The 72,089-nt window shown below is 35.5% G+C and overlaps 3 protein-coding genes, 2 non-coding genes and 2 pseudogenes across 5 annotated transcripts; 4 read left to right on the forward strand and 3 right to left on the reverse strand.

Annotated features, from left to right (window-relative positions):
• Positions 1 to 6,821: 6,821 nt before the first annotated feature.
• On the forward strand, positions 6,822 to 7,637 carry LOC108344283 (uncharacterized). The gene has a single exon (XM_017582746.1). It carries the CDS (start codon positions 6,822 to 6,824, stop codon positions 7,635 to 7,637), a length of 816 nt encoding a protein of 271 aa, XP_017438235.1.
• Positions 7,638 to 15,158: 7,521 nt separating this feature from the next.
• On the forward strand, positions 15,159 to 15,231 carry TRNAR-UCU (transfer RNA arginine (anticodon UCU)). Its single transcript has one exon. It is a non-coding gene; the product is annotated as a tRNA-Arg (tRNA).
• Positions 15,232 to 24,632: 9,401 nt separating this feature from the next.
• Positions 24,633 to 25,079, forward strand: LOC108345461 (uncharacterized). Its single transcript, XM_017584053.2, has one exon. It carries the CDS (start codon positions 24,702 to 24,704, stop codon positions 24,960 to 24,962), a length of 261 nt encoding a protein of 86 aa, XP_017439542.1. The 5' UTR covers positions 24,633 to 24,701; the 3' UTR covers positions 24,963 to 25,079.
• Positions 25,080 to 29,098: 4,019 nt separating this feature from the next.
• LOC108344282 (L-ascorbate peroxidase 5, peroxisomal-like) lies at positions 29,099 to 29,620 on the reverse strand (annotated as a pseudogene).
• Positions 29,621 to 59,794: 30,174 nt separating this feature from the next.
• LOC108344940 (light-harvesting complex-like protein OHP2, chloroplastic) lies at positions 59,795 to 61,240 on the reverse strand. Its single transcript, XM_017583477.2, has 2 exons — positions 60,743 to 61,240; positions 59,795 to 60,063 (listed from the first exon to the last, which is right to left on the reverse strand). The coding sequence occupies exons 1-2, from the start codon at positions 61,183 to 61,185 to the stop codon at positions 59,949 to 59,951; spliced, it is 558 nt and encodes a 185-aa protein (XP_017438966.1). The 5' UTR covers positions 61,186 to 61,240; the 3' UTR covers positions 59,795 to 59,948.
• A 1,745-nt stretch (positions 61,241 to 62,985) lies between these two features.
• Positions 62,986 to 67,984, reverse strand: LOC108346142 (uncharacterized). Its single transcript, XR_008244726.1, has 3 exons — positions 67,793 to 67,984; positions 66,255 to 66,844; positions 62,986 to 63,400 (listed from the first exon to the last, which is right to left on the reverse strand). It is a non-coding gene; the product is annotated as an uncharacterized LOC108346142 (transcript).
• Positions 67,985 to 68,544: 560 nt separating this feature from the next.
• LOC108344281 (notchless protein homolog) lies at positions 68,545 to 70,352 on the forward strand (annotated as a pseudogene).
• Positions 70,353 to 72,089: the final 1,737 nt, after the last annotated feature.

A 72,089-nucleotide genomic window follows, 5' to 3' on the forward strand; every position in this document is an offset into this window, starting at 1 on the left:
TTTGTCTGAAGGAAACTTAAGTGTGAGGTGGTGATAATAGTTGAAAAAATGTTATTTTTACACTTAAAATTTATATCAAAAGCAACCTTTAAGACTTAGAAACTAGCTTGAAACCAAGTTTTTGCTTATGTTTTTGAAATAAGAGAGTTAGACAGGTTTTATGCTTGATTTCGTTATTTTTTGCAGATTTTGAGATGAATTTGATGAAAGAAGTGAAGTGGAACAGAGATCGAATCAGAAAAGGACACAAAAAGTGCAAAAGAAGAGAAACCGCAAGTACCGCTCAACGCCAATTACCGCTGAGTGGCACTCTCAAAGACCCGTTGGCACAGCTGAGGTGAGAAATGTTGTTGAGGGGAAGAATTGATCACGTGCTCCTACCGTTGAGCGGTATTTACCGTTGAGTGCCACTTTTCTAGGCTTGAGCCTACTTTTCTGTATTTTTTAGAATATTATATAAGGTTTTAGTTAACCTAGGTCAGTCATCTTTGGCTGGGACGAAGCAGAAACGCACTCTTTCACCCCTTGGAGGAGGATTTTGGATGCTAGGGCTCCTTTCTCAACTTTCTAGGGTTCTATCCTTCACTCTTTCATTGTATTTCATCTAGTTTCACCATGAATATGGTGAACTAAACTTATTTTGTTGTTGGGGAATCAATGTAAATCCTTAGAAACTCTCATGTAATGGAACTTGTTCTTCAAGATCTTTTATAAGATACATGCTTTCTTTCATTAATTGTTAGGGTTTTTCCTCTTTGCTCAAAGCATGCATTGTTTAACTCATTCGATGTCATGATTATTGGTTTTGTTGATATGGACACATAATGGGAAATCTAGATCTGGGGAATCTCTCCCAACAGTAGTATAAACCTAGACATAGGAGTATGATGGTTGGTTGCCTTTAAGCTTCTGTTCACTATAACACATGATTAATTGCTAGGGAGACAAGACATTTTAAACTTGGGATTATGATTAGGCTTTCTTCGCCAAAACATCGGATTTAAGGTAATTTAGAGAGTGACATTAACATTAATGAAAAGAATGATGAATTCCTTAATATATGACAGTGGATAGGATGAAATTGATAAACCCCAACAACATATTCATCCATATAATTCAAATTACGTGTTTTGTTTCTTCTTGCCCATTGATCAATACATGCATACATATTTACTTTTCAGTATTTTGCTTTGAAATCTCAAGTAATTGTTTGTACAAATTTTAGCTAATCAATAAATCACATAATTGTCTAGGTGGCAAGTCCTTTGGGAGAACGATACTTAGTCTTACAAGGTTTATTACTTGATACGATTCGGTTACACTTGACGAGGGCCTAAGAGGTGGGGTGTGGAAACAACTGCCCCGAATGCATTTAGGCAGGGTCTGCCTATCAATACATTGTAGGGTGTGTTTGCCTCTACCAGCAAAAATCTGGTCCTCAACTCCTTTTCATTCCGCTCGGTCCTTAGGCAGGTTCTCAAATCCACGTATCCTCTTGTATCCACCCTTTCTCCGAAAAATCCTACGATTTTCTCGTTATATGGCGCTATCAGGTCCTCCGACAAATTCATTTGTTGAAATGTCTTTCAGTATAGGATATTAACCGAGCTTCCCTGATCTATTAAAACCTTTCCCACGCTATACCAAGCAATAACAGCAATTATTACCATCAGATCATCTTGATCGGGATCGGGGGCATGAAAATCTTCATCAGTGAATGTGATCGATGACATTGAGCGCTTCTTCACATCCACCCAATGAACACTTTTTAACTCCCTCAGACTCCTCTTCCTTGCCAACGTCGATGACCGTCCAGCAAATCCTCCAGATATAGTATTTATTACACCACGTAGTGGTTGATCATGACTACGGCTTCTACTTCGCCTATGATCTGGGAGTCTATTATCTCTCCGATCATTTCGTTAGTCTTAGCCCTCCTGGGTGGACTTCTCTCAACACCGTGCAATCTTCAGTGGTATGTCCTATATTTAGATGATAGGTACAATGTTTAGTTCCGTCGGCTTTCCTTGACGATCCAGAAGGCCTCAAAGGTGGAAAGAGATCAACACTCAAGGCTTCTTCCAAAATTCTAGCCCTTGGTGTGTTCAACGGGGTATATCTCTTAAATTTGGGTCCTGATAGACGGTGGCGCGGGGCGGCGGCGCGACAATGGGGTTGCGGCGGCGGCACCTTGCGGCATGGTTGTGACGGCTAGGGTTTGCATTAGGAATTAAGGTTTCTGTGTTAGAGAAGATGGTGATGTGGCAAGGGAGGTGATGTGGCGGCATGTGGTTGGCTAGATCTGTGTGGGGAGGATTTGGACATGTGGCATGATCTGGTGGAGTTTGGCTTAGGAGGGGTATGGGTAAGGAAATTTAGGAGGTGTATTTAGAATAGGGTTACTGTTTGGCTTAGTATTGGGCCTGTTTCAGAAATAGAAGTGTATTTAGGAATTTTAGGGGGTGCAAGGATAAAGTCTGTCATTTTGGCCCATTTGTATATTATTTTGCAAATAAAATCTTATTTTGGGCCTTGGATTGCCATTTGAACCAATATAACTTATATTCTCAGCTGCACAAATAAACATTAGAACATCCAAGAATAATTTATGCGCTAAAACTCACTTTTTACGTCTCTTTAATTCCCAAACCCAACAATTCCAATCATCACAAATTCACTTAAAATCAACCATTTAAGCACAATTATCTTATCAAAATTTTGAATTTAAAAGAATAAATGTGGCATAAATATGCACTCATCAGGTCCTTTCGAACCATCTCAAATTTGTTGAAATGTATTTCAGTATAGGATATTCCAAAATTCTAGCCCTTGGTGTGTACAACGTATTCTTCCCTTCTTTCTTCTCTTGTCCTGAGGTTGAATTTTGTTCGTGTTTCCGCTTTTGAACAGCTCTCATATCTTCAATTATGATGAACTTAACTACTCTTTCTTGTAATTCATCTAGGGTCATAGGAGGTTCTGCAAAAAGGTTGTCCGCAAAAGGGCAAGGCCACAACACCGTAGCCAGAGTGCTAATTGTGAATTTCTTGCCTACTCCCCTCACTTGTCGTGTGATGAACAAATTTTCAATCCCCGAAAACAGAGTCAAAAACTTGTTAACCCTCGGCAAGTGTAACCGAATCGTATCAAGTAATAAACCTGGTAAGACCAAGTATCGTTCTCCCAAAGGACTCACAGCCTAGACAGTTGTGTGGTTTGTTGATTAGCTAAGATTTGTACAAACAGTTACTTGAGATTTCAAAGCAAAATACTGAAAAGTAAATATGTATGCATGTATTGATCAATGGGCAAGAAGAAACAAAACACGTAATTTGAATTTTATGGATGAATATGTTGTTGGGGTTTATCAATTTCATCCTATCCACTCTCATGTATTAAGGAATTCATCATTCTTTTCATTAATGTTAATGTCACTCTCTAAATTACCTTAAACCCAATGTCTCGGCGAAGAAAGCCAAATCATAATCACTAGTTTACAATGTCTTGTCTCCCTAACAATTAATCATGCATTATAGTGAACAGAAGCTTAAAGGCAGCCAACCATCATACTCCTATGTCTAGGTTTATACTACTATTGGGAGAGATTCGCCAGATCTAGATTTCCCCGTATGTGTCCATATCAACAAAACCAAGAATCATGACATCGAATAAGTTAAACAATGCATGCTTTGAGGAAAGAGGAAAAACCTTAACAATTAATGAAAGAAAGCATGTATCTTATAAAAGATCTTGAAGAACAAATTCAATACATGAGAGTTTCAAAAGGATTACATTGACTCCCCAACAACAATAAAAGTTTAGTTCTTCGTTGTCATGGAAGAACTAGATGAACAATGGAATGAAAGAATGGAAGAGATAGAAAAACCCGAGAAAGAGAAGACGAGAGCCGTCACCATCTCCAATTCTACCCCCAAGGGGTGAAAAATGTGTTTCTGTTTCCTTCCAACCAAAGATGATTGACCTAAGTTAACTAAAACCTTATATAATATTCTAAAAAAATACAGAAAAGTAAGCCCAAGCCCATCAGAATGTCGCCGATTTCAGCACCTGAAAAGTGGCACTCAGCGGTAATTACCGCTAAGCGCAACTCGGCGAAATTTTTTTCTGCACTCTGGTTGACTTTTCTGCATTTTGGTTGACTATTGACTTTTCTGGTTGACTGGTTGACTTTTTTTGTTTCTGGTTGACTTTTCTGCATTCTAACCAGTCGGTACTTTAACTCTTCTTTCAAATCATTCAATTGGCCTACAAATCAAGGGAATCTAGAACAAAACCATTAAATTCACCTTCAACTCTCTTATTCATAAAACTAAAGCAAAAACATGAGTTCAGGCAAGCTTCTAAGTTAAAAAGGGTTGATTGATTATCAAAATTAACTATAAAAATAACGATTTTTCAACCGTTATCACCGTGCGGTCTTGTTGTATCGGTCCATGAAATCTCTAAGACTCTCTCCCTTCTCTTGCTTGATATTCGTTAACTCCAGGTAAGTTAAATTTTGGGTCTTACTGGCAGAAAATTTTCGTTCAAACATGTTCCTTAGGGTTGCGAAGTCGTTGATGGTTCGGGGTCTAAGCGAATGGAACCATGCTAAGGCCTCTCCCTTTATCGATAAGGAAAAAACTCTGCACCACACCTTTTCATTGGGAGAGTAGATGGTCATAGCATTGACGAAGGACCTCAGGTGCTCCTCCGGATCTCCTGATCCATCATACTTCTCCAGAACTGGGAACGCTCTTTCTGGGATTTGTTCTTCCATAACCCTCGCTGTGAACGGATGAAGCGCCCTCACCCGAATGGCCGAAATCGGACGATTAGTAGTTCTGTGCGAGCTGGCCTCGCTATGATCCTCACCTTGGTGGCGGCTATGATCCTCACCTTGGTGGCGGCTATGATCAGCTTTTTGATTAGTGTCTTCTTCCGAGTCCTGATCCATTTCTGGAAATTCCACAATGGGTGGTGTCTCAACGCGTGCGGAAGATTGTTGATTAGCTTGAGCCCCTCTAGCCGCATCATGCTCGTCTCTCAAAGTTTCGATTTCCGCTTGCATCGCCTTCATCCTTTCTCGCATTTCCTGCATAAACGTTGTTGGGTCTTGTGCCATCCTTATGGTCTCGATAGGGTATCTTCAACAATCCTCGGCCCCACGGTGGGCGCCAAAATGTTTCTACTGAAATGAGACGAGGATAATGCCTACCACTTCTGCTCGAGAATGCTCCAACCTCCACTATCTTCAATCGGTCGATCCTTCGTACTTCAGTCTCCACACCTAGATTTCTCCTTAATTGTGACTCTCAAACGGAGGGATGACCTGTAGAAAGCACTCCGACGCTCAAGTCAGAATTTATCTCTGCAAGTCTATCAATAATCAGTCAGAGTTGGCAAAAAAGGGGGTCCCTTACCTCCATAATAAATTATTATTTATAGAACTTAAAGGAATCTAATTAATTAATTTATCTCCAAACCTTAACCGCTCAACGGTGACCGTTACATCATTAATTGTGTGCTTAATGATATTGAAAGGTTGTTTTGAGCAAACAGCTACAAGAAGTTCTCAACAAACATTACGCTGATGACCGATCAGATCAAGTGGCCCCGTTCGTATTAACATAGTGAGTTTAACCGATCGATCGGATTCATTTAATGGAAACAATTAGATTTATATATATATATATATATATATATATATATATATATATATATATATATATATTAACTTATAAGCATTATTCACTGCACCCGAAGCCATTTAGGTCACCCTGATGTTTATATAAAAATTTCTCTCACCCAGTTTATCATTCCAACTCACCAAAAAATATTAAAATATTCATACAACCCCTTTTTATTCAAAGGGGACACAAGATTATCCACCATAGTGCAATCTTCTACTACCGACATAGAATCAGTCTATCACATAGTCTTTCCACTCTCATGATGTCTACCCCTGTCAAGCATGAGTCCCTCCACCTATTATTCATCACTCAATATCAATACACGCATACTACAAAAACTAGTACTTAACATAATCACATTACGCCATTCCATCTTCATTTTGAAACAAACAACACTTAATGAGTGCTACCTATGCATTTGTCTATACATGCTAGATTATTTAATTTTTAGAAACATGAAAAAGAAGATGAATAAAATCCTATCAGTACTCAATAAACACACAACCTTTAACTCACCTTACCTAGATAAGTTTTCTCCTTCCTTCCACACGTCTCTTGCTCCCCTGGTTCGTTTTTCCCAGTGCTTTCTTCCTCTCTGCCTTTTCTTTATGTTACTACCGAGTAGGACCGACCGATCGATCGGTCGGGCTAGAGTAGTAAGAGTCAATAGTATCCGATTAGGGTGTGTCGTGTTATCCACGTGAAGTCTCGAGTTGTTTTGCCAGAGACAACCTTTGAATGCCATTAAATATGCAATTAAGTAGGTAACGATTATCATATAGCGGTTAAGGTGTGCATTGATTGTCATTAAAAGGTAAATTAATGGGTTATATTCCTTGAGACCCTATAAATAATCAAGGATCAGGAAGGTAAAAGCTTATTTCTAATTTTGACACTAGGCTTGTAGAGATAAATCCTAACTTGAGCGTCGGAGTGTTTTCTGTAGGTCCCCCCACTTGACACTGATAAAGGAGAATACAGAACGCGGACGCGAAGGACCGATCGGTTAGTCGGAGCATTCATCAGCGGAGGCATCAGGAGTTTTCCTCGGCACCATTTCCAGCAAAAACATTTTGGCGCCCACCGTGGGGCCAAGGATTTGGAAGACACCCTTTTGAAGCCATAAGGATGGAGCAGGATCCAACAACGTTCATGCAGGAGATGAGAAGACAGATGGAGGCTATGCAGGCAGAAATTGAGACCCTCAAGGGTGAGCGTGATGCTGCTAGAGGGGCGCAAGCTAATCGACAGTCTTCCGCACCCGCTGCAACACCACCTATCGTGGAGATGCCGGAAACAGAACCGGACTCGGAGGAAGACACAGATCATGCCGATGATAGTGATCATCGGGGAGGAGACCAGGACTATCACCAAGCGGAGGATCGTAGTGAAGCCAGCTCTCGCAGAACAGCAAACCGTTCGGCCCCTCCCGGTCGGACGAGAGCTCTTCATCCATTCATCGCGAGGGTAATGGAGGAACAAATTCCGGAAAGAGCATTCCCGGTCTTGGAGAAGTATGATGGGACAAGCGATCTGGAGGAGCACTTGAGGTCTTTCGTTGACGCTATGACCATCTATTCCCCTAGTGAAAATGTGTGGTGTCGAGTCTTTTCCTTGTCAATAAAAGGAGAAGCGTTAGCGTGGTTCCATTCTCTTAGACCCAGAACGATTAACGATTTCGCAACTTTAAGGGATATGTTTGAACGGCAGTTTTCTGCCAGTAAAACTCGAAACCTGACATATTTGGAGCTGACGAATATTAAACAGGAGAAGGGGGAAAGTCTTAGAGATTTCATGGACCGATTTAACAAGACCGCTCGGCAAGTAAGGGGGGTAGGCAAGAAGTTCACAATCAGCACTCTTGCCACCGCGCTGAGGCCCTCCCCTTTCGCTGACAATCTGTTTGCAGAACCCCCGATGACACTTGATGAGTTGCAAGAATGAGCAGCAAGGTTCATCAGAATTGAGGAAATGAGGGTTGTTCATAGGCGACAACAGGAACAGAACGAAGTGATGAGTCCATATTTATGCCCACATTTATGCTTTAAAATTCAAATTTTTGATGAGATAATTGTGCTTAAATGGTTGATTTTAAGTGAATTTGTGATGATTGGAATTGTTGGGTTTGGGAATTAAAATGACGTAAAATGTGAGTTTTAGCGCATAAATTATTCTTGGATGTTCTAATGTTTATTTATGCAGCTGAGAATATAAGTTATATTGATCCAAATGGCAATTCAAGGCCCAAAAATCAGATTTTATTTGCAAAATAATATACAAATGGACCAAAATGGCAGACTTTATCCTTGCACCCCCTAAAATCCCTACATACACCCCTCTTCTCTTAACCAGGCCCAATACTAAGCCAAACAGTAACCCTATTCTAAATACACCTCCTAAATTTCCCTACAACTACCCCTCCTAAGCCAAACTCCACCAGATTATGCCACGTGTCCAAATCCTCAACACACAGATCTAACAATTAAGAAGTTGCCACGTCATTAATCCTCTGCACACCAAATAGACCAACCACATGATGCCACATCATTAATCCTTTCATTTACTAGTGAACCAACCAGACCATGACACCTCAACCCTAACACATGAGCATCATCTTCCACCCATTGAAACCCTAGCTGTCAATGCCGCCAACGCTGTAAGCCGTCGTTCCGCTTGCGCTAGGCCATGCGTCGTCGCCGCCATCGATAGGTGCCGTCATGCACAACAACCGCGCCGACCACCATCGTTCGTCTCCTCAAAAGTCATGATTTCTTCAACCTCTGTCGCGCCGCTCCGTCGCGCACCACCTTACTTTCCGCCGCGCCATCTTCATCTTCTTTCTCGCAAGTTCCAGCTAGCGCCGCGGATACCAGTCAAGCCGCCACAACCTTTCTTCTTCCTCGCGATTCCTTCTATCGCGCCACCACAAGCAACCACCACGCTTCTCGCGGGCTCGCCAATCTCGAACCATCCATCATCTTCACTACAGCACCACCGTAAATCCCAAAGCCGCGCCGCCGTCACCGAACTCCAAAACGGCCACCACTCAGAAAACCACATCTCTCGCGAAACTCTCGTTTTCCACCATCTTCCTCGAACCAATGTCGCGCTGCCGCAACATCCACCTTCATTGTGCCATTAACGGTGACACCACTTCCTCCATCTCTAATCGCGACATCTCCCAGCCACGATGGCTACCACGCCGTCGTTGCCTTCGTTCTCATCCATGGAGTTTTGCATCATAATGTGTTTGAATCTACATGCATATTGATTATATGAGTTCTAGGGTTTCTAGGTTTAATTGAGAATCTACTTTGATTTAATTTAGGAACTTTCATATGATTAAATGGTTTTTACTATCAATTGAGAATGTACTTTGATTAGTAGTAATAATTTCAACTATAATCAATTGAGAATTTACTTTGATTGATTAACTTTTAACTTGGTTAGGAGATTTAATAATAGACATTATTAAACACAATAGAATTTGATTGAGAATGTACTTTGGTTGAATTTATTGTGAATAATCTAGAAAAGTTTTGCATTTGATTGAGAATTTACTTTGGTTAAATGCATGATCGCCCTCAAATTAATTGAGAATGTACTTTAATTAATTTGAAACTTACACAATAATCAATTGAACAATTATCCATGAATAACCGATGATGAATCTATCTTGGAAAAGTAGTGGAATTAGCCTATTTAATCATAATTGTTTTTAAGTTTCTTATTTATTCTTTAAACATTCTCCAAACATTACTTTTATTCTTATTGCATTGCATTCATTTAAATATTCGAAAGCAATTTCGTGTTCGTTGGGAGACGACTCAGGGTTACTTTAGCCCTATCTACTTTCTTAGATACTACTTGGCAATACTGAAGTTGCCTTGAAAAGTAGTATTAATTTGATAGCTTCAACGACAACTTATCACTCAGCTCCAGGACAAGATAAGAAAGAGGGGAAGAAGCCGTTCGTACCTGCCGATCGGCCAAGGGGCCAGAAGTACAGAGGGGTCCCAAGGGACCCAGATTTGAAAAATATACCCCGCTCAATGCGCCAAGAGCTAGGATTTTGGAAGAAGCCCTGAGTGTAGACCTTATTAGAGTAAGACCCTCTCGGTCGTCCACAAAGGCCGACGGGACTAAACATTGCACGTATCATCTCAACATAGGACACACCACCGAAGACTGCACGGTGTTGAGAAACAAGGTGGAGGAATTGCTTCGGGCAGGCCATCTGAGCAAGTTTGTCAAAGAAGAGCGGAGGACGAGAAGTCCCCCGAGGAGGACTAGGGTGGAACGGAGTGATAGAAGGGATGATAGACGCTCGGATCGGAGGCGGAGTAGAAGTCGTAGTCACGACCGATCAGTGCGGGGCACAATAAACACCATTTTTGGAGGATTTGTTGGAGGGCGTTCGGCGTCAGGAAGAAAGAGGAGCCTAAGGGAGTTGAAGAGTGTACACAGGGTAGATGTGAGGAAGCGCTCAATGCCGCCAATCACATTCACCGATGAAGACTTTCATGCTCCCGATCCTAATCAAGATGACCCGATGGTTATAACAACTGTTATAGCCAGGTACAACATGGGGAAGGTCTTGGTAGATCAGGGAAGTTCAGTCAATATTCTTTATTGGAAGATGTTCCAGCAAATGGATCTCTCAGAAGATCTGATAGCTCCATATAACAAGCAAATAGTAGGATTTTCTGGAGAGAGGGTGGATACAAGGGGGTATGTAGATCTAAGAACTTGCCTAGGGACCGAGCAGAATAAGGAATTGAAGATCAGGTTTTTGTTGGTAGATGCAAGCACGTCTTACAATGTGCTTTTGGGCAGGCTCTACCTAAATGCGTTTGGGGCGATTGTTTCCACACCCCACTTAACACTTAAATTCCCATCTGAAAGGGGAATTATATGTATCGTTCGGTCGGACCAAAGAATAGCCAGAGAATGTTATGTAGCAGGTTTAAAGGTTCAGCCATCCACTTCCCAACAGAGACTAAGGCGATCGGAGGTAGCTATGGCAGATCTGGACCCGAGAACCAATACTGATGACCGGATAGAGCCAATGGGAGAAACAAGGCCCTTTCCTTTGGGAAGTAAGGAGGAACAAGTTAGTACCGTCGGTAGTGACTTGACAGAAGAACAAACTAGGCTCATAGGAGCCGAGTTAAGAAAGAATAAGGATTTGTTTGCCTGGACGGCCGCCGACATGCCAGGAATTCACCCAAGAATCATGTCACATAAGCTGGCATTATTCAAAGAGGCCCGCCCGGTGGCTCAAAAGAAGAGGAGATTGGGGGAAGAGAAGAGACTAGCAGTGGAGAATGAAGTAAAAAAATTGTTAGAAGCAAAATTCATTCCTGAAGTCAAGTATACAACTTGGTTAACCAATGTTGTGATGGTAAAGAAGGCAAACAGCCAATGGAGAATATGCACGGACTTCACTGACCTAAACAAAGCCTGTTCAAAGGACTCTTATCCATTACCAAGTATTGATGCGTTAGTGGATGAGGCGTCGGGATTTCAAATGTTAAGTTTCTTGGATGCATACTCGGGATACAATCAAATCCCCATGTATCCTCCAGACAGTGATAAAACGGCCTTCATAATTGAGTGGTCTAACTATTGTTATGATGTTATGCTGTTTGGTTTGAAGAACGCAGGGGCAACTTACTAGCAATTGATGGACAAGGTGTTTTGTCACCAGATTGGTAGGTGTATGGAGGTGTATGTGGACGACATGGTGATACGGAGCCGCTCGGTGGAGGACCATGTGAAGGATTTGGCGAAGGTTTTCAACCAAGTGCGCAAGTATAATATGGGCCTCAACCCGGCCAAATGCACTTTCGGAGTACCGGCGGGAAAATTCCTCGGGTTTTTACTAACAACCAGAGGAATAGAAGCAAACCCTGACAAATGCAGGGTTATACTTGAGATGAGGAGCCCTCAGAACTTAAAGGAGGTTTAGAGATTGGTAGGGCGGTTGACTTCGCTATCACGTTTTATCCCAAGGTTGGCCGAGCGGATTAAACCTATTGTGAAGATCATGAAGAAGAGTGCAGGAACTAACTGGGATGACTAGTGTGAACAAGCCTTCAACGAGGTAAAGAGCATATTGGTCAGCCCACCGGTCATGGGGCGACCTAATCCGGAGCACGCCCTTCAGCTATTTTTAGCAATTTCGGAGGATACGGTCAACTCAGCGTTGATACAAGAACAACCTGAGTTTAAGCTCGTGTACTTCGTCAGTAAAACATTACAGGCAGCTGAAACAAGGTACAAGCGGGTAGGAAAGATTGTTTTGGCTTTGGTAATGGTGGCACGACGTCTAAGGCCGTATTTCTAGAGTCATCAAGTTGTGGTGAGAACAGATAACCCGATCGCGACGATCCTACGAAAGCCAGACTTAGCAGGGAGAATGGTAGGATGGTCGGTAAAGTTATCAGAGTGTGGTTTACAATTTGAGCCACGTGGATCGGTGTGAGGGCAGCATTTGGCAGATTTTGCAGCCGAGTTACCTTGGCAGGAGGTATGCGTCCAAGTATGGACCCTCTATGTGGATGGTTCGTCCGAACGGTCCGGAGGAGGAGCAGGAATTGTCTTGAAGGGCCCGGATGGCTTTGTCGTTGAACAGGCGATCGTCTTCCGATTCAAAATAAGCAACAACCAGGCTGAGTACGAAGCCGTGATAACTGAACTCAAGTTGGCCAAGGACTTGAGAGCCCTCTCCATCAAATGCCGAACGGACTACCAATTGGTGGTGGAACAGTTGAATGAAAGTTTCCAAACCAAAGATGACCAACTATTGCGATATTATCATAAGCTAAAGGATCTGGTGAGGCGATTCCGGACGGTAGAGTTTAAGTAAGTGCCTAGAGAACAGAATACTAGGGCAGATGTTTTATCCAAACTAGCCAATTCCAGAGGAAGGGACCAATTATCGTCGGTCATAAGGCAGGTTATGATGAATCCATCAGTGGAATGCCTGGCGGTTCAGGAGATTTCCACACAACCCGATTGGAGGAAAGACGTAACAAAAATAATTGAGAAGCAAGAGAACGACTTTCATATCCGCGCAGTAGAGGCAAAGAAGGCCGCTCGGTTCCTATTGCTAGAAGAGGACCTTTATAAAAGAGCGTTCTCCGTACCTTTGTTGAAATGTGTATCTAAGGAGGAGGCGGAATATGTCATGAAGGAGCTCCATGAAGGAATCTGTGGGATGCATACCGGGCAGCGAGCATTGCGAGGAAAGGTGGTGAGAGCAGGATATTTTTGGCCGACGGTGGAAAAAGATTGCAGGGAATTCGTGCAAAAATGTTTAAAATGTCAAGAGCACAGTAATAATCTTAATCTACCGACAGTGGAGCTGCATAGTCTAGTGTCCCCATGGCCGTTCGCGCAATGGGGAATAGATATTGTAGGTCCTTTTCCAGTAGGTTGGGCTCAGAAGAAGTTCTTGCTAGTAGCAATTGATTATTTTACAAAGTGGGTAGAAGCATAACCGCTCACTACAATAATTGCTACAAGGGTTCAAAAATTTGTGTGGACACTCATTTGCAGATTTGGAATCCCCCGAACGGTAGTCACCGACAATGGGCGGCAGTTCATCGATAAACGGTTGGGAGACTTCTATAAGAAGTTAGGAATCAAACACGCAACTAGCTCGGTAGAACATCCACAGAAGAACGAACAGGTTGAGGCGGCCAATAAAGTCATCGTGGCCGAATTAAAGAAAAGGCTAGGAAGTGCTAAGGGGCCTGGGTAAACGAGTTACAAGAGGTTCTATGGGGATACCGTTGCACACCGCACGGTACAATTGGAGAAACCTCGTTCAGCCTTACATACGGAATGGATGCTATGCTACCAGTAGAGGTAGGTGAACCTACCATCAGAAGGGAAATCCAAGGATTGCAGGACAACAATAACGAGCTCCCAGTCGAGTTGGACACCTTAGATGAAAGGAGAGAGGTGACAATGATCCGAGCAGAAGCACAGAAAAGACTTCTTGCGAGACGATATAATACTAAGGTAAAACCCCGACAATTTGTCGAAGGAGACCTCGTGTGGCGAAAGACAGCAGAAGCCCGACGAAGTAAGGGAGGCAAGGAGCAAGGGTGAAAATTTAGGGCAAATGGAAGCCTATTTATAGGGGGTAAGAAACGATTCGTTAAATGGATCTAGAGCGTCCAATGAAAAGAGATCTGACGGTCTAGACAACGTGAGGGTCATTTTTACCTTTCCCGCCCAAATTTTGACAGTCGTGACTCTACGACTTCACCTCTTCACAACCAGCTGAGAGTTGAGAACACGGATGAAAGTTGCCAAAAAGCCAATCCCAAACCGATCGAAAGACATTTCAAAACCCTACGCAAAAATGTTTTGCTATGGCTTGCGGGACTTGTGTTACTATCGAGTAGGACCGACCGATCGATCGGTCGGGCTAGAGCAGTAAGAGTCAATAGTATCCGATCGGTGTGTGTCGTGTTATCCACGTGAAGTCTCGAGCCGTTTTGCCAGATACAACCTTTGAATGCCATTAAATATGCAATTAAGTAGGTAATGGTTATCATATAGTGGTTAAGGCGTGCATTGATTGTCATTAAAAGGTAAATTAATGGGTTATATTCCTTGAGACCCTATAAATAATCAAGGATCAAGAAGGTAAAAGCTGATTTCTAATTTTGACACTAGACTTCCAGAGATAAATCCTGACTTGAGCGTTAGAGTGTTTTCTGCAGGTCCCCCACTTGACACTGATAAAGGAGAATACAGAACGCGGACGCGAAGGACCGATCGGTTAGTCAGAGCATTCATCAACGGAGTCATCAAGAGTTTTCCTCGACACCATTTCCAGTATAAACACTTTCTTTTTCGGTTTTCTCTATTTCTTTTCTTTTCTGTGTTTAACCTAATATTTCTCCCCCAACATATATGCCCCATAAATCCTCTATTTTTCTTAACTATCTCACCCGTATTCCTTTCTCTTATAATCTTTTCTCCTAAAACTAACTTCCCTCTTTACTATTTTATTTTAATTATTTTATTTTTATATCTCACTTAACCCAAACTCCCCGATTTAGTCACTGAACATTATTTTCGTTAACTCTCAAACTATCATCTTGGATCACTCCCTCCTGTTATTAAAACACCCGCTTATCTAAAATTTAACTAGGAGATATGAAATCAAATTCTAACTTTATAACATAATCTATTAAAAATCTTGATACACTATAATAAGCTCTTATTATTTTAATTAAATTATTTTATGTTTTCTGGTACAAATGTATAATATACCACATATTATTATTGGATGAAAAAAAAATCGTAATTAAAAACTATTGAAACTGAAGATAACAAATTATAAAACAACATAAAACTGAAATAAAAATGTTCAAAGGAACTAAAATATATCTAAAGAATAAATCATAATAATTCCAAATGTCACCGCACAGCACCAAATCAGCGCCTATGGCCTAATGGATAAGGCGCCTGACTTCTAATCAGGCGATTGTGGGTTCGAGTCCCACTGGGCGTGTAGCCTGAAGCTTTTTCTTTCTTTTCTGATTTTCTTTTGTATTTTTTCAATTATAATCACATCTTTTCTTTATTTTCATTTTCATTTATAATCTTATTATTTTTCTTTATGTATTGCTCCTTAAAAACAATGCATTAGCATGCAGGGAGTTTAACACTAAACATTACACTAGATTGATATGCAAACCCAAAAAATAACATCAATATTTTCTTCATTGCTTTTTGTTTTCATTCTGTATCTTAAGTTATTGGTCAATCCCTATATTGTGTTTCTATGACGTGGTAAAGGGGAGGAAAAACATGAAGCAAGTCAGTTTTGGGAGAATTTTACGTGATTCAAGTTTTGAATATGTAAAGTCGATTATAAGAAAAGTGATTAGGAAAGTAAGTTTGAAAAAGAGGTTGTTAAAATGCTATAGATTAAATTACTTACCTCAAATGATATTCAAAATTAGTTAAATAAATTAAAAAAAGAACTTCAAAACCTTATCTAGCACACTCAACAATGTTAAGTATTTACTATACTTAAAGTAAAAATCTAAAAACTGTTTTGTGATTTCATGAGTTTTATAAATTCATCATGCTTAATAACCTAAATAAATTTAAGTATTGTGTAAATTCATTAAATAAATTTTTAAAATATATATTTAAATAATTAGGTTCAAATCTTTATTGTTGTAAAAACATTGTTTATCAACATTCACTAGTACAAAAACAGCGTATAACGTCATGCATTCAATGTCCAACCACTAAATAGCCAATGTTAAAAATGAGCGGTGACATTTTTGTAAATAAATGCAATTATTAAATGTCGTTTATAAAACGTCAAAAGACTTTTAAATTCGACGTCAAAAGGTTAGTGAATTCAATAAAAATTTGAGCGAAAGATTAAAAATTCATTCACTTTATCTTAGCGCGCGAAACCCTCTTCTCTTCTCAAATGTAATCTTTCTTTCATTTGATACAAATGCATGTTAATTAATTACTTTATGTATGATTTTTGTTTGTTTTAACCGATTATTTTCGTGCTCTTGTCCTTCATAGGCGCATTCTGCTTTCTCTCTCACGGGTGACGAAACTTTATTCCGACGAACCCATATTTTAAAGGTTAATTTTCGTTTTAATTTTGAAGAACTTATTTGTTGAACTTCTTTGTTGTTTTTTTTTTGTTGAACTTGTTTATTGTTGTTGTTTAGTTGAACTTGTTTGTTGTTGTTGTTTGGTTGAACTTGTTTGTTGTTGTTGTTTGGTTGAACTTCTTTGTTGTTGTTTGGTTGAACTTGTTTGTTGTTGTTTGGTTGAACTTGTTTTTTATTGTTGTTTGATTGAACTTGTTTGTTGTTGGTTACTATTGTTTGCTGTTGATACTACACTACACGTTCATTCTTCATGCTTTATAAAATACTAAAAACTGAAATTTGTTGTTTTTATGTTTTTCAGGTCCCGTAGAGTTGTAAAAAAGGATCACAATTAATTAAAAAAACAAAAAAAATTGATTAACGTCGAATATTGACAAAAATCGACGTTAAGTTAACGTCGTATATTGATAAAATTCGATGTTAATTTAACGTTGAATTTTTTAAATTTGACGTAAATTTAATGTGTCCTGATATGACGTCGTTCGCAGATTCGCTGTTAAAAGCCAAAATATTCGACGTTGTACGTGATTTTTGTACTAGTGATTACATCAATGAACATATTATAATTAATTTTAAAGCTACTCATATTTAATTTAAAAATCATAAAAGATAGTGTTTTTGTCGTTGAGAAGATTTTTGTAAAATCAGATTTATTGTGTGGTACTTTGAAGCATTATAGTTAAAATCGAAATATAACTCATTAAATGGTAAGATTTTATAACTTTAAATTTTGGTTTAATCATTTCGGAGGTTCCTGTTTTTTACAGAATTGTCTCAAATAGGTCCTCACTTTTTTTTTATCTCAATTAGGTCTATGTTCATGTAAAATTGAGTCAATTGGAAATTTGTCATTAATTGGACTAGACGACGTTAAATTTGATGTGTCGTGGCATGGTGACTGCACAATTGTTAAGCACGTGACACAAAAAGCTCGTATTACGTGTAATTTACAAATGAAAAAGCAAAATATTAAACCTGAATAAAATAAATAAATAAAACTAAAGAAAATAGAAACAAAACAAGCAAAAAGATCCAAGCCCAAATCTTTTAGGGTTCCTGTTACTCAATCAAAAGAGGAAGGCAACTTCTCATCCCCTTCCTTGGTAGATCCTCTATGGCCACTGCTAAGGCCAACAAGTTTTCGGCCAATCGCCACCCTTGCCACTGATCAAAGCCATGAATAATGTCGACAAACTGACCCACGTTGGAAGCGCAGCCATTCTTCGTGGTAACTTAATTTCTCCATCATCCGCTACACACACGGAGAGCCACCGTGACACCATGGATCTCACGCCTGCGTCGTTAATGCCACCTTCACGTGCTCTTGATTCTTCTTCAACTTCTTCTTTGCATACCTGATTGCCTGTTATAAAATGAAGTATGAGATTTCTTTAAATCCCTAATTTAACCTAATTAGAGAGAATCCCTAATTAAAAGGGTGCCTGAATGTTGATGAAGGTGGTAATAGTGGTAATGGTGATGGAGGTGTTGCTCATGGGGGCTGCCATTGACACCCTCAATGTGTGCAGTGTTCCGTCGACGAATCTGTTGAAGTGCTTGCCGGCGGTGACGCCTCCGTTGCCATCGGAACCTTCGAAAAAGTGTTGCTCGGCGGTGAGCCTAGTAGACCTAAAGTGCCTCTACGCTTTCAAGAGTTCCCCTCTGTTGCCTGCATTGCAAATCAATCCCGATCACACCCTTTAGCTTTTTGCCAAGTGCAAACTTGGCAAAATTGTCCCCTTTTAGCTTCATCTCTCAAGGTTCTCATTACCTCTCTTTAATTATTAAATCATAAATAAAATACTTATTTATATCTTTCATCTTCGATCTTGTTGGAAACATTGAACTTCTTTGTTTTATATTTCTTTTTCATCAAACTAAAATATTCTTATGAGACGCATTCATGTTCTTGTGATGGATGTTATACAATCTGAGTCACATTTAACCATAAGTGTAAGAAAGGTCGCAAGTTTAATTGCTAACTAGATAATGGAAGATTATTGCATTATTATACAAAAATAGGGACCTCTAAAATTATTATATAAACCTTAAATTTTTTATTCAAATCTTATGTATAATTATGATATAGTAAATGTTAAATTGAAAGACAATATATGTCAACCACCCAAGAGGGGTAAATTTGCTTGAAAACACTTGTTAAAGTTTTTAAAAATTTACAGGTTGTTTTGAAAAGATCTTTACACTTCAAAGATTTAGCAATATAATAGGTAAGAATAAAAAAAGAACACAACACAAGGTTTATACTGGTTTGACTCTTCAAGAGTCTATTTCCAGTCTTCTTCCAACAACCTTAATTGAAAAGAAATTCACTAACACTAAGTAAGATTATAGAATACAAGATCCACTCAATGTAGTCTCACTCTCTCAAACACAGCAAAATACAAACCTAAAGAAGAGGCTACACACACTCTTTAGGAGTCTTGCCTACAACTAAGGTTAAACCAATACACAAAGAATACACAAAAGACAAAATTTGATGCACCACAAGTGCATGTATTACAAAAAAGACAAATGCACATCCTTCACTCTTGGAACCTTCTAACCCTTGAATTTTCTCAACCAATTGTTGGTGCCTCCAATAATGCTTCAATACCACTCAAGACAATGTTCTTGCTTCATAGTTTGATAGCTCTTAGAACGTTTTCGTGCTTGTAGAAGAATTGAAATACATATATATAGCAAAGACACAAAACTGAAAATTTTAATTGATTATATATGTTATTTACTTAATCGATTAAAATTTATACACTATTTTAATCAATTAGGTGTTGTTTCAGTATGTAGCACCGAGAAACACACTTCTACAATTTCACCTAATCTCCTCCTTTTCTTCAAGTCAATCTTCTTCGTCCTTGCACAATCCAAATCCGAGCGGTGGGTACCTGCTAAAGGCACTCTGACGCTCAAGTCAGATTTAGATTAACGAATGGTAGTCACAATTAAGTATCCAAATCCAATCAATCTAACCCTTTCCTCTTTAACTTACCTTAGTATGTATAGGTTTTGTAATGAGCCTTTATTTAAGATTGGCCCAACTACGATCCAATGATAGCCTAATATCATCTAGACCCGCTTTTATATGCTTAATCCACAAATTAGAGAAAAGCATCGAACAATCTCAAAATAAAATATCTCGACTGTTCGGTTAAGACGATGTACTCTTCCATAGAGTTGCTTTATTAGATGAAATCACTAGTAAAAAAAGCGTATTTCAACTCGCACATGACGCTTCGATTTCAAAAAAATCAAAGCGTATCAAAATGCGGTGGCAATACTCAAATTTTAACCATCTTATATGCCTCGGTTATTAATGAACCGATGCCTAAAGACAATACTACCTCGATTGTTTGAGTGACCGAGGCATATAACCCTTCTGATAGTAAGACGTTGAGTCTAAGACCTTTTTGGGTGGACCGAACGACCTTGCTTGTTTACAAAATCGAGGATATAAGTGACTGAACGACCTCGGTTGAGCGCCTAATTGAGGCATTTAGTCTTGTCATCCCTACAAACCCCTATGTTGCTACTGTAATGTACAGACTGAAGAGGCAGTATATCCTGCCTCGGTTGACCGAACGACTTCACTTGTTTGAAAATCGAGGCAATAGTTGACCGAACGGTCTCGGTTGAGCGCCTAACCGAGGCATTTAGTCATGTCATTCCTACAAATCCCTCTATTGCCACTGTAATGTACAAACTAAAGAGACCGAACGACCTCGCTGCCACTGTAATGTACAGACTGAACAGACCGAATGACTTTGCTTGTTTGCAGAACCAAGGCAATAGTTGACTGAACAACCTCGGTTGAGCACCTAACCGAGACATTTAGTCCTGTCATCCCTCCAAACTCCCCTGTTGCCACTGTAATATACAAACTGAAGAGACCAAACGACCTCACTTTTTTGTAGAACCGAGGCAGTAGTTGACCGAACGACTTCGATTGAGCGCCTAACCAAGGCGTATAGGTTTAAATTATTTTCAAAAATGTCATTCAATGAAACTATTACTGATAAAAATTGAATTTACCGTTATTTACGATTCAATTTTGATATTAAATTAACCTTTTTTGACTTAAAAACTTGCTTGATTCCTTGTTTTGTGTTTATTTTGTGATTAAAGAGAGCTGAGGTTAGACTTGATGATTTTATTACTAAATTCCTTTGATTTTGTTGGATATTGGAATGATTTGGAAGAGGAGTTAAAGTAGTAAGGAGTTGGAACTCAGAAGGAAATAAAAACCACCAGAAGAGAAGGCTATAAAAGGTCGCAGGACGCTTGGGCGCCCTTTTCTGGGGCCCTCAGCGCCAAAAGCTCGTATGGACGTCTGACTGCCCTTTTCTAAGGCCCTCAGCGTTGGATGTCGTACAACCATGCCTGGGCACCCTTCCAGGTGCGGTGAGCGCTAGACTTCATGCACCGTTCCATGATTGGGCGCCCTTCCAAGGGGGCTGAGCGTCACTTCTCTCGCAAGCTCGCCTAGGCGCCGGGCGCTGAGCGCCAGCAATGTTATCCCATGATCCAATTTTGATCTATTTAAGGACTTGCACGACCTAGGGTTGGTAACTTTTCACGACAGAGACACAAATTTACACTTTTTCGAGTCTCTAGAGGATTAATTGGATGCAGGAGCTCTCCTCTTCAGTTTCTAGGGTTTTTCTATCACCTTCATTCCATTGTACACCTAGTTTCTCCATGACAATAGAGAACTAAACTTTATTTGTTGTTGGGAAAGATGTAACCTCTAAACTCTCATGTATTTGAATATGTTTTGAATTGCTATATGTTTCTTTCATTAATTGTTAGAGATTTTCTCCTTTGCTCTATGCTTGTTATGTTTTAATTATTCATGGCATGATTTTATCGTCTTCTTTGTTATTGGGAAATACCTAGAAACCACGATCTGAAGAATTTCTTTCAAAAGCAATATTACTCAAGGATAGAGATAGGAGGTTTGATTGTCTTAAGCTTCTAATCATAATGTAAAGAGTTTCAGGGGGAAAATTGTAGAGCAGTACACCTCGGTTGGTCATTTAACTGAGATAATTGACAATTTATACTTCTGTTCCCAAAAAACCGAGGCATATAAGTTAGTTCAAATTACAAAAATGCCACCACTTTTGTATACGCTTCGGTTTTTGGAGAATCGAGACGTATGACCTGCGTTCTTATCCTCATTTTGCACTAGTGTTTATTGACTTCGTCTGATATACTTGGACTTTATGAAGTATAGTTTTGGTTATTACCTACATTCTCGATTACATGAATCCATATATCACTTATTTTGACCATCTCGATATATAAAACTGTGTTGATCTAAATTATTTCGGTTCCATTCATTTATTTTTTATTGAAGATTCAATGAACAAAGAGAGGTCAAATTCTTTTGTGTGTGTCATATCTAGCATTATGATGTCTGGCTTTGGTGTGATAAAACAATTTCAACTCCTTTCTCGAGCACCGACCAGCTTTTATGAAAGGCAAAACCAGGTTATTATATAGTTGCATGCTCTTACTTTCTGCATCAAAAATAAAAATAAAAATCCACACTTTAGGACAAGTCTTTTCATAGGTCTCACACTTAATTAAATGTTATTTTTCTGATTTCAAATTCATCATTGTTATGCTTAATTACCATCCTTTTAATGTATTTTTCGCTTTGAAATTTTATTCATTATGATTTTTTCTTTAAAAAAACATTTTGAAAAATAGAAAGGAAAATTAATAAATTCATTTTCTAAGTAATGTGAAATTAATGGTTGCTTTACCATTAATTCCCCCATCTTTAATTGAATACATCTTTTACTAATTAATTGTGATTTACACATTCACCATGATCTTCCTTCTTTCAATTTTTTAGAAAGATATGATATATCTTTTGAAATCAATTGTTGTAATAAATTTTGGTAATTAGTTATCAAATTAGTGAATTTTTTTATTAAAGTAGAGAGAGAGATGAAAAGTATTTTATTTTATTTCAGAGAAATCATTCTTTTCCCTTTTCGAAGTAAATGTTTTTTTCTCCTACCTCATGCATTATTGAAATGGATAATTTTTTATATTACGATTTAAAAAAAATTACTTTAAACTAATCACGTATTTAATTTTTTAATTTAGTTTCTAATTTAGTTATTAGATCTAATTTATTTCCTGATTTTAGATGGTAGCTATAAAAACTAAATGGTTTCGAAAATGGCATTTACATAAACTAAAAGATGTAAAGAATAAAAAATATTTTTAAATATATATAAACTAAGGAAGATGTATCTACACTTATAAAAGTAAAATGACTATTTAAAACTTGAAATTAAAATATTTTAGTTTCTAAAACTGAAAGAAAGGATCATAATTCACATCTATTGATCATTTTATTTACTATTAACAACAATTAGTCATTTGATCTAACTTTTAATTAGTCCCAAACTTTATCATGCATCAATTACTTCATGTGTTCAGGACAAATCAAATTGTCATCAACTGAATTAATCATGATTGGGAAAATTAGAGATTACATTGTTCAATTATGTTAAAGACTAAATTTGTTAATAATACCGAGTTTAATGAATTAAGTAATTGGAAAAATATCTGAGACTAACATTATAATATTGTAAAATAAATTGACTAAGTATTAAAAATGTATTAAAAAAAATTAAATTTAACTCAATCTCACAAAATTAGTAAAAATAAATTTTAAATCTAATTTAATTTCACAAAATAACTTGAAAAAATTTGCACCATTTATATATAACTAATTTTATTTTTAATCAATATGAAATTTTTAACAAATGTTTCATGTGTGTTAATGATTTCTTCATAGTTTAAGAATATGTAGAAAATGAGGTTAAAAATCAACATTTAATTTTTATACAATTAATTAGGATTACAACGGAATCAATTATATCTCTATTTTTCTTTATCTCATTTTTCATTATTCAATCTAAATATATACAACACAAGTGTGAAAAACTGAAAGTGTTAGCTTTTGAGAAAAGAAAAAGAAAAAGTTTGCAAAGTTAATAGAATGGAGTCCTTGGGAATAGCAATAAGAACTCGAAAACTTTAGTGACTATTGACTAACACGCGCACAGGAATAAGTAAAAGCAAAGTGTGATGATCCTTAGGTTGTTCAACTCATCCATCAAGGTTATCAAGAATCACATCATTGTCCCTTAGTTTCAGAATCTTTTCTACCATAAATTCTTTTCAATTTTAGATTTTACTCTCAAAATTTTTAACAAACAAAATCAATAATCACATTAATGTTAATGTTCAACATCTCATATTCATTTCACTGTATAAATAAATACACTCCTCACTTTATATACTCATATTATTAAGTTTAAAATTTAATTACATAAAATTATTTTAAAAAATTATCTTAAAAGAATTTATTGTTTATTAAATCCATATATTATTTATAAGATGCATTGAAGATCTCACTCGATTAACTTACATTACATTTACAATTTACTTCTTAAAAATTAAGTTTGGTTGTGTGCATGAAAATAGAAGGCCCACGTAGCACTGAGCCACTAAGTCTGACATAAAGTGGAAAACGACTATGTTTTCCTTTTCATATTGAAAAGTGAAAACTATAGTCTAATTTTGCATCTAATAAAACATGCAAGTGGCAAACAACAACCAGATTATGTAAGATACTTTTTTTTATTTTAAATAATGGAATAGGGTGACACATTTACATTTGATACACTTTTTTTAGTAAAATATATAATAAAAGAAGTAAATTTTTGTATTTTTAGAAGAAAAAGAATTAAAAAATGGAAAAGGGTAAAATTTTATATAATATAAAAAATAATTTTTTGTATTTTTTTCTTAAAAATAACATCAAACAAATGTAAACAATTTATATCTGTCAAAATATTATTACTTTTCATTTCTAAAATTACAGAAATGATATTTTGACGTACAATTTTTTATATTTATTTAATATATATATATATATATATATATATATATATATATATATATATATATATATATATATATATATATCTTTTTTTACATTTTATGTTTTTTTTAAAGGTATAAAAGTTTAGGTTTTTATGACTGTTTCATTGTAATAATTTGGGTAAAATTAATGTAAGTGTATATTTGTTAAAACTATAATGAGAAAACATGCAGGGTCCCACAAGACTAGCATGACCACCATGGACCCTGATGCTCCCCACAAGGCTGAATAGGAGCTGTTGAACATATCACACATTGCTGCCACTACAGTGCATGATCATGATGCAGTTCTTCCTCTAAAAGCCTTCCTGTTTCATGCATTCTTTCAAACACCATAGCCACCAAGATGATGGAGAAAAAGTCAGTCCCTAAATACTCATGCTCCTACTCTGAATTTGGCTTCGGAGAAGGATCAAACTCCTACAACTTCAACGGGCCACACCAGAAGGGAACTGGATTCTGTGCAGCAAATGATCCAGAGCTCAAGAGGAAGAAGAGAATCAAGTCCTATAACGTTTTCACTGTCGAGGGAAAGCTTAAAGCAACTGTCAGAAACGGCTTCAAGTGGATCAAGAACAAGCTTGGAGATATTCGGACTGGTGTCTGAACTCTTTTATATTTATATCATTAATCATTAATTACAATTAATGTCTTCTTCTTCTTCTTCTCAATTGTATAACTTCTTTTCTTTCTCATTTATGTTCTTCGTTTTCTAGCTATTATCTAAAAGCAAAAAAGATTCCTATAAGATTTTTTCTACTAATTAATATTAACTCGAATGTTAACAATAAGTGACTAATTTCCTTATTTCATGTGGATAGTTGAGACTTCTTTATAACTCTAATTCAGATTAGCTTAAGACAGTAATTAAGTTCGGCATTAATAAATTAAATCCATTTTTCTTAACACACTAGTAGAAAAAGCGGTTAGTGAAGCGCCATATAGGCTTTGGTTAAGAAAAAACCGAGCATAAAGACGTATATACCTCGGTTTAGAGAAACCCGAAGTGGAAGGAGCATATTCCATTGGTTAGCTGTAGAACCAATGCCTATACATCTGTATGGCATCCTGCAAATCAGACTTTTGGCTGACAACTTTTTAGAAAAAGTCCTATTGCATCGGTTGGTAGCAGTCCCGATGCTTATAGGCCTGCCACAACCTACAACGCCACTGCAAACCACTCAGGACTGTGCTATTGCGTCGGGTAGTTGGTGGAACCGAAGCATATGTTTGGAGTTAAGGCATCGGTTAGTTGAATAACCAAAGCATATCCTCACTCACAATTTTTCCTCACGCGTATCCACTTAACCTACTGTGCATCTTCTTTCTTCCGCTTCCATTGTGCATTTCCTCCCTCTATTGCATTTTCTCTCTGGCCATCACCACCTTTTGAACCTCCATTTTCTTCCTCGGCTGAACCTCTGTTTTCCTCCTTCCTCGCGGCCTCTCTTCTTCATCTTGTACACCTGAAGTTTCTCCGTTTTTCCTACATTGTGCATCCATTTGTTGCGAGAATTGGTTCACCGTCGTTCTCTCACTCTGCCGTCGTCGCACCAATTGTCGTCATTGCCCGGCTGCCACCATCGTCGTTGGTGCTGCACGGTATGTTGTTCAAACCCTCTTTATCTTGTTGGTATATTGGTTGAGACTGATATATTGGTTGAGACTTGGTGCAATAAGAAAAATATGCTCTTTGCGTTTTGCTTCCTGATTGTAAATTATTGAATGAATAGTGGAAGATTGGTTAGGTGTTCAGAAAAACTGAGTCATAAATAAATTAGGAAACTAATGTATGTTTGGCACTAATTTTATTAATAATGTTCAATGCTGCTACTGAAATTTGCAGCTAATTAGTGTAGATCAAGTGGAAAGAACATTGATCAAAATGCAGAGAAAATTATAAACCGACACAACTGTTAAAGTCTGCAATACGAATAAATGATGTAGTTTTATTCTTTTATGTTATGCTACATTTACTAACTACAACAAGTTTACAAACACTTCTTGAAACATTTCTTGTAGGTTAATTTATCAATTCATAACTTATAAATTATAAGTTTATAGGCTAATAGTTAATTTATTAGCTAAATACCCGTGACATTATTTACCAACCAATTTTGTTAAATACATCTTGTAAGCTAGTCAAATAAGTTACTGCTAACTTATTGATTTTATTATAAATATATTCTAACTATTTTTGTCGTTGTAATTTTCTTGATTTATATACAAAATGGATTTTCTAAATTATTTTTAATTTATTGAGGATGGTGTTTGCATTTTGAATTAAATTAGAGATACTTTTAGAATAATACATTACACTTACTAGAATTTGTAGTTAAACAAACTTACATGACTAAACAAAAGAGTTAAGTGAATTATTTTCTTATACTATTTTAGTTTAGTGGAAGTACTATTTTGTGAAGTGTTAAAGTGTGTAACTGTTAACTATTAAATGTTTTATTTTACGTACGTTGTTATAATAATTTCATATCTCTAACCATGGATTAATATAGCACTAATTAATAAATTATTTATAGTAAACTCTTTAAATTCTTAAAAATAAAAATTGTTGATGTTATTAATTTATCATAGCACTTAGCTTGTTAATGGATTAAAACAAAATTCTGTAGTTTGGATTGTATATGATATACATATTTTAATATTTTGATTGTTTTATGTTTCCAACTTCCAAAAGTACAATTCAAAATTTTTCTCAATAAATTTCGAAAGTTGGAAAAATGAGACAACCAATTTCATAATTATTAAACAAATAAATCTAATTGATTAAAATCATATAAAATATTATAAATCAAATAATAATAATAATAAAATAAATAATAATATTACTAAAATAAATAATAGTAAAAAAGTTATACATAATAACAACAATAAACAATAATATAAATAATAGTAATCTTCTATTTTTATCAATTAAAACATTTTTTTAATCTATTAAATCTATCAAAATTTACTCTTTAAATTTCATAAACCTTCATCTCAAATCGTCTTCATTTTTCATTATCTTTTCCTTAATCTACCTTCCAATCCAACCATAGGCTAAGAGTTATGCTTAGCTAGGTGAGGAAGACTAAGTGTGGCATGGTCAAAAGAAGATATTGATGTTTTGGAACTCTTATATGAGTGGTTGTAAGAGTTTATATATCTTGAAATTTTTGTCGTGTTTATGATATGAAAATGATAGTTATCATCAATAATAATAAGTTCTTATAACTATCGATGTATTATTCTCACTTGTTGTTTGCTTCAATATATTGTTTGCTTGAATATATTGCATGTTGTATATGTAATTATTTGTTTGCTTGAATATATATTGTTGTTGACAATAGCCTTAGTTTCCCGTTTGAGATTCAATACAAAAATTATTTACTATCTCCAAATTTTTTGAACAAACATACTTTTTACAAAAGAATAGAGGAGATGGTATAATAATTTACAAGTATTGAATCTTGAATTGTCCGGTTGGACAGTTTAAGAAGAGTAATAACTTTTTTCATAGTTTATTATATACATATCAGTTTTAATATACATGTCTTAAATTTCATGAAATTTTGCAATTGTGTTTTGTATTGATCTTCGGGTGCATATTTGATTGTGATTTATAATCACTTTCATTTCGTGTAACCTGAAGACCAATGCGAAATGCTGGCAAAATTTCGTGAAATTTAAAATATGTTGTTTCAAATTGATATGTTTAATAAACTAAAAAAAGTGAATCTTCTTGAATGGGATAGGGTCACACCTTGAATACAAATACGAACAAAGTGATCATTCAAAATTATTGAAATTGTGTAAATAATTTCAGTAAACATGCGTACGGATCGAGGGCCCATGAATTTACCACACATCTACACTGAGTACAAGAGACGGGTAGAAAAATTTAACTTGAAAGTTGTTTTCAGTTCCATGACAAGTCAAGTCAAAGGAGAATAAATTTTGAGCTTAATTTTCATATTAATCTAGATTGTTTTACACTATTGATTAGTTCAAATGATCTTAGACTTGTTTTTTTTTAATTAATTTTTGGAAATTTCCTAATAATATTATACATAGCTAAATAACAATAAATAAATATAAGTCTAGTATATTAAAAATATATATAACGTGATTCTCCCTCCTGCTTTCTTTACCCTTTTATGCGTGGGTATCATAGGTATTTTAATCACTAAGGATACCAATCGATTGCAAGTCGAAATATCATAAAAGTAAAATTCTTAACAGAATTATTATCCTACATATATACGTAGCAAAAATTAGCTCTATTTTTTTTAATAATAATATTTAACAACCCACATACTCTTCAAGTCTTGGAAAAAGATATGAAAATTTAGCTTATTCTAAAAAATAGATAAATATGAATTTTCAAAACCAACTCAGAACATCTTTAATAAAATATTTTATTTTGGGATTTAACAACTTTTTAATTCATGCAATTCAACCATAATACAAAATTTTATTTAAATTTTCTTAGTATAAGAGCAAATTTAAATAAAATTTTGGTTTAGGTTTTATCCTAAAAAATCGCATCGAAGGCAATCACAACCACCATCAAGCAATAATTTGATGAGCTATGGCTAACATGGGGACAAATCCCTAAGTCAGTCAGAGATGTCTTCTTCAACCGTTTTAAGGTACACACTTTTCAAGACATGCAAGTTAATCAATTTGTTACATGTGAGAACTTACAAAATTCTTATGATTGTTGACTTAACTGATATTAATGTGTTACAAATTTGCTAAAAATATGTGTTTTTTATGAGTGAAACTACATGCCAAAACTAAAATTGTAACTTGGTCAAGGTCAGCATATGAAACTTTTGGATGTTTGGCCTTCACATCCTCTGTTGTAAACCAAAAGCAGTGAGAATTATAAAGTGATAGAAAAAGAAAAAAACTAATTTTAGATGACTCACCACAGAACACAACTTCTGTTTCCAACCCCTTGTTTGCTGCGTGCTTCAACTCTCGTGCATTCCTGATACAACCATTGGGGCCTCATGTTCTTGTCTTAACATCATAGGTACCAGCATCATGCCACCTACAAATAAGATATAAAAGTTAGCGAAAAGTTTTTGTATGAAATATACAATGGAGATAAAGAAATGAAAGTAGCTACAAATTATAAGTAACATATGCTAATTGAAGCATGAGAGGGGCACCATTTCTGCTGGAGATAAGAGTGTGAAGGTCATGGTGAGCCTTCTCAATTTCCTTCACATAATCAGCATCAACTATAGCCTTTGCCATTACATCGTCGAGATAAATTTCAGAGAGAGGATTATGAAATGGAAGGTGCAAAGTACAAAATGGTTTTTGCATGTGAAGGGTTTTTATATGAACCTGATGAACAAGAAGTTGATGCTGCCATTCCAAGGAAGGGATTACTTTGTTGTAGCTAGAGAAAAATAATTTGTTTTGTTTCCTTCACAACCAAAACATTCATTTCTAACAACCAATAAGATTAATTTCCTGAATTAGAAAATGTTAGTGATACACTTTTATACTTTGAACTTGTTTATTTATTGATTTTAAAATATAAAACTTTTTCAACTTTTAAGATTTCAACACTTCTACTTATTCAAACCTATTATTTCTAAAATAACAAAGAAAGGTTTCATGGAAGCCTGAAGATGAGGAAAAGGTAAAAAGAAATTTTCACACCAAGGCATCTCATAGACTCTCAGAAATGTATAAAAAAGCTAGAACTCAAGGAAAAAAACCTGATTGGCTGGGGGACGATACTTGGAATGGTCTTCTGGAAAAGTGGAACATGCCACTTTATAGACAAAAGTGTGAAACGACAAAGAAGAATCAGACATCTGAAAAGGGTGGTTGTTTGCACACTAGAGGATCTATTAGCGTGCATGAGCATGCTATTCGTTTGGTATGTAACTTGTACATTTTTTTTCTTATAATTGTAATCATAAACTTTACAAATATTTATTAACAACTCATTTTGTTTGCAGTCACAAGGCTTGGTCGGTCTGTGCATGTTGATGAAATATTTCAGCAGACACATATTTGTCAATCAACAGGGGAATTTGTGGACGAAAGGTCTAAGCGGACCCATGTAAGTTTGTACTAACTCTATCACATTATACATTTTCGGTTTTTAAAACTTATGTTTAATGATAATATTTATTCATTTAACAGGAACAATTTGTTTAAAAATTTCCTCAAATAAGATTTAAGACTACATCTGTTGGTGTCTCAATATCTACTCCTCTAGACCCTACGGAGGAGAAAAGATTGAGAAACCGATGTTCGTTAGAGGCTGTTGGTGGAAAATACAAGGGACGCGTATACAACATTGGAAATGTGAGTTCCTAAGATGACTGTGTTGATAGTTACATCCAACAGACACATCATCTTCTTTTGCTCAACAACAAAATTCAGAAGAAATTGTTAACCTTAAATCATAGTTACAACAATATGGTCAGCAACTTCAAAAGTTTGAAGGATTTATTGGTGTCCTCCTACCATTCCTTCCGCCTTCAACAACCGCAGCTGCACAAGATTTTTTAAACCTCCAAAATCCTCAAGTTCAAAATGAAGTACCCAATGATGTCCAAGCAGAACAACAACCTCCACACCAGCAACCACCACACCAACAACCTCCAGACCAGCAACCACCACACCAGCAACCACCAAATGAACAACCACAAGATGAAAATGATTATATGCATTATTAGGCATTGTTTAGAACTTATTTCCATTACTGTTGAACTTATTTAGAACCACAACCATAATCAGTTTATGAACTTACCTAATATTTATTCTTGCACTTATATTGATGTAAACAATATTTATGTATTCATGTACAACGTTTCCTTTGTGGATTAAGTGTATGTGAAAAGTTTATTGGTTTTATATGTCAATGTGCAATGTATAATGTCCAGGTCTGCTTATTTGAATTGTGAATGTTCACTATAATGTCCAGGTCTGCTTGTATGAATTATGCATGGGGAACTACTATATACAGGATATTAATTTAGCTCTTCTTAAACCATTATATACGGATATATCCGTATATAAGTTATATACGGACAAATCCGTATATAACTTATATACGAAACTTATATACGGATATATCCATATATAAATTATATACGGATATATCCATATATAAGTTTCGTATATACGTTATGTACAGATTTATCACTAGTGCAGCGAGGTAAAAAGGTGTGACACTTTAGACTGTAGTTCCAACCGAGGAAATAACCTAGGGATATGACAGCGGTTCTTGGTTGAACCGAGACCAAAACCCTGTTTTTTTTTTAATTTTCGTGTAACCTTTGGCCTCGATTTTACCACAACCGAGGTAATAACCTGGGGATATGACAACGGTTCCTGCTTGAACCGTGGCCAAAACCCCGTGTTTTTTTTAAATTTCTTGTAACCTTTGGCCTCGGTAAATTAATCCAATTTCGATCCATACATAAATATTCTACAAAATTACAATCATACAATTATACAATATATTCAACATACAATCAATTCAATCATACAATCAAATAATTAATAAACATTCAAATTATCAATTCAAACATTCAATCATACATAATTATTCATATTCAACACACAAAAAATAAAAAATTAACAAAATGAAAATTAATAAACAGGATAATATAATCATACAATCAAACAACTAATAAGCATTCAAATTATCAATTCAAACATTTAATCATACATAATTATTCATATTCAACCTACAAAAAATTAAAAATTAACAAAATGAAAATTAATCAACAGAATAATATACGAACTTGGGAGCGTGAAAAACCACACAATAATGGAGAAGATGGAACAATCCGTAGTCTAAAACGGAACAAATTTAAACGAAAAAATACAATACCTACAAAAAAATACAACAAAACGTAAGTTTGATAATCCGAATCAATAAAAAAACGTATCAAACCAACCCAAAAACTAAAAAAAAAAACGAAAAAACTCTGGCGACCAAAGCCAAATTTGATCGGATACAAATGTAGGTGATAAAAAATGAGGAAGGAAGTCCTTCTACAGTAGAAGGGAGAAATATCGCGGTGGCGTAGAAGAAGAAGAAGTTGTAGAGGGAAATCGCTAGAGAAGAAGAACTATTCGCGTTCAAGCAAGACAAAAGTTTCACTCTCTATAATATTTTTTTAACTTAATCAAATGTTACTACCTCGGTTCATTATAAAACTTGGGGAATAGAGGGGATAAGGCCTCGGTTCCCAACTTAACCGAGGCCTATTCTCCTAAAAAAAATTTAAAATTGATCTGAAATGGCAATTTTGAAATTTTTTTCAACCTTTATGCTGCGGTTCCACATAATCGAGGCCTATTCTCTTAAATATTTAAAATTTGTTTAGATCAGGAAATAGGCTACGGTTCCCCTAAGAACTGAGGCCTATTCCCTGACGGTCTGACGAATTTTGCAAGGACAATAGGCCGCGGTTCCCCTCAGAACCGAGGCCTATTCCCCTACAAATTTATTTCAGGACTGACTTGGCAGGAATATCAGAATTTTGCAGAGACAATAGATCGCGGTTCCCCTTAGAGCATGAAAATATACAAATTGATAATGAGCATGAAAATATACAAATTAATAACAAATATATAAACATTTACGAGTATGAAAAATTAAATTTCATCATAATTCTATTAAAATGTTTCCAATACTAGGAAGAAGTAAGATATGTCAAGATTTGAAATCCTTTCATGAATATAATGGTAATCATTAATATTATCGTTCAATATATCTTATTCATCTTTAATTTAATATATGTTTAGATGATGTTCTTTAATGTATACATGTTACGCTATATACAATGTATTATTACAAATCGAAATTTTAGCATACTAACCTATAACTTCTCATTGTGTGATATTTTGCAAATAACTTCGGCTTAATTATTAATTTAGTTTTCATATTTAAGTTTTTAGTTCGTTTAGTTTTTTTTCTTTACTCGATTGAGTTTTTATTTTATTTTTTTAAAAGGAATTAATGTGATTTTTGTATTAAATTGATGTTAGCATCGTTGAAAAGTATTATATGTCAATTTGTATCATCTTTTATTTTAAAAGTGTTACATGTTAAAACCAAATGAGTTCTAATCATAAGATGAAATTTAACAAATTCTAATAAAAATTAGATGATCAACTAAATGAATAGCAGTTTGACTGCCATAGTAAAAGGTTATAGAATTCTACACTATATTCAACTCGTCAATCATCCCCTTCAACATAGTGTTCATTCAGCCCTTTACAAGTGCATTGTACTCTACTTGGATAATATATAAGGTCACAACATACTGCAACCTGACCTTCCAATTGATTGAAGTTCCAAATAATGTAAAAGTATACCTATAAATAAACTTTCTAATATCAACATTACCTCTACAAATTCTTTTATAACATTTTTGCTATGTGTAATCCATTTATAAATTAGACTAGACGATATTGTTCCATTCATATTTCTCAGCACCCAATTCAAAGTCTCCCAATGAGCACATCTTGAATTTGCCACACACTAACCGTATGCACTAGATTCAGTTTGCTATAGACCATTCCATACATGATGCTCCCTACTTCATTAACATAGGGAATAACCTTCATCTTTCTCCTCCCTTCCTCATAACTATGAGCTTGGGTAATTAAGAACTTTGTGTGATGTCCTAAAATTGTTTCCATAGTGTCCTAAACCTTTCAACCACCTTCTACAAGGATTCTTGTTGAGATAGACATAATATTCCAACTGTTTGATCCATTTGTATGTCAATCCTCAACATTCACCTCGCTAGACTAATATCCTTCATTTCAAACTCTGAGCTTAATTTTCTTTGAGCTTTTTTTTTAATTCATTTTATACTTATTGACTATCTATATATACTTTTATTCTCTATTGAGGAGAGGCAATTGTTAAAATTTCTCCTCTAGAACCTTGTTTACCTTAAGAAATAATCAGATCTCTTTCACCATTTTCTCATAAGTAGACTACTATATGTGGACGATCTCCTCCAAATTTTTATGTAGAAAAATTGTATTCACATCCAACTATTCTAATACTAGACTGTATTGGTGAACAACTGATATCAAAATCCTTATATATTGCTCATCTCACTTATAATATGGGACTTCTGACTCCATACTTGAATTCCTTATAATCTTCCCCTCAAATGTGATTCTCCTCTACACATTGCAAACTCCCCTTCCATCTCAAAAGTGTTCTACCCTTAAATCTTCTACTTATATAACAGTTTTGAAAGACAAACCAATTGTTGGATTTGTAATAATAACAAGCAAGAGAACACTAAAATAATCATGATAGTATATTGAAAAGCTCAATCAAACCATGATGTCATTTGATGGAATGAGGTAGAAAATTATCCTTAATAGTGGTGTGTTTAGACTAATTGTTTGAGACAGAGATTGTGAGGAATTCAAGTGTGGATTTATGAGTTCCACATTGAATGAAGATTAGTGAGATGAACAGTATGTAAGGAGAAAGACCTATTAAAATAATTTTTTAAGATTTTTAGTAAGAAGTAGTGTTCGATCTCTTATATTTGAGGTGGCTCATGGTTCAAAACTTGTAAAATTCATAACCCCTAGGTTAGGTATTGACTATTGATGGACAAATTTATGATCACCAAAATATGATGTCACAAACTTGTTTTACAATCGGCAAGTATGACCGAATCGTTTCAAGTAATAAACTCGGTAAGACCAAGTATCGTTCTCCCAAAGGACTCACGGCCTAGTTTAGTTATGTGATTCGTTGATTAGCTAAGACTTAAGAACAAAATAATTGGATTTTACTATGCAAAAGACGAAAATAAACATGTATGCATGAGGTTGATCAATGGCAAAAGCAAAAGACAAGCACTTTCAATGAAATATATATATATATATATGAATATGTTGTTGGGGTTCAATTTCATCTTATCCACTCTCATATATTTTAGGAATTCAACATTCAAATCATCATAGTTAATGCCACTCTCTAAAGTACCTTTCAAAGAAGGCTTCTCCCTAATTACGAGTTCATACAATTCCTAGCATTCCTAATAATTAGTTCATCAAGTGTAGGAGCTTAACGACAACCAAAACTCGTCTAGTTGACTTTTTTCGTATTCTGGTTGATTGGTTGACTTTTTGGTTGACTGATTGACTTTTCTGGTTTCTGGTTGACTTTTCTGATTCCATCTCTCTCCTTCTTCACTTCTTTCACTAAATTTACCTTAAAACCTGCACAAAAACACTGAAATCAAGCATAAACCTGTCCAGCTCTCTTATTTCTGAAAATATGGATAAAAGCATGATTTCAAGCTAGTTTCTAAGTGTAAAGGTTGCTTTTTGTGTCAATTTTAAGCATGAAAATAACAGTTTTTCAATTGTTATCACAACCCCAAACTTAGAACTTTGCTTGTCCTCAAGCAAACAAGATGTAATTCAATCTTCAACCAATTCATATGATGGTTCACTCATTCAAAAATCCTCTTTTTCAAGATAAGTAACAACTTCACTCAAACTTATGACCAAGAGTTCAATCAAGATGTGCACATGCTTTAGTGTTCACAAAGTCATTTAAATTCCAACAAATGCTATTTTTCATGAATGATCAATCAATTAAGCATGGATGTTCATGTGCTTATGGAATATTTCCTCACTAGGTAAAGTGTTTCACTCAACACACAAGTGTATAAGAGGTAAAGTGTTTCACTCATTCACTCCACTATCACAATGTTACATGAATCAACTTTGCCTTTCATTTTACCACAATCAAAAACATTCACAAGCATGCATCATCACAAGGACTTTTCAATGGCTTATAATGTGGCTGGGCTAACAAGAAAATTGGTTTTTCTTGATCACAAAATCCTTGAGTTAAGAGAATCATAACAACACAATTATTCTTATTCATTCCCAACTTTCTTTTGCATTTGCATTGAGCTTTGCTTCTTTTTCTTTTCTTTTCTTTTCTTTTTTTTTCTTCTTCTTTGCATATTCTTACTTTTTAGCTCTTAGCTCAATGCTTTTCCTTTTTCATGTTTTCCCAACAACCCCAAACTTGAACATTTAACAGTACCACACAAGATCTTCTACTTAACTCAAGGTAAAGATTTTCAATCAAGGGTTTCAGTGTATGTTCAAGGCTAAGGGTTCAAAGGATAGAACACAAAGTGTTCTCTTTTAGTGGGCTAACTTTATGAATTTGGCCAATAAAAAGGGTTCCAACAAACGGCCTTGATCACATGATGCAAAACAAGCAATTGATTCAATCATAGAAAACCTGGGCAAAGTCATTCATGCTTTCAAAGTAATAGCATTCAATCATACCAAAAACTCTGGAGCTCGAAACCTCACATATAAGCTCATTCACATTTGACATACACATCCTGCTTAATTTCACAATCACAATCATGATATCCTGCATTTGTTCACAAAGCTTGTGAATCACCTGTATAAGCATTTTATGTGCACATCTATCTCAACATCAATCAATCACTAATCATCATCAAGCATTACTTATCACACAATCACAGTTAATAGCAAACCATCATAACAAACCATGTTTCCAATAGAGTACATCAAACCCTAATCTAAAACAAAAAATAAATAAGTTTAGAAAACTTAAACCAACAAAAGCATAAGCATATGATAACATTCATCTGTAAATGCTATCTCAGCTCCTTATCAATCTGAGTTGTCCTCTGTATCTTCCTCTTCTTGGATCTTATAGTCTTGATTCTTTTTGCCCGATGAGGAGGCCATCCCTGCATCAAACATAATTCACAAAACCAAAAGATACATTGTAAAGCATTAGTAAACCATAATGAAGAAATCAGCCCCTTCAATGATGCTCTCTCCCAACCCCAAACTTAGATGGAAAACTAGTGAGCAAGTGAGTGGAAGGGAGATTTTCTAAAGAGGGATGAGGGAAAAGTTGTAGAGAACCTTTGAAAAGGTATGTAGGAGTGCGTGTGTAGAGAAGAGCCTGAAAATAAAAGCATTTGCGCAGCTTAGGGTATAAAAATACCCTAATGGGCTCGGGTTCCGCTAAAGGGTAACCAAAGCCCACTCTGCGATAGTACCGCTCAGCGGCACTTTCGTGAAGTGCTCTTCTCCTTCTTTTCTTAACCTACGTGCCTCCTAGACATGCCCCTCACTGGTTCCCTGCAATTCAATGTTTAAAATACTTATGCAAACCCTAACTAAAATAAAACAAACAAAAACAATCAATCAACTGGGTTGCCTCCCAAGTAGCGCTTGTTTAACGTCACGAGCCTGACCCAAAATCCACCAACACCCATCCGTAGGTGTTACAACTTACCAACACCCATCAGTAGGTGCTAAATTTTCTCACCAACACCCATCAGTAGGTGTTACAACTTAGCATCCTTCAGTAGATGCTATGTCAAACTAGCATCCCTCAGTAGATGCTATATCCAACAAAATATTTACAAAAATAATGTCCACAGATTAAAAGTTACAAAACCAAAATCAAAATCAAAAGTTTTTAAATCACTGGGTTGCCTCCCAGCAAGCGCTCTTTTAACGTCATTAGCTTGACCCAATAAAGCTCATGTTCCATCTTCTTTTTCTTTTTTCTACTGAACTTCTTCAGAAATTTGATCAAACCGGGAACCTGTTGCAGTGTCTCAATCATAGGAACTTTAATTTCCAATTTCTTGAAAATTTCCATAAAGTGCTCAAATTCCTTCTTCCTATGATACTTCTTTGGATGAGGAAGAGGTTTTTCATATGATTCTTTCTTTTTTTCTCTCGTCCTCTTTTTCTTTTCTCTCACTTTCTTTTTTTCTTTTCTTTTTCTACTCACTTTCTCAATCTTCACACAAATTTTCTCTTCTCTCTCTTTTCTCTCTTCTTTTTCCAACTCAACTTTTTCAACATTTACATTCACTAGCACTTCACACTCTTCCCTGGGGTTAACCTCAGTATTAGCCCCACAATTTCTACTTGGCCTTTCTTCCACCTGTTTGGTGATCTGCCCCATCTGAGTCTCCAAATTTTTGATAGCAGCTTCAGTGCTCTTTTGGGTAGACTCAGTTTTCTGTATGAAATTGTTGAGAGTTTCCTCCATCCTCATGGACCTTTCATTAAGCATAGATAAATGTTGCCATAAGGTGGGTTGCTGCTGCTGCTTATTATATTGACCCGCTTGCCCAGTTTGCCCTTGACCAATGCTTGGGTGTGGTTTCCACCCCTAATTGTAGCTTCCTTGACGGTACTGATTGGTCATGTAGTTTACATCCTCCACGGCTTCAACTGGAAAGGCACATTGACCATTGATATGGTCGCCTCCACACAATTCGCACAACTGGGTTTGTACCTGTGCAGCAGTTTTCAACTCTTTGGGTAATTGTGCAAGAGTTTTAGTCAGAGTCTCCAGCTGTTGAGTTAGAATTTTGTTTTGAGCTAGCAGGACATCATGTGTCTGTAATTGGAGGACTCCTTTTTGCATAGGAGCTCTTCTCTCACTGTGTAGCTCATTATCACTAGTAGCCATGTTTTCTATAATCTCTGTTGCTTCCTCTGGAGTTTTCCATTTAATATTGCCTCCTGCTGAGGCGTCCAACATCATCTTGGTTTGTGAACCAAGCCCTCCAAGGAAAGTTAAGACTACTTCCTGATCTTCAAAGCCATGCGTGGGTGTTTTTCTTAGCAAGCTTTTGTATTTGTCCCATGCATGCCCCAGTGATTCTTCCATACCCTGCTTAAATGAAGAAATCTCTTGCTTGCCTTTTGTCACCTTAGATTGTGGGAAGTACTTGTTTAAAAATTTTGTGACCATTGCTTCCCACTTTGTGAAACTTTCTTCTGGGAAAGAATTCAACCAAAGCTTAGCATTGCCTCCCAATGAGAAAGGAAACAAGCTAAGTTTGATAGCTTCGTCTGGCACCCCATTAATTTTGACTGTGTTGCAAATCTCATTGAAGGTAGTGAGGTGCTCATATGGGCTTTCATGAGATAACCCATTAAATTGGTTGCTTTTCACCAGTTGAATCAATGCTGGTTTGACCTCCATATTAGCTGCATTGACTCTAGGTCTATCTATACTGTTAAAGTGCTGAGGTCCAGCTATATTGGTGTAGTCAGCAAGAGTTCTTCTAACATTGTTGTTCTCCATATTTTCTGTGCTATGAACAGAACCTTGTGGTGGTGATTGTAAGAGAGTTTCTGGAGAAGGGAAAAGTTCTCTAGATGTTCGAATTCTTCTCCTCCATCTACTCTCGTCTAGACCTTCAAGCAGAGGTTCTGTTGTTTTCTTGCTCCTTGTTCTAATTGCTTCCTGCATGCACAAGAAAACAAAACCCTAGAAAAGATTTGTTAGCACAAAAAGATATAGGAGAAGATATAGATTCAGAAGATAAAAGATTCAGAGGATAAAATAAAATAAAAAAAAATAAAATCTAATCTAATAAAATAAAATAAAATCTAATCTAATCAAATCAAATAAAATCTAATCTAATCAAATCAAATAAAATCAAATCAAATAAGATAAAATCAAATAAAATAAAATCAAATAAAATCAAATAAAATCAAATAAAATCAAATAAGATAAAATAAAATAAAATCAAATAAAATCAAATAAAATAAAACCAAATCAAATAAAAACCGAAAATAAAAACAGAAATTCAAAATTACAGTCAAAGATAATCAATAATCACACAAATTAACCAGTTAAACCACGAGTCCCCGGCAACGGCGCCAAAAACTTGATGGACAAATTTATGATCACCAAAATATGATGTCACAAACTTGTTTTACAATCGGCAAGTATGAACAAATCATTTCAAGTAATAAACTCGGTAAGACCAAGTATCGTTCTCCCAAAGGACTCACGGCCTAGTTTAGTTATGTGATTCGTTGATTAGCTAAGACTTAAGAACAAAATAATTGGATTTTACTATGCAAAAGACGAAAATAAACATGTATGCATGAGGTTGATCAATGGCAAAAGCAAAAGACAAGCACTTTCAATGAAATATATATAAGAATATGTTGTTGGGGTTCAATTTCATCTTATCCACTCTCATATATTTTAGGAATTCAACATTCAAATCATCATTGTTAATGCCACTCTCTAAAGTACCTTTCAAAGAAGGCTTCTCCCTAATTACGAGTTCATACAATTCCTAGCATTCCTAATAATTAGTTCATCAAGTGCAGGAGCTTAACGACAACCAATATAATATTGGGAGAAATTCCCCGGATCTAGACTTCCCCGTACGTTCCCGTATCGACAAAATCAATAATTATCCATTGAATGAGTTAAACAAAGCAAGCATTAGGCAAAGAGGGAAAACCCTAACTAATGATGAAGGAAAGCATAAATCTTATATTAAGATGCAAGCACAAATTCCATATATGAGAGCTTCAAAAGATTACATTGATTCCCCAACAAACATACAAGGTTTAGTTCACCATATTCATGGTGAACCTAGATGAACAATAATGAAAGAATGAAAGATAAAACCCTAGAAAGGTGAAGAGGTAGCCTGAGCATCCAAGATCCTCCTTCAAAGGGGTGAAAGAGAGAGTGTTTGCTTTGTTTCTGCCAAAGATACCAACCCTAAGACATCTAGGTCTTTAAATAGGACATAAAAATAATAGAAAACGGGTCCAGGCCCAAACAGATCATAAAATCACATAAAACTGGCCCAAAACTCGTCTGGTTGACTTTTTTCGTATTCTGGTTGACTGGTTGACTTTTTGGTTGACTGGTTGACTTTTCTGGTTGACTGGTTGACTTTTCTGGTTTCTGGTTGACTTTTCTGATTCCATCTCTCTCCTTCTTCACTTCTTTCAGTAAATTCACCTTAAAACCTGCACAAAAACACTGAAATCAAGCATAAACCTGTCCAGCTCTCTTATTTATGAAAATATGGATAAAAGCATGATTTCAAGCTAGTTTCTAAGTGTAAAGGTTGCTTTTTGTGTCAATTTTAAGCATGAAAATAACAGTTTTTCAACTGTTATCAACTATCCTTAACATGTCCACTTGAAGAGCCTAACAATTGGCGTCGCTTATGACGAATTTTATTTAAGTTTAGTACTTGTGGGTAGAACATTTTCAAGGTGAACAAGAAGTTCACAATGTGAGGATGAGCTCATTTGAGGGAGAATATTCCAAGGAATTCAAATGTGGAGTCAAGAGTCCCAGATTGAGTGAAGATGAATGAAATGAGCAATATATAAGGAGAGAAGCCCATAAACCTAATGTTTTAAGGTTTTGGGTTGAAGATGACGTTAAATCCTTTATATATGGATTAGTTCATTACTTAAGACTCATTGGATCCACATCTCTTAGGTTAGGAACTGACTCTTCCTTGTATGTCAACTTGAGGAACCCAATATGAGGAGTGTTATGCAAGTAGAGGATTCATGGCTAAAATACTTTCAAGGTGGAAGGGGAGTTTGCGAGACTCACCCTTGAAGGGAGATTGTGGGAAATTCAAGTATTAAGCCAGGAGTCCCACATTTAGTGTAAATGAGTTACATGAGCAATGTACTAGAGAACCTACAAACTGTTGTTTTAAGATTTTAGGTTAGATGTAACTTCAGGTCTCTTATGTATGGGTTGACTCACGACTTAAGACTCATCAAATCCACATCTCCCAAGTACCATACTAACTTTTCCTTATATGTCCATTCGTGGAACTTAACAATTATATTCATTATTTTTTGAATTTTTTTTTATACAAAAACTTGTTATTAAAGAATTTTCTTATTTTATATCTTTGGAAAAAAATTTGTTACTTTTTGAATTAGTATATATTCTTACTTACTTAATAGTAGATAGTTGATTATTGTAAACATTTGCAAATGCTTTAACATTTAATTTGGTTATTTTTTCAAAAGCTTAATACCTATGTTGGTCCCTCGAATGAGGAGGTTTGTTCAAAGTGATCCTACGTTTTAAAAAAAGTTTAGAAACGTCCCAATTTGTGAAAAACAGTTCAAGTTAGTCCTTTTTGCTTACGGCGTTAAAAATCTCAAAGTGCAACTGCCTTCTTGGCCAAAACTTAATGAGTTGTCCAATTTTTCTCATGGCGTGGTACAATGACGTGTCAATTTTGAATTTAAAAAAAAAATGTTGCTTGCCACGTCAGTTTCATCTTCCACCTCCAGAAACGTTTGAGCCACAAACTATCGTCGTCAACACCTCAGACCACCGCTAAGGCTACTAGCTTCTTCGTAACAACCATATCACATTTTCCTCTCCATGTGCCACCGCAACGAAACCAAAAAACCACCATAATCTTTTTTGCCATAATTTCAAAAAAACTCAAAAACAACCACGTGAACTCCACCAACAACCACGAGAAATCATGACCAGCCACCATGGCTAATGTTCATCTCCTTCCTTGCGGTTCAACCATAGTGAAACCTGTAATCCCAAATCTACGAGCAAATCGCGCATCTCCTTCACCACAAAACCCAATCACAATATTCTCCATTGTAACCAAAACGCAAGCTCCTCCACCAATCTCCTCCTTCGAAACCTGCAAGAAACCGCAAAGACGTAAAGAAACCCAAATTGAGCCTCATCCATAGCCATCGAGAACCTGCGAAAACCAAATTCCAGATGAACACTAAAAATCCCAAATTAGGAACCCTAATCGCGAGTTCATCGTGAATAAAAAAAAGGCCTAAGCCTCTCGCGAAAATCACCCAACCAAGATTCGCCATCAACGCATCATAACTCTTCGAACCTGCAAGCAAACCCTTCATCGCCAATCTTCATCGCGCCATCAACGTTTGCATCTTCTTCAACGCAGAGCATGCAACCCTTTTTCTTTTAACCCCAGTCAAAACATTTTTTTTTAAATTCAAAATTGTCACGTCATATTACCTCAACGTGCCACTCAATGAGAAGGATTGGACACCTTATTGAGTTTTGGCAAGGGGCAGCTACACCATTAGATTTTTAATGCCGTAAGCAAAAAGGACTAACTCTAACTGTTTTTACACAAATTAGGACTGTTCTAAACTTTTTTTAAAATGTAGGACCACTTTGAACAAACCTCTTCATTTGAGGGACCAAAATAGATATTAAGCCTTTTTCAAATGTTGAAATTTGTAGACGAATATTGAAGGAGTTTAAAGTCTCGTTGTTATCATAAAGTAATAGTATCTAATTTGAAAAAGAGGATGTGATCAAGGATGCCAAGAAAGTGTTTTAATTATTATACTTTGTAGTAGAAGAAAACCAAAGGATAATTTTGTGCAAGTTTTGGCAAATGATGGTTCTAATTTTGTGATAGCAAGAAAAGAAAAAAAAATTGGTTTCCTTCTATAATTAAATGTCTTGATTTAATTCTTGAAGACTTTAATAAAATTGGATGATTTCTTATAAGACAATTTTAGGATGCCAAAAAAATCGTAATTTTCATTTATAGGTATACATAGGTTCTAAACTTGTATACAATGTATAACCTCAAAAAATGATATTTTAGAAGTGGTGGTAGTTTAAAAATAGTCAGATTCAGTTAGTTTAATATTAAATGATTTTATTATAAATAGTTTTGTTATAAACGAGTTTTATTATTTTACAACGTACCACTTCTCTAGAAACCATTTTTATAGAGTTCTTTACCTTCTCTCTAAAGATTTTAGCATCTCGATCATATGTTTGATGATTAGGAAGCTCCTAGCAGATCACGGTAGAGTAATATCCACATCTACCAGACTAATTTCTAGAATAGAGCAGGTAAGTTTCAGCTCTCTTTTTTTTCTCTTTCGTTCCTAATTTGAAATCACGCGAAGCAATTCTTCGTCATGCGTCTTACTGTTTCTCTTTCTAATTGTCTTGTAATCTGAGGTCTTGAGGACTCGTTCTATTTTCAATTCAGTGTTTTGTAGGCATTTCTAGAGTTCCTTAAATTCTAAGTAAGGGGTCGATGTTTTAGAGCTTCGTTGACTGACGTAACGTAAGGAAAGCTAGTGTTTGTATTTCTATTATGATTGTTGTGTAAATTTAGTGCTTGCATGTATGATAATTTGATTTGATTGCAATCTAGATATTTTGATTAGTATTAGTTCCTTTAAATGATGATTAATGACTATGTGATGGTTGAATGTTTGGTATTATGTGGTTGTAATGATTTTGTTGTTATGATTGCGTATAATGAAGTGTATTGAGGCTTAATATTGAATTCAAAGTTGTTGGAGTGAAGATTAACCAATTCTTGCGTTTTAAGGTAAAAAAAGAGAGGTTTTAAGAGTAACTTTGAGAGATAGGTATTGTAATGAAAAAATAACTAGTTTAGTACACTCATGGAGTCATTTGAAACTCTTCTAGACTCTTAGTTAAGAGAAATTTGAGGTAAAATGAATTGGTAGTTGAAATGTTGAGTTTTGTATGGTTTTAGGTTCAATTTTAAGGGTTTTAACCACTAAGATTCCAAATTAGAAGTTATGGGCTATAGGTAATGATTTGTAATATGTTATTGGGTCTATTAGAACTTGTTCAAGTGGTTAGGTTGCATAAATTTGGTGTATAATGTGTAAATTTGATTTTAGGTGCTTCAGAGTGTCAAAAACGGTTTGGTGCAACTAATCTTGAGTCTAATGATTAAACAAATACTTATTTTCACTTATAAATTTTTTTTCCTATCAATTCTAATGTTTGAGGAACCAACTTGATTAATAGAACAAGTTCTGGGAGCATAAAAGTCCATTTTCGAAGTGTTTTGGGTGTTGTCATGGGGCTTGGGCACCCTTGGGAGCTCCATTCCAGAGGCACCAGTGTTAAACGCCTGTTTCAAGTAGTTAGGGTGTTGAGTGCCAGCCCTTGGGTTCCCTTAAGCGCCATTGCACCAATTTTGAGGAGGTGGGGGTTAGGGTTTTGGATATCATTTTTAGATGTTCAATAAGTCGTTTTAGAGGTTTTAGACCCATTCAGAGCTGTTCTTGAGGGTTTCCAAGTTGTTTTCCTTACCTAATGTGGTATCAAGATGCTATAAAGAAAATTTGTGTTATTTTGTGACTTCTGATGACTTGCAAGGGTGTTTCCAATTGTTTAATGTATAATCAAAGGTTTCATGTGATAGTATGCAATGTTTGTGTGAAGTATATCTATATGTATGTGTGTGTGTGTGTCTATATATATATATATATATATATATATATATATATATATATATATATATATATGATTATGAGATGAATATGTTGATGATGAATATGTAGTTGATTGTGTTAATGGTTTTGATGGACGTAATTCCATGACCCTCGTGGAGAGGTTATATGGTGGTGCCCTGTATTATTGTTGTATGAATGTATGGAGTTTTGTAATGGGAGTTTATCCTGACGCTCTCAATAACCTCAACTCAAGTAGAGGTTGTTGGTTATGTCGTGGAGAGTAGTAGGAGGTCCAATCTAGGGGCTCTACCTTGGTTAATGAAATTTACGGACTAACTTTGTATGGTAGGCTGGGGTGGGCCAACGGTATTACTATTACAAGTGCATAAACTACCCTAGTTCGATCTTCGTACTATATCCGCATGAGTCAAGTCAAATGTATTGATATGATTATGATGTATATTTATTATGTGTGTAATATAATGTATAATGGAATATTTTATTGTATTATGATGAATTGTTTTACCGCTAGCTTACTTTTGCTTTTGTGTTGTCTGTCTTTGTGTATGTTTTCTCTTTTACGATGATTACCTTAATGGTGTGAGTTTAGGGAGACGTTCTTTACAGTTGCTCTAGTGGGAGGTGAGGGTGAAACAGTTGGAAAGTTAGATGATTCTATAGGTGTATATCTTATCTTTCATAGGTTTGTTTTCTTGTAGTGGTTTCACTATCATATATGTAATATTTTATTTTATTAGTATTTTACTATTAAAAGTGGAATGTTACATACAAAGCCCTCCCAAGGAAACAAATTAGCTTGATCTCATAATATTTCTAACCAATTTTCTCATCTACAATGCATAATTCAATAAAAGAATGATATCCCATATCTGCTTGTTAGAGAGGAATAAACAACTAGTAATCATGCTAGAAAATATGAATCTAAATAAGTTGTATACCTTATTTTATGTGATTGTAAATTTTAGAAATCCACATATAAAAGTAGTAGATGACACTCAAAATTTGTCATGCCCATATATCTATGAAGTTAATTATGGATAAAACTAAAAAATAAATCATTACAAATTTATATAATCAATATTTAAAACAAAATGTGTAGAAGATAATTGATATGTATTAGATTTTTCAATCACATAGACCTATTCATGTTTTTTTCTTGTTACTTTAATTCTAAGTAAGGCTATATATTTTAAGATTAAAACAGAATAACTTCAATGCTTATTTTATTTTTGTTTCATGGAGGTGTCATTATGACAACAACTTCAATAAAGATGAGTAAGTTTTATACAATTTATACACTAGTACAAAAATCGCATACAACGTCGAATATTTTGAGCTTTTAACGGCGAGTTAGCAAAAAATGTCATATCAGGAGACGTTAAATTGACGTCGAATTTAAGAAATTCGACGTTAAATTAACGTCGAATTTTGTCAATATATGATGTTAACACTTAACGTCGAATTTTGTCAATACTCGACGTTAATTATTTTTTTTGTTTTTTTTAATTAATTGTGATCCTTTTTTACATTTCTACGATACCTGAAAAGGAGAAAAACAAAAAATTTCAGTTTTTGGTATTTTATAAAGCATGAACTATGAACGTGTAGTGTAGTATCTGTCGCAACCGGGATCGCGACAGGGGATGACGGTGAGACTCTTAAAAAACAAGTTTGAAAATCAAAGTTTGGAGTCACCACCATAGTTTATTCTGGAAAACTACGGAAAAACCATACAATAAAGACATGGTCTACGAAACAAAAGACTATGGATTCGGGAGTCGGTTACGCGTAGGAAGGTGTTAACACCCTACAGCGCCTGCCCAAAAGCAGTACCTTTAATTAAATGTGCAAAGATGATGTGGTTTTCAAAATGTCATTTTCCCCTGAAAACAACAATGCAAGACAATACAAAGAAAAATATTTTTTTTATTTTTTGGAAGCCCAATAAGGATTGACCTTGCTCATATGTATTCTCATGTGAGAAATCAAGGGTACGTAGTTCTTTTGAAAATGACTTGGAAATTTGTTTGGAAAATATGTTTGAGAATGATTATGAAAAATTTTGGAGTTTTAGGGAAGTGAACTTGACAAGGCTTGCCTTGCTCCTACGTATCTCCACTTTTGATGGAGAATCAAGGATCACGTAGTTCTGGCTCAAATTAAATGCATGATAATTTGATATTTTTAGCATTCTGGAGATTTTACATTTTTTTAGTATTTTGATATAATATTTAGACTTTTGTGTAATATTTAGACTTTTGATATAATATTTTTAGTACTTTGATATAATGGCGTCAGGCTCGTGACGTTAAACAAACGCTTATTGAGAGGCAACCCAATTTCTGAATTTTTCTTTTTAATTGATTATTTGTGTGGTTTGGATTTGATTTTGCTTTGCAGTAATGACAACATCTACTGATGGATGTTGGACAACATCTATTGAGGGATGCTAGGAGGACTCAGATGATAACATCTACTGATGGATGCTACGATGATTAAGATGATAGCATCTATTGATGGATGTTGCTGGAAAGATTTTTATATTTTTTCTTTATTTTATGCTTATTTGAATTTTGTTTATTTTGTTTTTATTTTATCTTGCTTATGTACTTGGTTTAATGAATTGTGCTGCAATGGTTTGGTATAATGTGATAAACTGTTTATGATGAGTAATATTTTTGTGTTTGCTCTATTGTTCTATGATGCATGATTGAGATGATGATTGGTTTAGCTTTCAAGCATAGATGGTGGTTGCTCATAGTTGTGTAAAAACAAATGCATGATTTCAATTGTGATTGATATGCTAGGCAGGATGTTTATCAAATTGTGGAACTTGAGTTAGCCTATGAGAGGTTGGACTCCAGAATCTTTGATTGATTGAATGTTATTGCTTTGTAAGCATGATTGATTTTGCTTGATTTTATATGATTGAACCACTTGCTTACTTGTTACACATTATCAAGGCCATTTGTTCTTATCCCATATAAGCCAAAGCCACAATTTGAACCCAACAAAGAACAATGTTTGTTCTATCCTTTGAACCTTGAGCCTAAATATGAAAAACCCTTTTGAAATCCTTGCCTTGAGTTGAGTAGAGCATGTTTATATGGTAATGGATAATGGTTCAAGTTTGGGGTTGTGGGAAACCGTAAAGAACTCTGGAAAATCTATAAAAGAGCATTGAACAAAAGAAAAATAAAAGAAAGAAAAGAATAAATTAAGCTCAATGAAAGTAAAATTGAGAATGAGTTCAAGATTAGTTTCTCACATAAAAGGAGAAAGAGAGATTGTTGTTAATGAAAATGAAGTAAATTATTCACTCTCTCAACTCAACGAATTTTGTTGTCTAGAAAAACCAATTTTCTTCTTAGCCCGACCATGTTACAAGCCTAGAAAAAGTCCTTGTGATGATAACTTGCTTGTAAGTGTGTTTGATGTGTTTAAATGAAAGGAAAAGTTGATTCATGTAACATTGTGATAGTAGAGTGTAAGAGTGTCACCTCACTATAATACACCTTTGAGTTGAGTGAAACACTATTCTGGGTGAGGAATTGTTCCATGCATAACATTCTTGCTTGGTTGTTGATTGTTAATGAAGTTGGCATTTGTTGTGTATGTTTGATTATGTGACCACCATAGTTGAGCTTGATTGGTTAAAGCATCATTATATCTTGACGAATCTTTCTATGAGGAGCAGACATGAGTGATTTACTTTTCCTAGAGGAAAATGTTTTTAGTGTGCTAGACCATTGTAGTTTGATTGTGTTGTTAAGCCAGGTTTTGTTTTGATTGAGGACAAGAAAAGTTTCAAGTTTGGGGTTGTGATAACAGTTAATTTTACCGTTATCTTGAACTTAATTTTGATACCAAATGAACCCTTTTTGACTTAGAAACTTGCTTAATCTATTGTTTTTGGTTTAAGTTGTGAATAAAGAGAGTTAAGGTTATAAATTATGATTTTTTTTACTAATTCCCTTGATTTTGTAGGATTTTGGAGTGATTTGAAAGAGGAGTTGAAGTACTCAGGAGTTGGAACCCAGAAAGGATTGAAAAAACACTAGAAAAGAGGGTTACAGAAGATCACAGGATGCTTGAGCGCCCCTTTCTAAGGCCCTCAGCGCTGAAGCCTCACATTCACGCCTGGGTGCCCTTCCAAGGACGTTGAGCGTCAGAGTTCGAGCATTGTTTCACGCCTGGGCGCCCTTCCAGGGGCGTTGTGTTAGAAAAATGATGAAGATGAAGTTTTGATGATGTCCAAATCAAGTCAAGATATATCAAGATTCATGAAGATCCTTTGAAGACTTGTTTTTGTTATAAAAAACTTTTGTAATAATTGTAGTTTAATGTTTAGAACTTAGATTTGTAGTAGATTTTGATTCTTGTACGTTCATACTTTGTATTTGTTGTTCAGAATAAAAAACACACGGTTTTAATCGATTAAATCAAGTATTAATCGATTAAAACGTTGCAGGTGCTGAAAACTCAACTGACATGGAAATAATCGATTATTACCTATTTTAATCGATTAGTTAATCGATTAATCCTTAAAATAATCGATTAAAGATGACCGTTGAAGTTTTCTGACTTTTGAAAATTAGCCGTTGTACTCATTTTAATCGATTAACAATAATATTAATCGATTAAAAGCGTTAAATGGCCAGTTACGAAGAATGGAAGATTATTTGCTTGAGTCTATAAATAGGCTCTCTTTATCCATCAACAACAACTCTTCCCTTGTGCTCTAGTACTCAGAAATCATTGAGACTTGTGTGTTCTTGTTCGGCTTGTGCAACTCGTGTCTGTGGAGCTAGTGAAGTGCTGCTACGGTGACAGAGGAAATAGTCGGTTCATCCTTGGTGTGTCTAAGGAGGTGTTCGGAAGAGGAAGTTCATCCTTCGTGAAGAACTCGGAGGGGGTGTTCATCCTTTGTGAAGACTCAAAGGAGGTGCAGGTTCATCTTTTGTGGTATCAAGAGAGGTGGTTTCTAAACTTTTACAAAGTTTTTCTTTGTGATTGTAATTTGTAATCGTTTTGTGATTAGTGAAGTGTTTATCTTGGTTTGAGATAAGCGACTAGACGTAGGATTGGTAAGATCCGAACCAGGATAAAATCATCTGTGAAAATTTCTCTCAACCTTACTCTCTTTAATTGTCTTTATTATTTGTTTGGTAAGTTTAATTGAGTAGAAATTAAAAGGCATACGATAGTACTAAAAACCCTCTTGGTTTGTTATTCCACGCTAACCATTCCGCTGCAGCCGCTCTGACACGTTGAGCACCATCCTCTCACAAGTACACCTGAGCGCCCTAAGTGGGGGCGCTGAGTGTTAACAACGTTGGTCCATGATCCAATTTAGTTGTATATAAGGACTTGGACGTCCTAGAAGGAGTATCTTTTGGCAAAAGGGACCCAAATTCAGACTTTGGAGCTCTTCTTTACGGTTTCTAGGGTTTTTCTATCTCTTTCATTCCATTGTTCATCTAGTTTCTCCATGACAATGGGGAAATAAATTCATTTGTTGTTGGGGAAGATGTAACCTCTAAACTCTCATGTATTTGAATTTATTCTGATTTATATATGCTTCTTTCATTAATTGTTAGGGTTATTCCTCTTTGCTCTATGCTTGTTATGTTTAACTCATTCATGGCATGATTATTGGTTTTCTTTGATATGGACACATACGGAGAAACCTAGATCTAGGAAATTTCTCCCACGGGAACTATTGCCTAGACATAGGGATAGAACGATTGGTTGTCTTAAGCTTTCGTTCGTAATGCAAAATTAATTATAAGGGATACAAGACATTGTGATCTAATAATTAAGGATAAGTTTTTTTCGCCAAGACATCAGGTTGTAAGTAATTTAGAAAGTGATATTAATATTTAATAAAGAAGAAGAATTCATATATACATAAGAGTGATTAGGTGAAATGTAAACCCCAACAACATCTTCATCTCATAGTTTCAAACTCATCATTCACTTTTGTGTTTCTCTTCAATTGATCAAAATTGCATTCATATTTACTTTTCTTGTTGTTACATTTACAAACCCTAAATTGTTCTTCAAAAGTCTTAATTAGTTAAGTAATTACATGATTGTGTAGTGTTGTGAGTCTTTTGGGATACGATACTTGGTCTTACCATTTTATATTACTTGATACGATTCGGTACACTTGCCGAGGTCTTAACAGTTATCTTATAAAATGGCCTTAAAAATTTACACTTCATCTTAGCTCTTTTTCACTCATCAATTGTTAGACAATGTTTAAATTTTTTGTCACATATAGTGAAACTTCCAAAAACATAACACTACTTAAGGCCACTTTCAAGCATTAAAATATTGGAATTCCATTCAATATTCAATGGGTATAAATGTTATTTTCATGCTTTTGATTTCACATATTCAATTCTTTCTCTAATTTTTTTTGCAAAACAATTTCAACCACTATTAAACCCCTTAAACTATCAAAATTAAGATATGAGTACAACACCTTACATGGAAAAATACACCATCACATAATAACTTATTTCGTAAACTTAATTATCGCCCAAAATTTGTTTCATAGGATCATTAGAACTAAACATTGTTTAAAGTTATAGAAAATATTTTCATGTCAATTCTCCACCTAGTTAAACACTTTATTTGTTAAATCATGAGTCATACATGGAGGTTCCATTTAAAAAATAGAATTTTACTATTCAGTTTCCAATATTTTCAACAAAATATATTGTCAAACAAATATATCCATCTTAAGTACAAGCAATACAACAATCTAACGTTAAACGAATTCAATTACAACATTAAATACAAGCAATCCAACAATCTAACGTTAAACAAATTCAATTATAACATTGATGCATTCATGTTTCAAGTTCTCCTTCATTTCACTATAACTCGGTTCAAACTTGTACAACCTATGACTTAACTAAGTTAGACTTGTTTTGATTCATAATAAACAAAAAAATAATCCATTCCGTTTCGAACCATAACGAGCTAAATTTTCTCTCAAGTTATAATTCATTTTGACATGTCTAATCTTGATACAAAGAAGTTACAATAATGCATATATGGACTTTATGGAGCCTAACCATGTTTAAACAATTTAAACTTGGAATATCCACCAAACAAAAGTATTAAAACAAGGAGTGATGCTCCCTCCACCACCTCATATTCTCCCTACATCTCCCCATTTTTTTTTTAAATTTCAAATTTATCTTTTTTACTTTTTACTTTTACCAATTTTACTTTTTATTTTTTAAAACCCTAATCCCAATTTTCTCTCACTTTCACTTTTCTTTTCACTCTAAAAAACAAGCCCCCCACACCCCCCACTGTCACTTTCTCTCTTTTTCTTAATTTCCACTTTCGTTAACACAACATTTTCCATTTCCGTTTCTTTTTTCTTTCTTCTCTCCGTTGGTGCATGGTGCGTCGTTCCACTATGCATTCAACAAAATACTTCCTATTCGCATCGTTATAATTGTTTAATTGCACGTGATATTGTACAATGGAACATCAGTCATCATCAGAGCCAGAGACATTGAAACCGTGCTCGTGTAGTTGCAATCATTTATAACAAGGAGCTTTTAGGTAGTGCAACAATTGGTATAATCAAAACATGTTATAATAATAATATTAACGTAAGTGATTACAAGAAACTAGATAGTAGTAGCACCATTGTTGTGTTCCTCATTTTAAGGGATCACATGGAGACCCATGTGGGGAAGGAATTTAGACTTTTCCAAACACAACCACTAAAAACTCAACTAAGAGATATTTATTTTATATCTTAATTAAGTGCAGATTGTTGATTATTGAGATGATGTTATATGGGGAGAAGAAAGAAAGAAGAAGAAAAACTGAAGTGACATAATGGGGGGTGAGGGGCTTGCTGTTGAGAGTGAAAGAGAAAGTGAGAGTGAGAGGAGATTGGGATTAGGGTTTTAAAAAATAAAAAGTAAAATTAATAAAAGTAAAATGTAAAAGGAGTAAATTTAAAATTTAAAAACAATTAGAGAAGTATAGGGACAAGATTGAGTAGTGGAGGTAACATCACTCTAAAACAAGTTAGGAGAATATCTCGTCACTAGCGGGAGTTACTCCCTCCACCACCACACACTTCTTCCTATACCTCCTCGTTCCTTTTTTTCCCTTCAATAATATTTAAACGGATATAAATATGCGTTGTATTCTTAAACCGATGTGATTTGTGTACGGATATCAACATTCGTTGAAGCACAAACGAATGTCCATATCCGTTTACAGATGTTGAAATCCGTTTGTGAGTTTGCATCAGAGAGTTGCTTGCGGGATAGGAGAAGACTGGATGGAGAGGGAGAAGAAGTTGTTTGCAGGACAGGAGAAGAGTGGAGGGAGAAGAACAATTGGTATAATCCGTTCTTTAACTTGACTTGGGTCTTTTGAATTTGAGGAGATGGTAGACCATAGTAAAACAAATTTTTGTTTCTTTTTGTTCTTCTCTGCTTTTGTTTTCCTTCTTTTTTTTTTCTTTTCTTTGATTTCCGTTCCAGAGTAGGTACTTGTTAGGTTCCTTTATACAAGGAGCCGAACAGTAGCAAAAAATACACACACTCAACAGTATAAAGAAATATGCATGTATCTATATTTCTATTTCCTCTGTAATGTATAGAAAAGATGAATACAGGTATCTATCTCTCCCCCAAGGAAGCCTCCCTTCCTCCACTGGCCACTAGGTCCAGTCTCAATTCCAAAATAATATTCGATACCCTCTCTCCTTAATCTGTTTGTTATTTATATTCCCTCTCTCTTCTAACCAACTAACCACCGTCTCCCACTACTTATTTCATCCCTTTTTTACCCCTTCTCACGTAACTGGTATTGTACCAATATTCTGCCCAAGGTAACACCAAACTCCAACTTTTAGGTTGTTCTGAGCTAAAACAACGTAAGTATGTTTCGAGTACCCTATTTAATACTTCCGTTTGTCCATCTGTCTCTGGATGGTAGGCAGTACTCATCTTAAGCTGTGTGCCTTGCAATTTAAATATCTCTTGCCAAAAGATGCTCAAAAATGTTGAGTCCCTGTCACTAACAATGGTCATAGGTATACCATGTAATCTAATCACCTCTTTCACAAATACTGCAGCTATAGACCTTGCTGTATATGGATGCTTAATGGGAATAAAATGCCCATATTTGCTGAGTCTGTCCACCACCACAAGTATAGTGTCAAATCCTTGCGATTTAGGTAATTTTACCACAAAATCCATACTGATGTCCTCCCATACTGCTTTAGGAATGGGTAAAGGTTGTAAGAGACCTTTGGGTGAGGATGCCAAGTACTTATGCTGTTGGCATACTAGGCAGCCAGCCACATAGTCGGTGATTGTCTTCTTCATTCCTGTCCAATATAGGGATTGTGCCACCCTTCTATATGTTCTATAGACTCCTGAATGCCCTCCTGTGACCGTGTTATGGAATTCTGTTAATAATTTTGGTATCCAGGAAGATTGTGCTGACAAAACCAACCGCCCCTTGTAATGTAATCTCCCATGTTCCAGGGTATACGCCGGATGTGAATTCGGATCTGCACTTATATCTTCCATCACTTTCTTTAGAGTTGCATCCTTCTCAACCTTTTCCATAATTTCCTGGAAATTGGACCAATAGGGCCTAGATATCATGTGCAGTACTTTTTCTCCCTCCTCCAATTCCTCCCCTTTTCTTGAGAGCCCATCCGCCACCTTATTGGATGCCCCAGTCCTATAAACAATATCAAATTCATACCCCAGTAATTTAGCCAGCCAATTCTGCTGATTTTGAGTAGTAATACGCTGCTCCAACAAATATCTCAAGCTCCTCTGGTCAGTATAAACAACGAACCTTTGGCCCAAAAGGTAGGGTCGCCAGTGTTGGATGGCTAACACCAAAGCCATCAATTCTTTCTCATAAACAGATTTGGTGAGTGACACTTCGGAAAGAGCTTTGCTAAAATAAGCTATTGGTTTTCTGTTTTGAGACAAAACTGCTCCTAAACCTGTGCCCGACGCATCGCACTCCACCTGAAAGGTTTGAGAGAAATCCGGTAAAGCTAACACTGGAGCCGTGGTGACTGCTGTTTTGAGTCTCTGCATTGCCTCTACCCCTGCAAGAGACCAGTCAAACTTTCCCTTCTTAAGCAGGTTGGTGAGAGGTTGAGCGATCTTCCCATAACCTCTGATGAATCTCCTATAGTATCCAGTCAGACCTAAGAACCCTCTCAACTCTCTGATGCTCTTTGGTTCGGGCCATGCTGTCACCGTAGAAACCTTCTCCTTATCCATCTCAACTCCCGCCTTTGAAATTTTATGCCCCAAATAACGAATTTGTTCTCTCCCAAATTCGCATTTGTTTCTATTAGCAAATAGCTTCTGCTGTGCTAACACCTCCAGAACTTGCTGTAAATGTTGCATATGTTCATCCCAAGATTTACTGTATATTAGTATATCATCAAAAAAAACTAACACGCACCTCCTCAAAAATGGCCTGAGGACAGAATTCATCATATCTTGGAACGTGGCAGGGGCGTTTGTCAACCCAAAAGGCATAACGCGAAACTCGTAGTGCCCTTGATGCGTTCTAAAGGCTGTCTTAGGAATATCTTCATTTTTCATCCTGATCTGATGATATCCAGCCCTTAAATCAACTTTAGAAAAATACCTTGCCCCTTGAAGCTCATCCAGCAGTTCTTCTATAACTGGTATTGGGTATTTATCTGCCACTGTGACTCTATTCAGTGCCCTGTAATCTACACAAAATCTCCAGCTCCCATCTTTTTTTTTCACTAATATTACTGGGCTTGAATATGGACTATTGCTGGGACGAATCACACCGAGCTTCAACATTTCCTCAACTTGTCTCTCTATCTCTGTTTTCATGAGGTGTGGGTAGCGGTATGGCCTGACACTTATGGGCTCTGTTCCTTCCTTCAAGGGTATTCGATGATCAACTTTCCTCTCAGGTGGCAGCCCCTGAGGTTCTCGAAATACTCCTTCAAAGTCTGACAAAATCTGCTTCAGCCCTGCCTCTTGAGTCGGTGTCCATCTCCCGGTTTTTCCATCTCCCTCCACCGCTTCTGCTTGACTTAAACTCCACACGAGAGTCATGGCTTCTATCTCCTTTTCTTTTAAGAGGACTTCGGGAGTCACCATTCGACGTGTTAAAGTGGGATCTCCTTTTATCTCCACTACTTTCCCTTCAACCTCCACCTTCATAATTAGGTGTCCCCAATCCACTTTAATTTCTCCTAGGGAAGCTAACCAAGTGATTCCTAATATCACATCCACACCGCCTAACTCAAATAGATATAGTTTATCTCTAACTTCCAGCCCATCCAATTTCACGGTAACCCCTGTGCAATATCCACTAGTTATTTTCTTTTGTCCATCACCTAAGCACACTTTATAGGGATGGGTGTCAATGCTTTCCAGACCCAATTCTTTCACCAATCTGGTGGATATAAAGCTATGACTAGCTCCGCTGTCTACTAACACCAGAATTCTCCTCCCCTTCATCCATCCTTGCATCTTCATGGTATTCGATTGGGTGAGTCCTCCGGCTGACAACTCTGACAGTTCCATCGCCGTGTGTTCCATCACCGGTTCCTCCATTTCGACCATTTCGATCTTCTCTTCAACTTCTTCTTCTTCCCCTTCTTCCGCCAAAATCATCACTCTCATACTTCTTTCAACACACCGATGGCCCGGGCTGTATGGGCCACCGCACTGGAAACAACGCCCTTCTTCACGCCTTTTTATATATTCGGGATAAGGCAACATTCTTACTCCTCTTCCTTGAGTATTCCCTCCTCCGCTACTACCAGCTCGGGCGGTTACATTGCTAGAAACGCCTTCCTTCTTCGTTCCCGATCCACCGCCGACCCCGCCGACGTTTACCGATCCCTCCGACGCGCCGCGATAGGTCTCCGTCCTCGCGACAGTACCTGAGCTCGAGGAATACTTTCCCCAGGTCACCCCTCCTTTTCCTCCCATTCCGCTGTTACCTCGCGATACAGAACCCGCTTGCTCGACGTCGCGTGCTCGCTCCATTGCCGTCAACAGATCGCGTGGGTCATGCGGTCTCACCAGATTTCTTAATCCTTCTTGTAGCCCAGCGAAAAAGTATCCCAACAGTTGTTCCTCATTCACTCCGGCTGCTTGCGCCACCAGTACTTCAAACTCCTGTATATATTCGTCGACATTTCCCCTTTGTCGGACAGCAGCCAATTTTTCATAAACAGAGCCCCTGTTTAAGCCTCCAAACCTCCATGTTAGAGCGCTCTCTCAATATGCTCCAAGTTGGATGTCTAGTCTTCTTCCGCCAAAAACGGAACCAATAACTAGCTCCTCCCTCTATACAGATATATACCAGCTTCATTTTCTCCCTCTCTGTCACGTTCTGGATATCAAAGAATTTTTCGGCCTTCGCTATCCAGCCCATGGGGTCCGTTCCTTCGAACGTTGGAAGTTCCACACGTTTCATCCAACTTCGTTGCACATCTCCTCCCTCCTCTTCCGACTCCTCCTCCGAACTCTCTGATGATCGTCGTTCACGGTCAGCATTGACGGAGTCGCGGCTCCCTGCGAAGCTCCGATCATGGTTCCTGGAACGTCTTCCTGAGGTTCGTTGAAAAGCGAGAGTCATCGCCCTCACCTCTACCTTCAGTTCCTCCATTGTCGCCTCCATCGCCCCCATTCGTCCCTCCATGCTTCTTTGCTACCTCTCCTTCTTCTCCTCTCCAAAACTGATCCGGCAGGTCGGACCAAATCTGTTAGGTTCCTTTATACAAGGAGCCGAACAGTAGCAAAAAATACACACACTCAACAGTATAAAGAAATATGCATGTATCTATATTTCTATTTCCTCTGTAATGTATAGAAAAGATGAATACAGGTATCTATCTCTCCCCCAAGGAAGCCTCCCTTCCTCCACTGGCCACTAGGTCCAGTCTCAATTCCAAAATAATATTCGATACCCTCTCTCCTTAATCTGTTTGTTATTTATATTCCCTCTCTCTTCTAACCAACTAACCACCGTCTCCCACTACTTATTTCATCCCTTTTTTACCCCTTCTCACATAAATCTTTAATTGCCTAAACAGATGTTGAAATCCATTTGTGAGTTTGCATCAGAGAGTTGCTTGCGGGATAGGAGAAGACTGGATGGAGAGGGAGAAGAAGTTGTTTGCAGGACAGGAGAAGAGTGGAGGGAGAAGAACAATTGGTATAATCCGTTCTTTAACTTGACTTGGGTCTTTTGAATTTGAGGAGATGGTAGACCATAGTAAAACAAATTTTTGTTTCTTTTTGTTCTTCTCTGCTTTTGTTTTCCTTCTTTTTTTTTCTTTTCTTTGATTTCCGTTCCAGAGTAGGTACTACAAATTTGTTAATATGTTTTTATCTACTATCATTTTTCTTATTTCAAGTGCTACCACACATGACTCTGTTTTTATATTATTAATTTATCTCATAAATTGAAAATAAATCATTATCTGTGGTAAAATAATAACAAAAACTCATTATTTAATTCAGTTTTAGAATTGTAAATTTTCAAACCTTCTTCAATCCAAAATTAATACAAAATTGTAACTAATATTTAGAGTTTTAAAAAAGATAAATAAAATTAAATTAATGTAAAATACTTTTGGAATAAAAAAATAATGAAGAGGTGTAGGGAACATTTAGGGTGGTAGAGGAAACAACTCTCACTCACTAGCCATAACGTTGGAATATGGAAAAGGCCATTTCAAAGGGCCCATACGAATAAAAGCCCATTACCAGATAGTATAAATTGGTGATGATTTCAAGTTATGTATACTCCATTTGACTTTCATCAAAATATTTTATTAGACACATCCATTATCTAAATTTGTAGATACAGGAAACAAGAAAAGGTTGGTGGAAAAGGAGGAAGAAAATCTCATTGGAAACTTGATAGTCTCACAAGAAGTCATCTCAATCTTATAAGAAAAATAAACAAAAACTTTATATTTCCAATAAAACGAGATAGAAACGTTTCACAATGTCACTTTACAAAACAACATATTATCAGAGTTGTGACAATGACAATTCATAGGAAATTATCCACTTCAAACTTCTGATATTAGACATATTTTCAACACAGGTTTCAAGCTGGTAAAACCGACTACCTTTCCAAGCTATTCCTCAAGAGAATAGCTGATTAGTTACCATGTAATCTATCACAACCTTACATATTCTATCAGTATCAGTGTCACTATAAAACTGCAATGCTCTTTAAATTTTTCGATCTCTAGGGAGTCCAGCATAATGGGAAAAGGAACATCAAATTCTTGAGATTCATCAATATGAAGAGAAAGCTTGTTTTGTACAAATGAATTACAAAACAAATTACTCAACATAGTTTACACCAGCGACAGGAACAAGAAAGTATTGACAGTATTTCATATTGAGGTATTCATTCATTCCAAATCTACTATCCCAAAATTCGAGAGAAGGATCTTTATTTGATCAACAAAGTCTGAGCCTGTTGCATACTCTGTAAGCAATCCTACTGCAAAACCAAACATTGCCCATCTGTACAAATGAAATTTCTGATTAGTAAGTTAAAATACAACAGAACTTGCATAACAATGCTGATACAATTTAAGTGTGACAGGTATTCATAAATAGAATGACAAGTATTAAACACAAGTAGCTGAGATGATGCTTTGAATCTAATATCTAAGATTTCAACTAATCATGAATGCAGACAAGCTAATTGCATCTATTTGTTTTCAGCTTGACACAAAAAAACTACTATCTGCATAAAACTTTATGTTTCCAATAGATTGTGATAGGAATCTTTAATCATCTTACCAGTTGTGAATCTTCTCACAATTTATATAAAAGGAAAAACTGTAAGGAGAAAATTGTAAACTTCGGCATCTGAAAATGTAAGTGTTTCTGTTTCCATTGCAAAGAACTGTGAAGCTTTTGCAGAACAATGAATTGCATACCCTGAATTACGCCTATTGGGTATCCTCAAAATTTAATTTTTTGGTAATTAAATTAGGCCAAGATAAAAAGAAAGAAAACATTTTGAGCAAACCCTCTTGAATTTGATGAACAGAAGAACACATTAATAAAAAAGGAAGCAATAAACCAATTAGATGGTAACAATTAACCAATTGTGCCATAAAGAAAATGCAATTAACATAAACCCCACATATAGAAAAGATCCAATTTTATTCTGTGGCAATAGCAGAGCAATTACCTTCCATTGTTAATCTCATTTTTCCCTATGAAACCAAAGAAAGGACCCTGATTTGCTTCTTCAAGCTTCTTCTGTTTGAAGTATTCCTGCAACTCCTTAGCCATTTGCCTCTGAAACTCTAATGTAATGACATTCTTACCATCCCCAACAACAGAACTAGCAGGCTTCTGTGGTGGAGGCACCACTGAAGGGGGTGATGGAGGAGTCTGAGAAGGAAGTGCTGGCTTCTGAAGCTGAGGAGGAACACTTGTTGATGATGGTTCTCTTATCTGGGGTGCCACTGGCCTTCTCACAGGCCCTTCAGCCTGAGAGCTCCTTATAGTGACACTGTGAGGCTTGGAAGAAGAAAACCTGAAAGAATAGGATGAAGTTGAGGAAGAACATGATGGAGAAGAGGAACAAGTTGGGATTTTGATGCATGGGATTGAAGATGCCAGAGACATTTTTTGTTTATTTTTGTTTTTTCTTTCTCTTGATGCTAACTAACTGTGCAAAGATTTTTACCTTATTATATTCTGGATTAGCCATTTTCTTCTATTGGGTTGTACTTTGTGGTATCTTATCAGAATCAGAGAAGATGTGTGTGGATAAGGTGTGACCAAGTTTCCAAGAGAAAGAGGCTCAAAGTGAGTGGAGTTGTAAGTGTCTTAACCACTAAAAGCTGACCAAGAATGTCGTTTTTTACTTCATCAGGGTCAGTCATCTGGCATCATCAACCACTGAATTTTGTCTGATTTTGGTGTAGAAAACACAAAGGATAATAGAGACTTACCTTCCTAAGAATATGCCACCACTGCCCTGGATTGTTTTGCTTGAAACCTCCTAGGTTTATAATCCAATATTTTAGAATTTAAATTAATTCTGCTCAAATTAATAATTAAAATAAGAGTTTATTATGATTTTTATTTCTAAATTATTATAAAATATTATGTTTTCTTCTTAAGTTAAATTATAAAGTATTTTATCTTATAAAAATCATGCAAAAACATTCTTTTCAGTAAATTGGATGTAAATATTATATTATAATTTACTGTAAAATTATTTTTATCATATTACAAACACTTCACATTTCATTTAATGAATAAACACTTTACATTACTTTTATTTATAAAGTACAGAAATTAAATATTTAATTTAAAATCAAGAAATACGCGTTTTTATAATAATTTGAAGACGAAAGCATATTTAGTCATTAAAATAAAATTTATATTTTTATATAAAGTTTAATTTATTTCTTTCGTAATGATATTATCATGAAAAGATGAAAAAATCTTTAAAATGCATTAAAGAAATCGCCATTATCATTTATTGTAAAATTTTAAAAAAATTATGCATTCAAAATTAAATTTGTATTCAAGAATCCATTACATATCAAATATAAAAAATATGGCGAGTATAATGCTAAAATAATGTGATAAAAGTTAGAAACCATAAGATAAAAGTTAGAAATGGGTGCTAGAATTTTTTAAAAAAATATTATTTAAAAATGTTACTTTTTAAAAAATAATATTCTCAAAAAAATACGGTAAGATGAAACAATTTTTTTTAACAAATAAAAGAAGTTCGAAATTAGTTGAAATAACGTGTAGTGCTTTTAGTGTATGGAAAAAATAAAACTAGTTTATAAAGAATTATTGAATAAGGAATAATTTTGAGATGATAAAAAGAGATTGGAGTTTTGAAAAATGAATACACATAAATCATGAGAGAAAGTACCATGTAAAATTATACAAACCCACACATTAATCGATCTTCCTTCAGTACATTTTTAGAACCAAACACCGCATTATAGTTCTTATTTCTTCCACTAAATAAGAATATTCATTTGCTAGATTCTTGTTTCTGTGGCATATGATTCTCCAAACATTACTATAGCATAATGCAAACTATATTTTGTGCAAAACGTCTGAGAAAGTTAAGGAAATTAGTTTCCATATTTTGGCACACTGAAAAGATTGCCATGAAAACCAGGTCAAGAAAAACAAGCCAGCCAAGACAGAGTGCCAATCTTTTTCTCTCATCAGACCAGGCATTTCTTTCGCTGCCTCTTGGGAAATTGCGGGAACATAAGTTTCATTGCTCAAAAAACTGAATGAATGAAAGAGAAAAGGAACTGAATTTCTCTGAAATATAGGTAATACCAAGCTGGCATCAGAAGTTCATTTCCCCATCCAGACAGAACATATTATAAACAAAAATGTTACATCTGAACCACTTCTACACAACGAAAGAGCATGAAACTATATATAAATATAAATATAAATATATATATATATATATATAAACAAAACAAACTTTGTTGAAGTTGTACATAAAGAATAAAAACCTAGAACAGATTACATACAAAATTCAGAAGACAAAAGCCAAAGAATTCAGATGACAGATTATATACAAAATTGATGAAAAACAGAGGAACAAAATTGAAGGCCACAGCAAGCATTTATGGAGACAAATGATTGCTCGGGCAAGAGATGGCATATGGATCTCCACTAGACTGAAAACATCTGCTCCTTTTCCTTATGCTCAGTGATGGAGTATGTTAGCAATGAACAAATTGACACCGAAAAAATGGGTCTATCGTTTGGAACGCCAATTTACATTATAGCACAGGAACAAGTTTTGTTATTCCCGTACTCAAATTCATCAGATGACACTTCGCTGCAACGAAAAAAATCACGATCTCAAAGAATATAAGTACGTAACAAAACAAGAAAAGGTAAAATATAAATATGGCATGGGAACATGGTTAGAAACTTCCATTACATCCAGTTCTGCTATTAAAATAATAAAATGTTTCATAACATGAAATATAAAGCAAATGATTGTCAACTAGCATGTTAATGGATGAGAAATTAAAAAAATACACTAATTACAGTTAGCCCTAATTTTTACTGTTTAATATAATAGACAAGAGAAAACATGAACCTTACCATTTGGAGCGAAAACTACGGTCATATGTTGCTTAGACATGAAAATTGAATCTATAAAAGCTACAGGGTAAGGTCTTGTAAAATGTCCAAAAACTGAACGGACAACACTTGAAGGTTTCACCTCTTTAGGCAATGATTTAGCCATTAAAGAAGCTGGAGAAAACCCAATTTAGTCCTCCAAGGTTGCATGCATCACTACTACATGCCAAAGCTTTATAAACAAATTGGAAACCAAAATAATATGAGGGATTAATTTAACAACATTAAATACTCGAGGAACTACTTCAGAGACAATTTTTGGAGAAGTCGTAAACAAAAGAATCTTCCAGGGACCAATTGGAACCATAACTGTATGAGGACTAACGTGATAACTTGTGTACCTTGGAGGTTCTATTTTGTCCAAAAAAAGGAAGATTTACTCTATCTGATCGAAACTTGAACAAAGGTTGTCAAAAATGAAATCCTACCTAAAATACAAACTAAAGTATATTAGCACAAACACATAAAATTGGGGTTATTCGTCGAATTGGATTATATCTAATACACCTAATCCTTCAAGTAAAACCAATTAATTGGTATAAATTAGTGTGCGTGATTAGTTCTTTTTACTTCAAAACTAAATCAAACCTCTACTCTCCTTGAATCTATATTCGATAATAAAATAATCCTTTTCAATTCTTCTTCTTTCTTTTCTCTACTCTCCCCCCACTTAACTGTTTCCTATGGTTCTAAAAGAACTGAAATTAACTATTGCAATCGAACCGAAATTTTGAGAATAAGGCTCTGATTACAAAAGTGCAGAAAATATCAAAATAGAAAACAAATATTATAGTGTTGTGTCATTTGAGGGGGAATTCACCTAAGAGATTCAGGATCATTGAGCCATAAGTAAACCCATATAAAAGCCATGACACCACTTCCAGTCCAAAACCTTAATGTAATAGGTTTATAGGTCTTCTTTCTTATATTTAGTTCAAATTTCTCATTTCTACCATAGGTGGGAGTCAAACTCATGAGTTCCTACAACATATGATTCTCGGTTGGGAGACAGCCCTAATTGTAGTCACCCACCCCTAGCCTACATTAATCGTGGCCTATCAAAGTTGTTGTCAGTGTCTAGGAAAAGGCTACAAATGAAGAGATTGACCAGAAAGGCTTATTGGAGAGGTGTAGTGTGCGGCAGCAGAGACATCATCTCACAGGAGGTTGAATCACATCATGTAGAGATAAAACCTAAGCAATGCTAATAAAGTTTGCCCCATCCTTGTTGGATAAGTCAGTTTTGTAAAAATAAGTTAAATTTTAAATCCAAATTTTAAGATGATATTACAGGCTATTCTAAGATCCATTGTTAAGTAACCTGCATTACCATGCCTCCAGCCTTTAACCCTGGGCGTGATAGGCTATGCTGCCCTAATTGCAATCACCATAGCGCAGCTTAATCGCTGATTTTCAAAGTTAGCTGTCAATATCTCAAAAAGGGCTACCTATTAGGGGGTTGAGTGAAGTATCATGCTGCGTAACTGCCAAGATGCTAGCTCTTATGGGTTGAAATCATACATCAACTAAAGATAAAGATAAGTAATGCTTATACAGCTTGAGCAATCACTTACCGTAAAAGCCACTTTTGTAGGATTAAGAATGCATTACCAGGATAACACATGAGTTATAAATTTGAGAACCACTACCGTAACAGCATTTCAGTATTAGTCCTATTGATTATAGAAAACTAAAAACATTAAAGACCGCTGGACACAAAAGTGGTGAAAAGATACCGAAGAGATTTATCACCATAACTCCATAAGCAATAATTGAAGAAAGACTCCTTTGTCCCTATACTGCAATTGACCATTTACTTCATTTAAGGGAATTCCATGTACCCATGTTCAATGGAGAAATCCTTCAAAATGTTGAATTCACAGAGTAGAGAGAGAACATGGTTGAGAAGGGGTCTCCAATTAATCACAAGATCAGAATTACCAAAAAAAAAAGAATAAGCAAAATCTGACTCTTCAGAACAATCAGATTAATCATTCAAATGGATAGGGAAATAATGCAGTTTATTTAATCATCTAAACCACAAATATCAGTTAGGCTTGTTCAAATTTAAAACTTCTTTCATGAACTATATCAGTTAGACTTGATAGACAGCACTTGGAAAGAACAAAACATAAAGCTTCTTACAATTCAGAACTGTGCCCAGAAAGTGAAGCTATATGTATGTCTGCTCTGGCTAATAAGAATTCAGCTCACTCTTTGGCTCAAAAAAATGCAAACCATTTTCACTCAGCCCTAATCCTTTCTTAGACCTTCGGTGACAATAACTATCAGAATTTTAAATCAGTGAGAATAAAAGAAAGGATAACAGAAGAGTGTACAAGCATGTGTGATTTGCTATCAATCACACAAATTAAAGTACTAGGCGTTCCTAGTGACAAAACGTGACACATGTGACAAAAACTTTGAAACTTTACATATGATTGCCCAAACAAAACTTCATAACAAAAACAACAAAAGTATCAACACTGAGTACGTAAACTTTTCCATATATAAGTCAGTGAGAAAATAAAATATTCAAATACCTGGGCTCAAATTCATGTAATTGAACAAGCTCACTACCACAAGCATCAGTCCATTGCACTTTCCTTCTCTCTGTTTGGACATGAGTATCATTCTCCTTTCCACCTGATGCCTCATGTTCAGCAACAGCCTCGACAAGAACTGGTTTTCTATTTCCTTGCCCTTTTAAGCTACTTTTAAGTGCAACCTTTCTATTATCATCATTTACATTGTTAGGAGGATACTTGCCCTTGTTGGAAACCAGGGTCCCTGAAGAGACATCATGGTGTTTGGCATGGACCACTTTAACATGAGATGCAGTGTCAAGCCTTGCAGAGGCACAGCCGAAGCAAACAAAGGAAGCGCACCTGCTGGAGAGACGTTTCTTTCTGGAAGCCAGCTGGAGCTCGCGGTCAGATTCTTGGCCTACCAACTGGAACTGGCTCAACGGCAAAACCCTCATGGATTTATCCTCAGTCCTCTGGCCCAAGAGAAGAAGGGTCAAACCCTTACTATATCCTGAAGCTGAAGAAGAGAAGAATCCTCCACCTTCGACTGTCAATAACATCAGTTCAGCTCATCGGCGCACCAGAAAACTATTTCAACATATGGCCTTTCACAAAAAAATAGTTTATTCATCAGCATGATCACGTCAATTTCTATCTAGTTATCTTCTACATCTTTTCATAAAGTAATTTCCATCCATTTATTCACACAATTAATAGAATGTGCTCAGTTTGTCACATTCAGTGTTTGCATGACAACAAAGACGCATTACAGTTAAGGTGCGTAGTAGGAATACACTAAAACAAGGACAAACACAGTACCAAACCACTAAGAGTTTCCCATGTTTCTTAATGTTCCAATAATGAGTCGATTATGTCGTACAGAGGTTCAAACATCTAAAACAGTGCCACGAGGAATCAAGCTATTGTATTTGGCCATGATTATAAGAACAGTTTGAAATCATTATTAAACGAAACACCCTTTTTTTTTATAAAATTTCAAACAACAATTGTTGATTCATCACAAAAGAAAAAAAGGATAAACTTATCCAATTGGATGAGGTCGGCTACCAAGTAAAGTGAACTACATTATGACACAACCCCAAGTTCTTTTAAAAAACAAATAACAAACTGGTGAAATTCCCTATGGAAAAATGGCAAAAGAAAAGATCTCAATTTCAAGACAACCAACCCACTCAAAACACATTTTAGCATGCAATTCTCTCTCTCCCTCTCTCTCTCCCTCTCTCTCTCTCACACACAAATTTCCAATTTCGCAAAAATAAAAGCAGAATTTGCATAATCATTTTGTAGAGACTAATCTTGCTTGATCCTCAACAAATATTTTCTCTGAATATTCAATACATCTGCAAATTCAGAATTCGAACTCGTCCAATTGTTTTCTTAACCACAAACTCATCCACTTCTCAAAAAGAAAAAAAATGTTAAATTAATAATAATAATTAGCGCACTGAGAAAAAGCGAGATTCAACATTGTCGCTTCCCCTCACTTTCTCGGGAAACAAAGAGAGATGAAATGTAAGGAAGAAACGAACCGTAAATACAAAATCGGTGTCGGGTAATCAGCAACGGGGATCAGCGGGGGCGGTGCGTTGAATCAGCGGCCACGGCAGCACTCCGATTGCCTCGTCGGAGCAATGAAAGGTTAGAATAAAGCTAGTGAAGTAAAAGGGGAAAGAACAAAAAAGAAAAAGGAAAAAAAAACATGGAAAAGAATGAATATTTGTTTCTCTTTTCTTATTTTTTTCAATTTTATTGTTTTATTAGGTTAATATTATTCTAAAGATAAATAATGAGTGTGACAGAAAGATACATGAGAATATTATCGGTGGGTCCCATGAATGAAATTTTTAATATGTTAACAATTTTTTTTTAATAATTTTTTTATAATTAACTGAAACAAATCAAATTATAACATAAATTGTTGTAAAAGAAGTTGTGAAAAAAAATTGTTAAAAATACATTTTTTTCTATTTTTAATTACGTCTTTCACGCACTTTAAGAAGAAATAGCACTGTTACTGGCATATTAGGTTTACATATAAATGAATAAATATTATATTTAAATAATCAAACTATTTTAGAAAAAGACATTTCTTAGTATTAGAAGATCATAAATGGAAACACTTAAGTTTTTGTTTTTCAAAAGATTATTTTATTTCTCTGAGCTTGCTGGATTCTCAAATCGAGTTTTTGTAGAGAAAGAATAATCAAATTCCTAGTATTATGCAATTATAAAATATTATTTGGGATTATTATGATTTTTTTTTACTATTCACTTAATGGCATGCTATTAATGCTATATAAAATTTTCTAAAAGACTAAAGACTTTCGAAAACCCTAAAGAGAAGAAAAATCCCTGATTGAAAAATGGAGGTAGAGACAGAGACTATGGTGGAGAAGAGGGAGATAATCAACAACGTGATGTGTCTTTTGACAGACACAGATGGAACTCCCTTGGGCTCTCCCATGTACCTACCTCAGAATGCTGGCCCTCAACACCTCAATCAGATTGTTAATAAGCTTCAAAACAATGTAAGCAAGTCCCTTTATTCTTCTCAAATTCTATTTTACATTTTGTTTATTATTTATAACATTGAGCGATTATCTATGCTTTCATTTTAGGAAGAGAAGTTGCCGTATGCTTTCTATATATCAGATGAGGAGCTCATTGCGCCACTTGAAACATACTTGCAGAAAAACAAAGGTTAGTCATGTTTGTTTACAATAAATTATTTCTTTTTCTTTCTTAATTCGTTGTAAATTCACTTATTTACTTGCTTTTAACACATTTTGAGAAAAAAAAAATCCTCATCTTTCTAAAGAATTGATACAAAGAATTACGCACTTGTAATGATGTTTTTCTTTTCCTTTGCAATGTTACTTTAACACTATTCCAGTCTCGGTGGAGAAGGCTTTGCCTATAGTTTGTCAACCTTAAGCTATTTTCCGGATTCGTACTGTGAATCGCTGTTTTGCAACTATTTCTGGTATGTGAGACATATTGTGTATTTTCCCATTCGTAGTGGCACAATGCTGTATTGTGCTTGCTAAACTGTGAGAGACAACAGTGTGGTTTGGATGTTGATGATTGTAGCACAAGTTTGTGTTATTCTTTGAATTTTCTAGAATTCATATTTTTGCGGTTGTTTATATTTTTAGGTCACGCCGAAATCGTACTTAGTGTTGCCTTCAGTCTTGATGGACGACAACTGGCAAGTGGTTCTGGTGATACCAGTGTTCAATTTTGGGACTTGACCACTCAGACACCATTGTACACTTGCAAAGGTTTGACATTTAAAAATGTTAAGTTGTTCTTGGTATTTACTAATTAAGTACAAGAATATAAATGATCAATTTAACTAAATGGTAAAAGGAGTTAGAATTAGTTGAAGATTCTCGATGAGAAGCAGTGTGTTACTGCTAAGGGGAATGTTCATGCTATTAAATCTGGATCATGATGGAATTCTAAGCTGGCAAAGAATAGTGGGAGGGTGGGGGTTATTGCAAAGGAATGAGAAAATAATAAGAGGGAAGGATAGGGACTGTGAAGGCTGGGAATTATAGTATTGGGAGAATTACAATGGTCTACTCTGTTGTAAAGAGCTATTCTTTATCCTTCCTTAAATTAATATCAATTTCTATAGTTTCATAATGTTTCGGCAATTTTAACGAGTCATATATAGCATTATAGTTGTTTACATTTTATGCAGGATACAAGAACTGGTACTTTGTATTGCATGGTCACTGGATGGAAAGTATCTTGTAAGTGGGAGCAAGGCTGGTGAACTTATTTGTTGGGACCCTCAAACCGGAAAGTCATTAGGCAATCCACTAACTGTAAGATCTTTGATCACCAATACAAACATCTATTATAAAGTTTGTTTACTCTTTTCTTAATTTTTTTTTTCATTTAAGTTTATTGATAGCATTGCAAACTTCCACTATTTGAAGATTCAAACAGAGAAACTTGATGCTTTGAACATTGAATAGTACATTGTCGTAGTGAAGTACATATTGAAAACAGTAGTGAGCAATTGGAGCAATGGCTGCAGGAGCAGCATTGGTTTAGCTATAAGAATTACACAACTCTAGTTACACAGCTTCCCCCTCTTCCTTGCCCTAATTCCAAAAATAGATAAAAGAACATCCTGCTTTATTCTGTAGATGTTTTATATGAATTGTCATTTATTTATTATTAGTTACATATTTCAACTATTATTTGTTTTGTTATCTACAAACTCATTTTTTGTTGTCTTTATTTTTTTTCAATTACTTTTTTCATTAATTTCTTCACTTCAAAGTATTTTCGAAATAATTATTTATCAATTTATTAACAATTTTTTGCCACAACAGACATATTTAGTAACAATCATCATGCAGGAACATAAATGGTACGAAAGGAGATATAAGTGGGTACTTAACTTCAACTTTTTGCACAGCAAAACAAAACATTCGTTGCGGCAAACGTTGGTACCATTTACAGTTGGCGATGTTTGCATGGGTTTAGGGTTGGGTGTCGGTGGTTTAGATGTAAATTTTGATGATAACTTTGATGGTTGCAAAACAGCGATTCACAGGACGAATCCGGAAAATAGCTTAAGGTTGACAAACTATAGGCAAAGCCTTCTCCACCGAGCCTGGAATAGTGTTAAAGTAACATTGCAAAGGAAAAGAAAAACATCATTACAAGTGCGTAATTCTTTGTATCAATTGTTTAGAAACGAGGCTAGCACTGAAAACCCAATTGCCCCTGTAATAATCGATTAAAGCTAATAATAATCGATTAGTTAATCGATTATTCCTGAGAATAATCGATTAACACTAGCCATTGGGGGTTTCAGATTTGAAAAACTAGCCGTTGTACTCATTTTAATCGATTAATACTTGTGTTAATCGATTAAATGCGTTAGATGGCCCGTTTTCGAAGAATGAAAGGGTATTAGGCTGAGTCTATAAGATGGCTCACTCTTTATCTCAAAAAAACTCTTCCGTTGTGCAAAAGACCTCTGAACTCTTTGAGAACTCTGTGAGATTGTTGAAGCTAAGGAAACTCTTGTCTGCAAAGTCCTGAAGTGCTACTGCGGTGACAGAGGAATAACTTGTTCATCTTTGGTGTATCCGAGGAAGTGCCTGGAAGAGAATCATCCTTCGTGAAGCATTCGAAGGAGGTGGTCATCCTTTGTGAAGATTCAAAGGAAGTGTAAGTTCATCTCTTGTGGTTTCAAGAGAGGTGCTATTTCTAAACTCTTACAAATTGTTTTTCTTTGTGATTAATATTTGTAACTGTTTTGTGTTAGTGAAAAAGGTTTATCTTGTTTGAGATAAGCGACTGGACGTAGGATCCGAGTGATCTGAACCAGGATAAAATCACCTATGCAATTTTTCTCTTTCCCTTACTCTGTCATTTATAGTTAATTATCTGCTCAGTAAGAAAAATTAAGAGAAAAATAATAAAAGGCATAATAAAAGTATATAACCAATTCACCCCCCCTCTTGGTTTGTTCCACGCTAATAATTCCGTTGCAGCGATTCTAACAAACAACATCTATAAAAAATAATAACACTACAAAATGCAATAGACTTATATTATTTGTCAATTTATAAAGCATAAACAAGAAATGGACAACCAGACAGACAGTTTCATTAATTATATCAAAGGACCTTCTAAAAACCCAAGTCATCCCACCAAATTTATTTCGTCTATTAACTTATCAAATATTTACATTACAAGTAAAGCAAAAAAAAGTGAAATTACATTATTTTTGGAGGTCCTCTATTCCATAAATTTTGGCACTTGGGATAAACATTTTCAGTATCGTCTAAGCAAGAA

The sequence above is a fragment of the Vigna angularis genome, chromosome 8, assembly GCF_016808095.1.
Source record: "Vigna angularis cultivar LongXiaoDou No.4 chromosome 8, ASM1680809v1, whole genome shotgun sequence".
NCBI classification, from domain to species: domain Eukaryota; kingdom Viridiplantae; phylum Streptophyta; class Magnoliopsida; order Fabales; family Fabaceae; genus Vigna; species Vigna angularis.

Bases quoted from the DNA above. Each gene is read 5' to 3' on its own strand.
- LOC108345461 (XM_017584053.2), top strand. From the start codon at position 24,702: ATGATGGAGAAAAAGTCAGTCCCTAAATACTCATGCTCCTACTCTGAA.
- LOC108344940 (XM_017583477.2), bottom strand. From the start codon at position 61,185: ATGTCTCTGGCATCTTCAATCCCATGCATCAAAATCCCAACTTGTTCC. The intron at 60,064-60,742 runs GTAATTGCTCTG...TCATTTGTACAG, and splicing joins AATGAGATTAACAATGGAAG to ATGGGCAATGTTTGGTTTTG.
- LOC108344283 (XM_017582746.1), top strand. From the start codon at position 6,822: ATGGAGCAGGATCCAACAACGTTCATGCAGGAGATGAGAAGACAGATG.